This window comes from Odocoileus virginianus, chromosome 9 (assembly GCF_023699985.2).
Source record: "Odocoileus virginianus isolate 20LAN1187 ecotype Illinois chromosome 9, Ovbor_1.2, whole genome shotgun sequence".
NCBI classification, from domain to species: Eukaryota; Metazoa; Chordata; class Mammalia; order Artiodactyla; family Cervidae; genus Odocoileus; species Odocoileus virginianus.
The window spans coordinates 27,889,827-27,961,915 of NC_069682.1; the positions used below are offsets into that span (position 1 = coordinate 27,889,827).

At 36.6% G+C, this 72,089-nt stretch overlaps 1 pseudogene; it reads left to right on the forward strand.

Moving 5' to 3' along the window:
- The first annotated feature begins 51,843 nt into the window (after nt 1-51,843).
- LOC139036453 (histone-lysine N-methyltransferase SETMAR-like) lies at nt 51,844-53,009 on the forward strand (annotated as a pseudogene).
- The last annotated feature ends 19,080 nt before the right edge of the window (nt 53,010-72,089 follow it).

A 72,089-nucleotide genomic window follows, 5' to 3' on the forward strand; every position in this document is an offset into this window, starting at 1 on the left:
AAGGGACACACAGGATGTACATGTGTATCTTGTTTTAATTTATGAGGAAAATGGTCTTTTGTAGGTGTGGATTACTCTGATCTGGCCTGTAAAATCTGTATATAATATTGTCATCCTAATGCATACTGTTGATGTTAGCAGTATTACATTTTCTCATCTGTGAAATGGGAATAATAGTGCATACCTTGCTAACTTCATGGAGATAACCAACGATCATTCAAGAAAATGAATACAAAATCACACTGCAAACAATAATGTCTTACATGATCTTTGTTCTATTTCTGAACAATAGAAGCTAAAAAGTGGGGCCTCTGGAATTAATTAAAATGGGAGTTTATTGAAATTAGTAAAATGTAACCATAGATACATTTTTCTTCCTTTTGGAAAATGTGAAACAGAGTGAAAGAAAGTCTATAAAATTTCCATAAAAACCGGGTCAGGGCTTTTTCTCTTCTCCTAGAAGTCACCAAAATCCTAAAGAAAATGAACACAAAATGGTAAAATCCATCTTCAATAATCTTGGGAGACAAATCTAATCAACAGTTGCCAAAATGTGTGTGAGAGCTGCCCCAAAACAGCTGAGCTAGGGCAGAAGTTGTGAAGGAGAAAGTGATAATTATGCCCAGAGACTGTCAAGAGGGCTTAGAACTTGCTCCTTAGAAAGAACCAGGAAAATACACTTCTTAAAATTAAGGGGCTACCCTAAAGTAGAGAAATGATACTCCTTGCTTGCAAAAATAAGCATGGGAATTTGAATGAGAAGAACTAGTGGTAGAAACCTGGAAGGTGGTTTGGTTCAGAAAAGCAGAGACAGAGCTGCATTAAGAATCATACAGAGAAATCATCTCAGGAGTAGGCAGCTGGAGAGGTGAAGAATTTTTGCAATGAGAACACTGTCTATTCTGGAAGACCATTCTGGAGCCCTTCCTTTGCCTGTCCTTCGACCTTTGTATTCCTTCTCCCAAACTTGTACAAATATCTGGTCCAGAAATATCCACCTCATGCTGGGATGAGTAAAAAGAGAGAACTAGACTAATATCAATAGAAAGATACCATAAGAAAATCAAAGGGGTAGATAGCAGCATTTTTATAAAAAAGAAAGTGCATAAAAATGTAACCATGGTATAGAAGAAAACTGTGACAAAGCATCTTGCCATAAATTCTTAAAACTTTTTTAACCAATTGTTATATAAAGGAATATCATAATCAGTATTACAAAAACTCAGATAATAGGTGGGAAAACAACAATATAAAATGAAATATGAGTTAGCAGAGTACAGGAAAGAAATAGAAAAAAGGAAAAAATAAAGAAAGTAGGAAATCTGACTTCCTTGGTGGTCCAGCAGTTAAGTCTGCACTCCCAATGCAGGGCGTGCAGTTTCAATCCCTGGTTGGAGAACTGAGACCCCACATAGCACATGTTGTGGCAAAAAAAGAAAAAGAAAGAAAGGAAAAATTGGAAGGAACATAGGAACGTTAGGTACAAAGAAACACAAGAAGGAAATAAGTCATTAAAATAAAATGAAAATTAAACAAATTTTTAAAAAGGATTAGAGAAGAATGCCAGATATAGGAGAAAGGCAAAGGAGATTCAACAGAAGCATAAGGGTAGCCTCTTAGGAAAATCAATGTGAGGATCAAACAATATAGTAGAAGAAAAGACTTAAAGGGATAATTTCATAAACAGCACTAAATAAGTAAGACATCAGTCTACATTTTGGATGGGCATTTCATATTGTAAAATTGTCTCAGAACTCTCAATGTTGCTACACACTAGGAGAAACATAGCAAACTTCAAAGCTAAAGAAGATGTTTTTATTAAGTAAGTAAGGGACCAAGTCATTATAAGTTAGGATGGCCATTGAGTTTATCATCCACACTCATACACTAAGAATATATTGAAGAACCTGGTGCCTTTAATCATCCTGTGTATGTGTTAGTCACTCAGTTGTGTCTGACTCTTTCTGACCTCATGGACTGTAGCCTGCCAGGCCCCTCTGTCCATGGATTTCCCAGGCAAGAATACAGGAGTGGGTTGCCATTCCCTTCTCCAGGAGATCTTCCTGACCCAGGGATTGAACCCGGGTCTCCAGCATTGTAGGCAGATTCTTTAACCATCTGAGCCACTGGGGAAGCTCCCTTTAAGAAAAAAAACATTGGGTTGACACCAGGTAGCTACATAACAACATTCAATGATTAAAGATAGAACAGAAACATTAAAGATTTTTAAATAAAGTATCAATTGGACATCTAGAAATTTCCTCCAGTAAACAGACAATATCAGATATGCCAGAACTCAGAATCTTCTGGAGTAAAGTGTTAGTGGATGACTTCAGCCATGCAAGGGATAGTTTGGGAAAGTTTGGTGAATGTACTGTTGTTAAGCACAGGAAATATTTAACTGAAGAACTAGCATTCAACATATGTGATGATAGAAAAGGAAGTGTTGTATGTCCTGGTAATACAGAAATACTAGAATTGTAAATAATTAGAAAGGGAAGAGAAAAAAATGGGAGTGAGGTCACAGTTCTATCATCTATGATAGCTGGGAGTTAATAACACTTAATAAAACAAGTAATCAGCTTTATTTAAATGAAAGTGTATTTAAGAGAACAAAATGAGGCACTAAATAATGCTAGTGGCTGAAACTAAATGGTGTAAGAGAGAGAAGAAAGGGAGTTGGAGATGAAACAATGTTTATGGCAGGAGGCAAATGTATATAGAAGAATATAGTAGTGTATAAAATATACAGTAGCTTATAAAAGTGTAACTAAATAAACATCTCTAGGACAAAGTAAAAAACTTAGAAGAGGAACTAAGCTTCAACAAAGCAAAGAAAAGCAGTGGAACTTTAAAAGAAAATGATTAAAAAATTCAAAATGGATAAGAAAAAACCAACAACTCCATAGAGAAGTGAAGAAACCACATGAACTGGAATTCCCAGAAATTCAGTCATAAGAGAAAGGAAAATTACAACCACTCTGAAATACCGTTGTTTTTTTTTTTTTTTAACCTAACCTAGGGGCAAATATCTAAGAATTTCATCAGATAGTCTATGGAGAGGCTTTGGGGAGACTTCAAAACAGACTTCATTTTTTAGAGAAGTTATATATAGATTCACAGCAAAACTGAGTAGAGTACAGAGTTCCCGTAAACTTCCTGTCCTTATACACACGCATCCTCGCCTATTATCGGAGTGGTACACCAGAGCAGTACATTTGTAACAATAGATAAACTTACACTGACACATTATTATCACCCAAAGTCCATAGTTTACATTAAGACTCACCCTTGATATTATACATTCTATAGGCTTTGACAAATGTATAACGACATGTATCTGCTATTATCAGAATAGTTCATAGCCCCCAAATTTGTCTACGCTCTATCTATTCAGCCCTCCTTCCTCCAAACCCCTGACAACCACTGATCTTTTCCCTGTCTCCGTAGTTTTGCCTTTTTTCCAGAATGTCATATAATTTGAAACAGTATGTAGCCTTTTCTGGTTGGCTTCTTTAACTTGGTAATATGCATTTAAAATCCCTGCATGTCTTTTTCAAGGCTTAATAGTTAATTTCTTTGGGGGAGACATTTAGTGTTGTTACATTACTTAAAAAGACAATTGAGCATACCTGCCAAATTTATCAATGCATTAACCATTTGATCTAGTTTTAATGGTGAGTGCATACTGGGGAGGAAGACATGGAGATTTATCAGTATGGAAGCGATATAATTAAATTTAGAAGAAGGTTGAGAGGTAACACTATGAAGGCTGTTTTGGAGCCAAGTAAAATGGAGTCAGAGTACCTTTTTAGGAGACTATTTTGGCTAGGCATAAAATAATAAAGGCAGGAGTTAGAGGTGTGATGGTGGGAACTGAAAAGAGATGATTGATTTAAAAAAAAAAACCTGCAAAGTAATAAAGGAATCTGGAAGTGTCTGGACATCTCTTAAAAATTATTTTTTCAATCATCAACTCAACAGAAATTTATTAAATATCTACTATGTGCCACACTATAAAATTAACACTTGCATATTGGGCTTAGAATTAAAAGAAAAGGTATAATATGTTGCAAACTGTTGGAGATAAAGGTCTCAAGTTCAGAGAAGAGGTTGTACTTATGGTAAATTTCTGAGAGTCATCTTCAAGAAGATCATGGTTAATGTATGGGAAGTTCATTTCTTTTTACACCTAGGAAGAGGATCAGAGGCAATGGATAGCCAAGAACTGAATTATGGGGATTTTTTTTTTTTTTTTTTTTTTTACATTTAAGGGGTAAAAAAAAAAACAATTCAACAAAACAGAACAAACAGGAAGAAACTCATTTAGTTATGTGCATAGCAATGGAAACAAATTGTGGAAAGTAGTTAAGAATAAGAAGATGCCCCAAGATATCAAAATCCATAGAGAAGCTGCTAAGGAGAAGTCACATAGTTTACAAAAAGGTGTCATTTGTGAGTTTATAGAATATAAAAGTAGAGTTACAAATACCCGGTAAGTAGTGGATGTTGAGAAGACATAAGTAGCAAAAAGAAATTACAGACTTGAGAAATAAATGCAAGGAGGATCATAAGAAGGTACACAGAAGAAGAAAAAACTTCAAAATACTTTGAAGATGAGCAGAAAATCGTTATGTGAGAAGACACTGTGGAAGGTATCAATGAAGAGCAAGAGATTTAAGATTCAAAAGAGAACAGGATATAAGCATGGTACTAACATCCATGGGAGATCAAGTGCATTTTGAGTAAAAATATATGAAATAATAAGCACCATACTCCTGAAGGACAGAACTGGCCTTAGGAATAACAGGAGAGAAGAAAATGTTTACTATAAATCCACAGTGGATCAGAGTTTTACATATTCACGAGATCCAGATGAAATGACAAACAGTTGTGAAACAGAAAGTAGCTATGGCATGTTCTGTTTTCCTGCATCCCAAAGCTGGGGAACAGCAAGCGATTTGAACTAAAAGGTAGAATATTCACCGAGCTCTACTCGAAATCCTGGAGAAGCATATCATCAAGCCAACATCTTCTGTAATGTAGACATACTTGACTCTAGCAATGTTGTGCCTTTTAGTGAGGAGAATGAGAAAAATATGTCCACTATGTGCTACTTGTTAGTTTATCTATTTAAGAGAGATTCATACACAGAATGACATTATCCAGTGAAGCATAAATGCTATTCTATCTAACAACCTCAGTTGAAATTTTAAAAAAGCATTCTCTATTCATTTCTCTTTTCTTGTATACAGTGGGTCAAGTTGTATTAAAGAACATTCATGGATATGCAACATTCACTTTCCTTTGGTTTTTGTTTTGTTTTGTTTGTTTGGCTGCATGGCACGGCTTGCAGGATCTTAGTTTCTGGATCAGGGGTTATGCCCCCTGCAGTGGAAGCACAGAGTCTTAACCACTGAACAGCTAGGGAAGTCCCACAACATTGAAGTCTGATCACGATTCTGATGAAAGATAATTATTCACTAAGTGCTGTCAGTCTATGAATGATAAGAAAGTGGGCAGTTAGACAATTTGGAAACAGGATGACTGGATTTTACATTCTGAAGTTAATAAAAATAAGTATTTGAAAACTTCATCTCTAACATCTATTGTTCTAGTCTTACAATAGGAAAAATGATCCCAAACTTGAAATTATTATCATAATGAAGGGGTTGGCCTGGCCAGTCAAGAATTCAAGAGAACAGAGGTCTTTTTGGTTGGGTGGTGGTGGATGGCCTCCTACATAAATTCATTCAGTTCAGTTCAGTTCAGTTGCTCAGTTGCGTCCGACTCTTTGCAACCCCGTGAATCGCAGCACGCCAGGCCTCCCTGTCCATCACAAATTCCTGGAGTTTACTCAAACGCATGTCCATCGAGTCGGTGATGCTATCCAGCCGTCTCATCCTCTGTCGTCCCCTTCTCCTCCTGCCCCCAATCCCTCCCAGCATCAGGGTCTTTACATTTGTCCAATAACCCACATAATGTCATATTACGTTATTTTCTCTTTCAGAAGTCCCAAGGGCAAATTTCTACTTTTAATCAGATGCCAATTTTTTATCCACTGAGTCTTTGATTTAATAGTATTAGGAATTTGTTTATGTACTAATGCTTTATTAATTAAAGGTCTTCTAGAGAACTTCAAGGGCCTCAAATCAACTTATTTCATAAAGTTATAGTTTACTATAATTGAAAGGTTAACGTTTGCTATAGTTGTAGGGGTAGAGTTGTAGCATTATATTTATAAAATAATTTTTAATTCCAAATGAATAACTTCAACAAGGTTAAAGTATCAATTTTACTGAACGTTGTCATTATTTATACTGTGAAATGGCAACCTTTATAGATTACTTTGCCAACAAAGGTCCGTCTGGTCAAGGCTATGGTTTTTCCAGTGGTCATGTATGGATGTGAGAGTTGGACTGTGAAGAAAGCTGAGTGCCAAAGAATTGATGCTTTTGAACTGCAGTGTTGGAGAAGACTCTTGAGAGTCCCTTGGACTGCAAGGAGATCCAACCAGTCCATCCTAAAGGAGATCAGTCCTGGGTGTTCATTGGAAGGACTGATGCTGAAGCTGAAACTCCAATACTTCGGCCACCTCATATGAAGAGTTGACTCATTGGAAGAGACCCTGATGCTGGGAGGGATTGGGGGCAGGAAGAGAAGGGGACGACAAAGGATGAGATGGCTAGATGGCATCACCGACTCGATGGGCATGAGTTTGAGTAAACTGCGGGAGTTGGTGATGGACAGGGAGGCCTGGTGTGCTGCGATTCATGACGTCGCAAAGAGTCAGACACGACTGAGAGACTGAACTGAACTGACTGATAGACATGGTAAAAATAAAATCAGATAACATTATAAGTTATCTTAAGAAAGTATGAGTTAACACATAATTTTTTCCCATGAGTGCTCTTCCAGGCTTATCTCAAAATTAAACAATTGTACACACTTCTAGTTTTTACTTTTCACTATTTATAATCTTTTATTTTTCATTTAAAACTCTATTTCTCTGTTGATATAAGCAGTTATGACATGTAACAATCTAGTTGTATCTAGTTTTAAAGATATTATGCTAAAACTACAGAGGACAGGTACAGCGGTTCTAGATCAGAAGACTTTATGACTTGATTTTTCTATCATTATAATCAACCAATATTTATTGAGCTCTTGTTATGAAGGCAACACTCTGTTCAGCAGTGAAGCTGTGATGAGATATAAAGTCGAGTCCTTGACTTTCAGTATTTTCAATAGAGGGAAGAGACAGAACTAAAAAAAAAAAAAAGGACAACAATAAAGGGATCATGTATGATCACATTTTCATCAGTAGAAGGGAAACACATAAAGGCTTCTGATGGAGGTAAGTGCAGAATAAAGCCACTTAAACATGTGAAGGTGAAACAGCATGAATAAATTCATCTATTCACACTCCTAAATCATTAGCACACATAATTATATGCCACACCAATTAATTCAAGATCATTAGCAGTATGCAAACAACAAAACACAAAGGAACATTATCCCTTAAGACAGTAGCATCATTTAAATACATGATTCTTTGAGGAAAGTTACATCTACTGAGTCCTGACAGTACACAGGCTGTCTCATTCACTGAGTTCCCCAGATAAACCTATATTGTGAACTCAGAGAAGGTCAACGACTTCTCCAAGGTCATTTAGCCAGGAAGCATCCAAGCCCAAATTCAAATCCGGATAAGCCTGTTATCAAAGCCAAGCTTTCTTCCACTATTTATTTCTGGGTCCTTTAAAACATAAATTAAATAGCGTCATTTTACATCAAGGGTTATTTCTCCTTCACTGAATATACCAGGCCTGGGTCAGATCAATGTTTTCTGAATGCTATTAATTACATTCAGTAAAAGTTGTTATAAATCACAACTCTGTGAGAAATTTCTGAAAATCATTCGTCTCCAACACCATCATGAAATCTACAGAGTCTGGGACAAGATTTCCCTGTTACTGGAGCTTCTGCTTCTCGTTCCTCAAGTTGGTCCAACTTAGTTACAGGACATTCACCGCTTTAGTTAGTTAACGCTTCCATGGGGAAGCCTTTCACAACCCCCCAGGCTAGTCACATTTCCTTCTCAAGCTCCCAGGCCTCCTACACAGTACCATGCTGCTCTATTGCTCTCCAGCAATATGCTGGAGCAAAATGCTCTCACAGCATTTATTGCAATAATAGATTTACGTCTTTTTGAGTGTGAGGATTTGAAGGATGTCTCTTTAAAGGCTCCATGAGGGTAGAGATTATGTTTTTGTTCGATACTGTATCCTCAGATCTTAGCACATGATACCTAGAAAGAGAGCCTGAGATATATGTACAGAATATGATATTCACAGTCTTGGGCATAAGGGGTCAACTAGCAAGTGACATTATGAGTGACCTTTGCTGCAGGCTGGAATTTCCACTTTCTAGAAGGTAATACCCTGGTAGTTCATCTAGTAAAGAATCTGCCTGCAATGTGTGAGACTGGGTTTGATCCCTGGGTTGGGAAGATCCCCAGAAGAAGGGAACAGCTACCCACTCCAGTATGCTGGCCTGGAGAATTTCATGGACTCTATAGTCAATGGGGTCACAAAGAGTCAGATATGATTGAGTGACTTTCAATTTCAGAAGGTAATACATAAGTAAACGCATTTTTCAGCCAGCATTTTACAGTACCATGTGAGATGACTCGGGGATCACTCAAACCGCTCAGATGCTGGAGGAGGCAACAGTCTGTGAGTGTATAAGGGAGGGTCACCATTGCTTACATCTGTGGGTTTAAGTTATTTTATTTACATAAAGAGGAAAAATAAGAGAACAAAAATGAGGGAGTTACAAAAAAAGCTAAAGTCAACTTTAGCCATTGGTAAAAGTAGAAACTGTGTGCTGTATACACATATGATATATTTATGAAGTTCTCAAAATGTGGAGCCACTCAATAGATAATGAGTGAATGGATGAATGATACCATTCTTGCAGTGGGGAATAAATGAAGGGGCCAAGCAAACATCAACCTATGAGGATTGTTTTAGAAGTCACAGGGGGTTACAGCACAACTGTGTCGATAGGGGCTGCTTCTGTGTGAGTTTGTGAATGCAGCTGACTGTGTACAGTTTTTAGTTTAGTTTTGGGAACTAGAGAGCTGACACAAAAAAAATTTGAGCCAAGAACCATCGGGAATGATGTTCTTTAATTTAAGATGCCATTGTAGTACCTTCTTTCTGTCCATTTTATCAAACCCAGATAAATAAATGTGGACTAATCCCATGGGGTTTTTAACACAAAGAATTCATTTGGTTTGAGGTAGGGTTTGGAATACATATATTATGACTAATTGAAAGCATGCAAAAAGGAAAGCAGGAACTGAAAGAAAGTTAAGGAAATATGTAGTGAACTTTTTGATGGAGTTAATATCTTTAAGCATCCTTTATAAAGATGACTAGATAGCATCACTGACTCAATGGACATGAACTTGAGTGAACTCCAGAGATAGCGGAGGACAGGGAAGCCTGGCATGCTGCAGTCCATAGGGTTGCAAAGAATTGGACATGACTTAGCAACTGAACAACAATTTTTCAATGGTTTCACTAAGTGATTGAAAAGAAGATTATATCATATGGCTTAGAAAAATCCTTATCAAGTTATTAGTCTACCTTAGCATTGTGGAGACAACTTAATTCTCTTATTTATTAAAAATGTATTAAGCACCTGTCATGTACATGAGCTATGGGTACAAGGATATGTAAGGTGTCTAAGGTTCATTTACTGGGGTTTCATACACAAAGTGCAATACAACTTTATCTTTTAAAAACATAAGCTCCCACTAAGCACTTTACTTATACTAGTTTATTTTCACAACCCTATGTGTATATTTTGTCTCCTCATTTGTGAAACTGAGGTTCTGAGAGGTTAAGTAACTTGCTCAAGATGTTAAGAACAGGTAAACAGCTAGATATGAGCAGAGAAGTGGGGGTGTATGAATCAGATGACAGGAAACTACACATCTTGAAGACCACAGGGGTCCTTGGGCAAACCAAGAAAGGCAGGAACATCCAGACTGATAGGAAACAAAAACAGTTTGGGGTGATAAAGGTCTTGGAAGTAGACAAAAGAAGGTGGGGAAAAGTTGGACTCTCTGGTGTCTGAATATAATCTTTTTCTCATTATACTCTCGTTACAATAAAACTAGCCCTGCAGATAAGAAGTACCCATCAGGCACCAATAATATGACACTTTAGATCAAGACTAAACAAAGACAAAAATCCCTCCTCCTCTTGGAAAGGTGGAGCTGGACTGAGAATCAGGAAATAAGATCTCAAACCCTTCCCTCCCCAGTAAATATTCTGCCTATTCATTTCTATACCCCATATAATCAGCTTTCCAAAGAAACTCAGGGAAGATATTCATTGAATTTGCCAGCTCACTTCTTGAGAGCATACTGAAAGGTTGTTGCTGAACAATAAGACGCGGGATTCTTGGCCTCCGGAGGAGACGAATTCAATCCGGGGGCCAGAGATGAGGCTGGATCGCTCAGAGCTTTTGTGTAATAAAGTTTTATAAATTTATAAAGGAGATAGAGAAAGCTTCTGACATAGGCATCAGAAGGGGGCAAAAGAGTACTCTCCTCCTAGTCTTTAGCTGTATGTTATATAGTCACTCAAGGTCCGTTAATTAAAAGAAAGGAATGTCATAAAATTTAGAATGGCACCAGATAATTCATCCCTGGCCATAAAACGATTGATTTGAATCTTGTAGAAGGGCAGAATACCAACAAATAGTTTCGTTTACACAGATTAGGGGAACAACACCTGAGTAAGGAAGTTAGGCCATTTGGTGGAATGAACTTGAAGATAGAGGCTGGGTTACATTAACATAGCTTAAAACAACATTTCCATAAGAAAAAGAAATGTATTGGTTAACTCAAGGTTTGAGAGTAGTTAGCTTTAGGTGAGACCAGGTGTCATGTTAAGAGAAACCTCCTTTTAAATTTGTATAGAGAAGGAAAAACATATCGCTGGTTTGTTTCTTCCTGCCACTTAAGAGAGAGAAAAATGTCTGGCACTTGCAGCCTCTTTCTTCCATTTGGAGACCCCTGGCCTTCCTGCCTGTTACCCTCTCAATACTATTGTTTAATCATTCTCATTTTGCTTACCTTACCTCTATGTCTCATCTCTGAATTCTTTCTGTGACAAAGACAAGAACCTAGTCTTTGGTAACAAAGTCATCCTGACACTGAACTGCGAGGCTAAGATTGGAACTAAATCCAAGTCTATCCAACTCCAAAGCCCACTGCTCTTCTCATAAACCTCCTTACTTACCAATACATGCTATGAGAGGAACGGGCAGCTAGAGGGAGGTAAGTTTCATCCTGTCTAGGGATAGGAGTGAGGAAGATTTCTCTGTGTTTAAAAGGTGAACAGAGGACTTCCCTGGTAGGCCAGTGGTTAAGAATCCACCTGCCAATGCAGGGGACACAGGTTTGATCCCTGGTCCAGGAGGATTTTGCATGATGCAGAGCAACTAAGTCTGTGTGCCACAACTACCGAAGCCCATGCACTCTAGGGCCTGTGCTCCCCAACAAGAGAAGCCAGTGAAATAAGAAGCCTGTGCCCCACAACCAGAGAGTAACCCCTGCTTGCTGCAACTAGAGAAAGCCTGAATGCAGCAATGAAGACCTAGCACAGCCAAAAATAAACAAATAAATAAAAATGGTTAAAAAAAAAAAAACAAAATGGTAAACAGATTATCCCAACAGAACAGACATAAAAGCATAAAATTGCACAAGGGAGCAGAAGTGAGTCACTGGAGATGAGGCGAACAAGACCAGGTGGCCCAGGCTGTGGATCCTCCTGAATGCCATCCCACAGAGTGTGAATCTTCATAACCAACAGGATGGCAAAGGAAGGCTTATACAAAGGAGTGACAAGCAGAATTGAGTTTCTATTTGTATCTTTTCAAGGAATATGGGTATAAATTGGAGCTAGCAAGAGATCAGAGACAAGGAAATTAATGACAGTATCTCTAAGTAACCTAAGGGAGAACTGGCAAAATCGCTGAGAGGCATCAAGGGCAATGAAGAAAGATGGGGCTAATTCTAGAGCCATTTTGGAGTTGTTAGCTACAGGGTGGGAGTTACCTTATACAAGAATAATTTTAAGCTTTCTACTTTCTGTTACTTGGATGGGTTGTGGTGGTATTAACCCAAATAGAGATCTTTGGAGAAGGGTTTGGTGTGTTGTGTACTGATAAGATAATGAGTTTAGTTTGTTTATGTCCAGCTTGGTATACCTGCAAGGCATTCAAAAGGAGAAAAATAGTTGGCAAGTAGAAATTTAAATATGAATCTTAGGTAAAAAGACCATACAACAGATGTGAATAAGGGATCATATTTAAGTCATGGGATTGTATGGGAAAGTGGGTGAGTGTGTGGAATTAGACAAGAATAGGACCAAAGATTGAACAATGAAGTATGTTATATTTAACTCCAAGCAGTCAGGAATCATGACTACTTTGTTCTTTAAGTCAACACCATGGGTGGTATCTGGCTCATAGTAAACAGTACCAGTCTTAAATGAACAGATGATGAATAATGAATGAATAGAAGGAAGAGAAGGCAGGAAAATGTCTGAGAGGAAAATAAAGGATAAAGATGGAAGTAATTAGAAGTGAGCTAAAGAGTACAATGCATTGTTGGACCAAAGAGAAAGAAGTGTTAGGATGGGGGGAGTGATCACTATATGGAAAACTCATTTAACTTTTATTAAGTTAGCCACTCCTTTAAAATTATGCCATTATCCTTCTCAAACATTTTCAAGAAAGACAAAATTCTAACTTCTCCATGGAATCATTAAGATCCTCTACAGTTTGGCCACAGGACTTACTATTCTAAATTCTTCCCCTATTCATGTTCCTTTCTTCAATCTTTCCTGAATAAGTCAAGGCTTTACCCGATCCCAAGGCTTTGTCCTTCTCCCTTCATCTGCCTTTTGTAATTTACCTCCCGTGACCCAACTGAAGTCCCGTGTCATTCATGAGAGCTCCTTGACTGATTGAGCACGCACTCATGGATCCTTTCACTGAATTTATCCTTGCTCAGGTCACCTCCCACTCCCAACATTACTGTTTTGAGCAATTATAAAATCAAAGAACAACTATGGATTTATCTTGCCCAAAGTCACAGCCAGAGCCTGTTTCCCTGGATTTTAGCAGTCTCTTTAGGGATGTGTCAAGTGTGAGCTGCTCATCTGATTTTTAAAGCTACTGCCCACAGTGTTCACAGCTATAGTGACACTAGAAACAAAAACAAACAAAAGGAAGATAGCTGCATGATGACCATTTTCCTCAAATCTTATTTTATTTCCACTTGTCACTCTGGTGGCTAAAAACACTTGCCATCTAATTTTTTTCTTTTTTAAATCCTTCTATTGATTGACCAGGGTAGAGCCAGTTGTGCTAAATGATGGGAGAGTGCAGATAAAGGCGTCTGGATTGTGATACTCATCATGGTAGATGTAGATATGAATGCTACGTGGAGATACTCACGGGACAGCATAAATATAGATGTTGACTGGCAATGCAGCAAAACCTGACTTGGATGCAGCTGAAGTGTTCTCATCCCATCTTCACTAAGCAGGCCTTTTGGAGCAACTTCTACTTCCTTTTTTTCTTTTTCAAAATTCAATTATCAAATCCTCTGAGAAATCTTCCGATCTGCATTATAACGATACCATTTAAGTGCTCCCACCACATATTCTGGCAACCCACTCCAGTATTTTTGCCTGGAGAATCCCATGGACAGAGGAGCCTAGTGGGCTACAGTCCATGGGGTCGCAAAGAGTCAGGCATGACTAAGCGACTGAACAGCAACCACATACTCTATAGTTCATAACATACTACATTATCACTGTGTGTTTAATTGTTGTTTACCCTACAAGATGTTTTGAGGAAACAGGTCATATTTGTTTTAAAACTGTTTTTTCCAGTGCTTAGCATGGAACTTGAATAGTTGGTGTTGAGTGAATATTTGATGAATGAATAAAATGACATGCTTGCTGGCTCCTCCATAATTATAGTGGCTGTTAACTTAATGGTACAAGCATGTTAGTTTCTGAGAGTATCATACTTGGCTTTTATGTTTCTAGGAGAATTTTAGTTCAGAAGGGTTAAAAAAAATTGAAAGAAGAGAAGAGACAATAGTAGTGAAGGTCTGAAGCTGATGTTCCACATGTTGTATTTAGTAGGAAGGATTTGGGGGTAAATATATAGAAAATAGTGATTTTACTGGTCACCTCCTAGACTCCCATTAAAACAACTATCTAAATATAACAGAAGGGTATATAGAAAGCTAACTTAAAAATCCTTCTTGTGAGGAGAAACCTTACATATAAGAAAGGATCCCAGAAAATGAAAGGGTAATAGCAAAACCCAAAAACATATTAGGCATGTGGATGACACAGGGAGAGCGAAGGTGGGTGTACTGGGGCCCGACAGGACTTATGCTAATATTATGTCAGTTACTGCCTTGAGGAACCACCTAGACCTGTGGGTGATGCTCGAGTGAGTTTTTGGAGGGCTGAGCTATCATAAACCAAATGGGGGGAGAGAGGACTGCCTTTTGCCAGGTACTGCTGCAGCTCATGCCTGGCATTGGACTAGCCAAACAGAAACTGGTTATCCTGAAAGCTGAAACCCAGCATGGCAGTTCACTAAACACAGAGAAAAAATGACACAGAGACTCAAATCTCTGCGGGGACTGCCCAGGGTTTCAGCTTCTGCTCTGCTTCCCTCAGGCTGCTTGCTGCATTGTGAATTGGTAATGATAATTTACAGTAGATTTATATTTTCCCTTTCGCTATTGTCTAAACAGAAAAGAATTGGGCACAATTCCACATCAGTCTTTGACAGACCCTATTTCAATGCCGAATTCAGCCAGGAGCCGGTGGATCTCTTGCTGTAAGGATAAATAGGCAGAAGTGTCACCGACCTAAAATGGGAGAAAATATTCCAGTCACAAATAAGAGAATACTACAAAGAATCAGAACAGATTCCCTCTTCTGATACAGATTTACTCATAAAGACAAAAGGAGAATTCCTGATTTATGTTATTCATGCAATTCAAGAGAATACAGTATCTAATACAAAAGAAAAGATTATTTACATCAAGAGAGACTGCATAGGGTTAAAAATGATTGCAGGATAAAAATGAGAGTGGTGATGGTAGTGTACATCAGCCTGGGTGGTGCATAAAATCAAACTGTAAGGCAGAAAACAAAAATCGAAGAAATTTCCAAAATTCAGAGGTAAAGAATAAAGAATAATGAAAGGCATGAAGTACAGAGCTAGGAGATTTAATAGTGTGAGTCATGCTACAAAACATCTACAAAAACAAAGCCAAGCCTCTCCCCACCACACATAAACATTTGCATGTAATTTTCTTTCTTTCTTTTTTGTTATTGTGGTAAGAATACTTAATGTGAGATCTACCTTGTTAAGAAAATTTTAAGGGCACAATAGAGTCTTTTTAACTACAGGCACTATGTTGACATGAAGGAAAAAGTAAGAGAATTCGTAGGTAGCAAAACAACCCTTTAAAGTAAGAGCTAATTGAAAATTTTCTCTTTTTTTTGCTAAATGGAATTTTTAAACAAAAAGGAAATGATACAAAAAGGGCCATGAAATATCAGGAAGAAAAAACAAGAGCAGTAAAACATAGTTCAATACAATACATTTCCCTTTGTGTTTGAGTTTTGAACAAAAATTATAGCACTGTCTTGTGTAGTTCTAAACAAATGTAAAAAAAATTTTAAACACTTATAAACAGGAAATAATATTCTATGCTATACTCAAACTGGTAAAATGTTAATATTAGCAGATGCTAAGTGATTATATATACGTGTGTGTGTATATGAGTTCAGTTCAGTCGCTCAGTCGTGTCCGACTCTTTGTGACCCCACGAACCGCAGCATGCCAGGCCTCCCTATCTATCACCAACTGCTGGAATCTACCCAAACCCATGTCCATTGAGTCGGTGATACCATTCAACCATCTCATCCTCTGTCTTCCCCTTCTCCTCCTGCCCCCAATCCCTCCCAGCATCAGGGTCTTCTCAAATGAGTCAGCTCTTTGCATCAGGTGGCCAAAGTATTGGAGTTTCAGCTTCAACATCAGTCCTTCCAATGAACACCTAGGACTGATCTCCTTTAGGATGGACTGGCTGGATCTCCTTGCAGTCCAAGGGACTCTCAAGAGTCTTCTCCAACACCACAGTTGAAAAGCATCAATTCTTCGGCACTCAGCTTTCTTTATAGTCCAACTCTCACATTCATACATGACCACTGGAAAAACCATAGCCTTGACCAGACAGACCTTTGTTTGCAAAGTTATGTCTTTGCTTTTCAATATGTTGTCTAGATTGGTCATAACTTTCCTTCCAAGGAGTAAGCATCTTTTAATTTCATGGCTGCAATCACCATCTGCATTAACTTTGGAGCCCAAAAAATTAAAGTCAGCCACTGTTTCCACTGTTTCCCAATCTATTTGCCATGAAGTGATGGGAGTGGATGTCATGATCTTAGTTTTCTGAATGTCGAGCTTTAAGTCAACTTTTTCACTCACCTCTTTCACTTTCATCAAGAGGCTCTTTAGTTCTTCTTCACTTTCTGCCATAAGGGTGGTGTCATCTGCATATCTGAGGTTATTGATATTTCTCCCAGCAATCTTGATTCCAGCTTGTGCTTCTTCCATCCCAGCGTTTCTCAAGATGTACTCTGCATATAAGTTAAATAAGCAGGGTGACAATATGCAGCCTTGACGTACTCCTTTTCCTATTTGGAACCAGTCTGTTGTTCCATGTCCAGTTCTAACTGTTCCTTCTTGACCTGGATACAGGTTTCTCAAAAGGCAGGTCAGATGGTCTGGTATTCCTATCACCTTCAGAATTTTCCACAGTTTATTGTGATCCACACAGTCAAAGGCTTTGGCATAGTCAATGAAGCAGAAATAGATATTTTTCTGAAACTCTCTTGCTTTTTTGATGATCCAGCAGGTTGGCAATTTGATCTCTGGTATGTGTATATATGTGTGTATATACACATATATATGTGTGTGTATATATGTGTATATATGGGCATGTGTCTATATACACACACACATAATGTAATACCTAGAGCAGCCCCAAAAATCTATGCAAAGAGTTATACTCAAAAATATTGAAGACAAAAATTTAATTCTAAAAAACATTTAGATGGGAAAAATAAAATAAAAAAGAGAACAAAGAGAAAATGAGAAATAAAATTGAAAATGTAAGTCCTAATATACCAATAGGTAGATGAGATATAACAGATACAAATATACCAATAAGAGGCAAAGACTGACAGAGTGATTTTAAAAATATGATCCACGTATATGCTGTACACAAGAAACTCATCAAGTATAATGATATAGGTAGGTTGGTAGTAAAAAGAAAAGACTTATCATGCAAATATTTCTCCAAAGAGAGCAGTGTCTATCTGATATCATATAGAGTTAACTTCAGAGCATAGAAAATTAATGGATACAGAGATAAGCATTACCTAATGATAGAAGTGCTAGTCAATCAAGAAGACACAGCAATCCTAAATGGATTTATGTAAAGCAAAACTAAAAATATATAAAGTAAAACCCAATAAATCTGAAAGAGGAAATAGACAAGTCCACAATTATAGCTGGAAACTTTTAACACGCACCTTTCAACAGCTGATAGACTAAGTAGGCAGAAAATCAGTAGGGATATAAAGGAACTCAACAACAAAAAAATCAACTGACAGAATCTAATAGACATTATTAGACTACTTCATTATTAGTAGATTTTTATAATGTAGACATTAATAATGTCTAGAAATAGACATTATTAGACTACCCACTCCAGTATTCTTGCCTAGAGAATCCCATGGACAGAGGAGCCTGGTGGGCTACAGTCCATGGGGTTGTAAGAGTTGGACATGACTGAAGCGACTTAGCAGGCATGCAGACTGCTTCACCCAACAATAGCAGAATATACATCTTTTCAATTGCCAAAGGAACATGTACCAAGATAGACCATATCCTGGTCTGTAAACATGCCTAAGTGGATTTAAAGGAATGGAAATAATATGACCACAATGCAATCAAACTATAAATTAGTAACAGGAAACAATAGGAATGTCTCCAAATACTTAGAAGCTACAAAACATATTTGTAAGTAATCATAGGTCAAAGCAGAAGTCTCAAGGGAACTTTCAAGTGTGTTTATTTAACTGAATAAACATCAAATGAAAATATAACATCAAAATTTGTGGGGCAGAAAATAATAATGAAAGGGATACTATAGCATTAAATGCTTACATTACAAAAGAGGAAACATTTCACATCAATAATCTGAGCTCTCAGCAGGAACACAGAATAAATGTAATATTGTAAATCAATTATATCTCATTAAAAATTAAAAGAAAGAAATTTCGAGCCTAAAAAAAAAAGAATCCAGAAAAAGAAGAGCAAAATAAACCCAATACAGGAAGGAAAGAAGGAAATACCAAAAATAAGAGTATATAAGACAAAAACATCAAAACAACAGAAAAAAATCATGAAACAAAAAGATGTTTCTTTGATAAGATCAGTAAAAGTGATGACCTTCTAGCAAGCCTGACCAGTATAAGAAAGAGAGAAGATACATTAAAAGGATTAGAAGAGAATGTTACAACACATTTAGGTGAAATTAACCATTTCTTCAAAAAGCATAAACAACCACAACTTAACCAATAAAATTAGTGGAGGATAGACATATAAATCAATGAAATAGAATACAGAACCCAGAACTGAGCCACACAAGTGTGCCCAACTGGTTTTTGATAAATGTGTTGCAGTTCAATAATGGACGTTTCATTTTTTTTTAACAAATGATGCTAGACAATTGAACATGTAAAGGTAAAAATAAATCTTGACTCAAACCTCACACCTTACTCAAAACATTGTGCAAATAAATCATGGATTTATTTTCCAAATGCAATTGTCCTCCTGGGCGCTTATTCCAGAAAAATGTAAATTCGTGTTCACACAAAATCATGTACACAAATATTCACAGCAGCTTTATGTGTAATAGCCACAGACTGGAAACAGCTCAGATGTTCAATAGGTGAATGGTTAAACCAATTGTGGTACATCCATAACATGAAACACTACTCAATAAAAAGGAACAAACTACTGATACACACACAATATTTAAAGTACCAGCTGGCTTATTCTTACTGACTTGTTTCTACCATTTCTCTTTTATGAGGATGTTCCTATTCACGGGTTTTCTGTTTTTCTTTTTCTTTTCTGTGAGTAGCTCAATTTCCTTCAGATTTTCTTCCTGAGAATTCTCTTAGGCTGAGGTCAGAATTATAATTAAAAGTATTTAGCAGTTGCTATGACAATGGGCACTATGAAATCATAAAAGATGCTAGATCTAACAGGGTTGATATTAAAAATATTTAACAATTGATATGGCATAGATAAGTAATCTATAAAAAAGCTGGCTTAATCAGAATCAATACTGTGATAAATCTATATGGATGTACTAGCGTGCTCTGGATAAGTAAAAGCTTTTACTGGTGCTGTGTGCTTAGTGGCTCAGTCAGGTAAATTTCTCCATAGATAATTCACATTTGATTTTTCTAGGTGGCTGGGGACATGACTGTTCAAGGTCACTTTTAAATTACATTTTTGCTTTGAGAGTTAGGGGGATCTAAAGTTATGTGAATTCAACTGTAAATTCTCCTGATGGCCATCTTCTCTTCCAAGTATTCAGGGGTCACTACTCTCAGCTTATGTTTAGGAGATGATTTGAGGTAAGTTTGTCTCAATGAGATAATTCTTATAGGGAATGTATTTATTTCTGGCTTGTTCTTACAAAGGCACCCTGTATGAAGTACAATCTTTCAAGAAGGAAGTTCTGTTAGCTTTCATTCTCTTTGACGGTCCCTGGATTTTGTTTTCATGCTCTGTACCACTAGAGTTGAAGATAATGAAAGCACCAATTTATCTGAGGAGGAGGAGGAGAACGAGGCAAAAGCCAGCTCAGAGAAAGGTCCCAACCGCTCCAAGGATTTTTTTTTTTCCCTGAAAATTTCTTAACTTTTCCCAGCTCATCAACAAATTTAAGACATTTTAGAAACTATCTATAATTGTTAACTTTTTGGACCTGTAGAGGTGTTTGAGCTAGGTATTTCTTCTTGCGATTCTTAGAAATAAAATTCTTGTGATAATACATTTCTTTCCATGAAGCTGGTTAAACTGTATTTTGATTGAACCTAAGACTATAACACTGTTTTGACAGGACTTAAGTCAACTAGATGAGGCACAGTAATTTAAGAATAATTTGGTGTTCAGTTCATTTATGATGAAAACAACAAATATTTTTATTATAAAAGGCTTTGTTTTCTAGGAAAGAAAAAAATAATTTGCCTATAAATTAGAGGCAATTTTTCTATCTCCATTGGTGGTTGCAGAAATAATTGGCATTTAGAGAAAGGAAGAAAGACACATATCTTAGATAGAAATGATCAGAGTTGGACTTGGTACACTGATTACATCATTAAAAAAAAACTTTCATTGATTTTGAAGCTTATTGGCCTGCTTATCATGATATATGGGTAATTTGTAGATAATCAATGAAATTGTCATTAAATCTCCCAAAAGATACATTATTATAGCCATAAAAGATACAGAACCAATTCCCAGAGAGACCTATCATAGGAAAAAGGCTTTATCATTTAATAGCAAACTCAGGAATGAACATGAAGCTATAATAGAAGTGGCCAATAAAGTATGGGTGCAAATATTTTCAAAGTAGAAATGTGAAATCATTATTTCTGTATTTCTCACAGTCACTATAAAAAGTTTGATCCCATAAGTACATTTTAAACAAAGCACTTGCCCCAGACATCACTGGAAAAACATAATTAGCTCTGAGTACAAAAGAGTGTAGATAAAAAGATATTACTTGTTTTCTGCTTTAGGGAGCAAATGGTAACTCAGGTGAGAATTAAAGGAATATTGGAATTGTTTTAAGAGAAGAAGAAAAAAAAAAAAAAGAATCAGGGTTTTTTGGTGACTCAGTGGTAAAGAACCCACCTGCCAATGCAGGAGGCACAGGTTGAATCCCTGGTCCGGGAGGATCACACATGCCACGGAGCAAATAAAACCCTACACCACAGCTCCTGAGACTGTGCTTTAGAGCCTGGGAGCTGCAACCACTGACCCACGTGCCACAACTACTGAAGCCACACACCCTGGAGCCTGCGTTCCACAATAAGAGAAGCCACACAATAAGAAACCTGTGCACTGCAACTAGAGAAAATCCTGGGCAGCAACAAAGACCCAGTGCAGCCAAAAATAAACTTTATTTTTTTTTAAAGAAATCAGATTACATTCATAATGAGAATTTGAAAAGAATAGAAATATAACTGTTGTGTTTTATGTTCTAGTTTTAAAGAAAACAAAACTCGAAAATAAATTTGAGTTTTGAAAAACTACTTGAATACAAATACATATGTGTGTATATACATATATATATATATACACACACACAAACACATACACATATATGAAATAAAAGGAAACCTCTGGTTTTCTGATATACCAGCATAAGTCTTCAGTAAATGTGATATATCCCCTCTAAAATAAAGAACATTTTTCTAAAGCTCGATTTGGATGACTTGTATTGAGGAAAAAGAGGTTTTGATTAATGTATGGTAGGTAATTATTGCATTTGCTTTATTTTATATCCATGACACTTAAATGACTAATAAAGATGCAGCACACAATATTTTCTTTTTACACTTCTGCTATGAAATCACACTGAAAGTGGATGATACCTCATTCGACTGTTTTGAACATTTTTCTTGAAGCTCTCCTGTTGCTTAAGTTTTCCCCTGACCATTGCCTCTAGAATAGGATTAAGTTAAATAGCCTAAAAGTTTCTCTTCATCTTCTAAGTGCAGTTTTTAAACACTTGCACTAAAGCCATCTTAGAAAGAAATGAGACAAAACAAGGTGATCACATAAGGCCAGAAAAAAAATCTGTTTATTATGGATTGGCTAGATATTAGATTTCTTTATATTGGACTCTAATAAATTTCAACTTGCCATTATTTTCATTTCTGAAACGGGGACTGTAATGTTTGAATCCCTGGTTTCTCAAACAGTTCTCAATCTGTGAATGTTGTTGAATCTCTCCAAGGAACTATCAGTAGGTTTGGTCATAAATCAGAGTCTTCTGTTTACCCCTATGACTGATCTCTAAAAACAGGATCAATGCATTTCATTCCTGAAACCTGAAAACAAGTATCTATGAGAGTGTGGAGAAAGAAAAACATTTTTTAAAGGTCAAACTTTAATTCACCTTGGTTCCCAGAAACCGTCCTTTTAGCTTTTTGATGAAAACAATTTCATAGTACTTGATGATTACATTCTAACAATCTTGTAGTCAGGGGCATTAAAGCTAGTTATATGCTCATTTTTATTCTAAAATTTTTAGCTCCACTAAGGCAACATCTCCCTTTCCAAACCCAGGAACAAATATATAAGAACGGATCAATTTCTTCAATATAGATTCTCATAGAAATACTAAGGTGAGTGTATGTTCAGACTGTAACTTCTACCAAAAAGTAGCATCATTTCCCAGATAAGTGTGTCATACTTAAAATATATGCAATAAGAAGAAACCAAAAGAAAGCACACCTTTATTCTATTTCACTGCTTGGCTTGGTGCCTTCCATGACAATTATGTTGTAAATATTCTCTTGCAATTCATCTGTGTAAGATATCAGCAAAAGTATACTTTCAACATGAAATCTGAAAAAAAAAAAAAAAACTTTGTATTTTTACTATAAAATGTATGCCTTATCCCAGAAACCCCCATTTTCCAAAATATGCAGTTTGAAGGTTTGAAGAAATTGCACTGACAACTTATTACACAAAAAAACTTTTACGAATGCAAACTTGGAGTGATTTTTCTGGTTCATCTAATTTATTTAAATTAGCTTTATTTAATTTCACATACAGCTGTTCCGTGCCCTGAACATAGCCCAAGGGACTATTTAAAGTGCTTGAGTCTAAATGTCATGTTTTATCACTATGTAATATGTAGCAAACCACAAAAATTTTGTTGTTGTTGTTCACTGGGTAGTACTTCCAAAATGCAGCAATCTTCCTCTTGCTTTTCCTTGGACAGGATAATAGTTATAACACAACAAGCTAAATATAAGTAGAAGTGATTTTCATCTGAACACCCTTCATGCCATAACTCAAGTTACAGTAATACCCTTATTCAGGGAGGTCTGACAAGAATAATTAAAATTGCCATCTATAGGGTTTCCAAAATATATCATGACCCAGATTTCTATCTGGTTCTCTAGACCTGTATATCCAATGTCAGTGGAATGTCTCCTCTTAAAGAGACAACATGTTCCAAGGGAATTATCATCTTTCCTTCAACCAGCTCCTTTTGCACTATCCTAACATCATCAAATGGGGCTTCCATTACTGTTCAGACTACTGCTATTGAAGGTTTTGGGGACAAGATAGCTTAGACCTGACATCATGTCTACCCTACATGGGCTTCCTGGATGGCTCAGCAGGCAAAGAATTCTCCTGCAATGTAGGAGACACTGGTTCAATCCCTGGCTGGGGAAGATTCCCTGATGAAGGAAATGACAACCCATTGTAGTATTCTTGCATGAAAAATTCCATGGACAGAGGAACCTGGTGGGCTACAGTCCAAAGAATCGCAAAGAGTCAAACACGACTGAGCGATTAAGCACACAAGCACACTACCCTTACACAGAATCAGCTTCCAGTTTGGCACAAAAGAGCTTAGTTTCTAGAATTAGTTACTCTGGGCTTGAATCCCATCTCTATTGTTATTAACCAAGTGATGTCAGGCATATAATTCTTGCAAGTCTCGGTTTCCTCATCTATAATAAAAATGTCATCAAATTTCCCAATAATAACCAGAAAACCCAAAAGGAAAATATATGTGAAGGTGTTGTATTAAGCGAAAGGCCTCATGTAAATATTAGCTTGCATTGGCATATTCCTAAAAGAATTCAACAAGGAGAATAGGCCTACAAAGTCAATAATTTTTATTTACGAAATAATAGTATACAAGTCACCAGTACTAAGCAGCCACACAATGAAACCTGGTTCTCTGAGAACTCTTTAGAATATGCCCAAACTAGTGTCAAGTAACCACATGGAGGGTGGATGGATTCATGAATCAAGTGAAAATGAGGTTTCAGCAACACTTAACCCCTGGAAAAACTATCTTTAGAAAAAGAAAGTTATTTTTCCTAGCGAAACAGCTGACCCTCAAACAACAGAGGTTTAAAGTAGGTTCATCTACTCACAGATTTTTTTTTCCCCACTAACTACATACTCTAGCACTACATGATCTGTGGTGGGTTGAATCTGTGGATGCAGAACTTCATATAAGGAGAGTCCTCTGTAAAGTTATACACAGATTTTTAACTACACAGAGGGCTGGTGCCCCAACCACCAGGTGCTCAAGGGTCAACTGTATATGGATATTTTCTGGGGGGATGGGTGCACCACATAGCTTGTCGGATCTTAGTTCCCCAACCAGGGATGGAACCTGTGTCCCCTACAGTGAAAGTGGAGTGTCCCTACCACTAGACAGCCAGAGAATTCCCTGGATCTTTTTAGTTTAGCAGAAATTAATGGACAATTGACTTGTATTAAAACAGAAATCAAAAGAATTACTTCCCTGATTTAAAACTAGGATATGGCTTAGGAATTTCAGAAAATCCGTGGTCAAGATGTGACTATCCTATCTTTCGTTTCCGCAAAGACTCTTCCAATACAATTACATGTAAATGAGTCTGTCATCAGTTCTGCTGTATTATTATTACTATGCCACCAAATCAGCCCAGAAGTTTACCTCCTTGTGCCACATTTTATCCCTGAGAGTATGAGTTCTATCATGACTGTCTCTAAATTGGAAGGTCTGGTGAGTCCCCTGATGACATAGTCTCAGCCTGTTTCGACATCTCTAAAGCATGAGAAACCTATACACCCAAATGGCATTACTCTGATCACAGCATCATCACTCCAATATGCCACATACAGTCACTGGGTCTTTTCCACTTTGAGAAAGTAACTAATGGCAGTATCTGAGAGGAAAATTTTAATCTTCTTTTCTTCCCAATAAAGCCATCCAAGGTCACCTGTGCTATGCATTCAAATGCTCATTTCACATATACACCCCAAACATCCGCAATGTCCAATTTTCATTGCACTGACATTGAACTTGTTTGTACAGCCAGTTTAATCTCATGATCAAACCTTTATCCCTCCAGACATTTGAGGGCTGACAGTTTTATCTCCTTATCATATTATGTCAGTCCTTTGCAAGCAAGATGTAGTGAGTACCTGAACGTCTTGGGGATAATTATTCTTCCAATAATTTACCACACTAATGATATTTTCCTAGTTTTTTATGGTGCAAGTGTTTTATGCTTCATTAGTTTGCACTTAGTCTTTTCTTAAATACTTTTTCCCTCCTGTCTGAGGTTTTACAGGTCTATTACTTGTATTATTCTTATGAAGAATGTGTTCTCTGAAAGAAGGAAAATGATTAAGGCAATGCTGAAAAGGCCAGATGCTGGCCTTTATAAGAGAAAAAAAAATAATATAAAACTTGGTTTTGTGTCTTTGCGAGAATAGGAGGTTACATAATAAGTAGAGTGAGGTTAGTTAAGGAGTATGTGCCCCAAGGGTGTATACCAACCAAACGACTGTAATAGACTAGAGTGTCTTTAAGAGACTAGACCATGCAATCAGGTTCCCTCTACAAAGCTTGGAGATCTGTACTGCCAATCTGTGATTCCTATAGGATCCAAGTTTTCTAGGTTGAGAGAGTAGGCAGAACAGATCAGCATATCAACATAAGATGAACTGTTTTCTTCTGTTATAGCTTTGCCATTTCTAGAATGTCATATAAGTTGAATCGTATGACATACTGCCTCGGGAGTCTGACTTATTTAGAAAAATGCACTCAAGATTGATCCATGTCGTTGCATGAAACAGAAGTGTTTTCCTTTCCTAAAAAAATTTTTCTGACCGTGCCTTATGCCTTGTGGGGTCTTAGTTCCCTGAACAGGGATGGAAACTGCGCCCCCTGAATTGGTAGCGCAGAGTCTTAACGACTGGACGCCCAGGGAAGTCCCAGAAGTGTTTTTCTTTCTGTTGTTGAGCTGTGTTTCCTTCTGTGAACACAAATGCACCACATTTTGTTTTCCATTCATTTGTGAAAGGCATCTTGTCTAAGTTTTCACAGTCATGAATTATACTGCTATAAAAATTTCTGTGGAGGCTTTTGTGAGGAAATAAGCTTTCATTTCACTTAGGAAAATATATAGAAGTAGGATTGCTGGTATGGTAAGTATATATTTAACCTTATAAGAAACAGTCAAAATGTTTTCCAAAGTGGCTTTACCCTTTCTCATTCTAACAGCAATGAGTAACAGTTTTATTGCTCTATATTCTCATTAGAATTTGATAATGCCAATTTCTTTTTAAAACATATGGCCACTCTAGGATAAAAAAATTGTGATCACACACACAATGAAATATTATCCAGTCCTAAAAAGAAGTAGATCTTACCATTTGTGAAAATGTGTATGAACCTGGAGGGCATTATACTAAGTGAAATAAACCAGACAGAGAAAAATATTGAACTATCTCATTTATATACATAATCTAAACATGTTAAATACATAGTTACAGGGAATAGAATGGTGCTTACCAGGGGCTGGGTGGGGTGGGAAAGGGTGAGGTACTGGTCAAAGAGTACAAAGTTGAATTCATGTAGGATGAGTAAATCTAGAGATTTAATGTACAGCATGATAACTAGAGTTGGTAATACTGTATTAGATACTCAAATTTTACTTAGTGAGTGAATTTCAGGTACTTTCACCACACACACCAAAAGCAGTACCTATGTAAGGAGATAGGTATGTTAATTAGTCCAATGGTAGTAATCATTTCATTATGTATATGCATATAATGCATTTTATTTAAAACTTTTAGCCATTCCAGTGGGTACATAGTAGAACCTTATGGAGTTCATGTATATTTCTCCAAAGATTGGTGGTGTTGAGCATCTTTTTACATGCTTCTTTGCCATCAGTATATCTTCCTTGGTAAAGTGCCTGTTCAGATCTTTTTCCATTTATCAGCTGTTTGCTTATTGTTGAGTTTTAAGGGTTCTTTATATATTCTGGATACAAGTCCATTAAAGTTTATATGATTTGAAAATACATTCTCCTGTTCGTGCCTTTCCATTGTGTTAATAGCATCTTTCATGATGTGATAGCTTTTAATTTTGATATAATTTGATATATCAATTTTTTCATGGCTTGTAGTTTTGAAGCAGTGTCTAAAAATTCATGACCAAAATCAAGGTCATGTAAATTCTTATCCCATGCTTTCTTCTAGAAGTTTTATCATTTTATGTTATATATTTAGGGTTATAATCAATTTGAATTAACATTTGCATTCAGTGTGAGATTTATATCAAGGTTTATTTTTCTGCATATGGATGTCTAGTAATTTTTCAGCTCCATATGTTAAAAGGATTGTCCTTTCTCCATTGAGTTGCCTTTGCACTTTTGTCAAAAATTAGTTGACTCTGTTTGTATAGGTTTATTTCTGTACTCTCTTTTGCATTGCATAGATTGATATACCTATCTTTTCGCCAAAACTACACTGTTTTGGTCAGTATACTTTGAGCTTGGACTGTAAGGAGATCCAACCAGTCCATCCTAAAGGAGATCAGTCCTGGGTATTCATTGGAAGGATTGGTGCTGAAGCTGAAACTCCAATACTTTGGCCACCTCATGCGAAGAGTTGACTCATTGGAAAAGACCCTGATGTTAGGAGGGATTGGGGGCAGGAAGAGAAGGGGACGACAGAGGATGAGATGGCTGGATGGCATCACTGACTTGATGGACATGAGTTTGAGTGAACTCTGGGAGTTGGTGATGGGCAGGGAGGCCTGGTGTGCTGCGATTCATGAGGTCACAAAAAGTCGGACATGACTAAGTGACTGAATTGAACTGAACTGAAACTTTCATTAAGTCTTAAAATCAAGGAACAACTGTAGGTTCTGCTTCCAGCCACTTTGTGTCCTTTGACTTTGTGGGGGGTTTTTTGGAATTATTATGAGTCTTTCAATTTCTTCCCCTTTCTGTGTAAATTTTAGAATCAACTTGCTATTAACTGCAAAAGATCTTATTGGCATTTTATGATTGAGAGTTGAATCTATAGATCAAATTGGGGAGAAGTGACATCTCATCAATATAGAATCTTTCAATCCATAAGAAAGTGAAATCCATTTGTATACATGTTTAATTTCTTTCATTAGTGTTCTATCATTTTCAGCATATGGACACTGCACATATTTGGTTAAATATTTCATTGCTTTGAGTTTTATTGTAAATGAGATTGTTTTTCAAATCCCAGATATTCATTTCTAGCATATACATATGCTGGATTGGTATTAGTATGTTATCTTTGCATTCTGTGACATTTTAAAGGTCAATCTTTAGGATTTTCTATATAGATTATATTGTCTAAAAATCCTGTTATTTCCTTACAAAAGCATACTTAAACTCCATGCTCTACTCCATGAAAGGAAACGAATTCCTCCAATTACTTCACCTACAGCTCCTTGCTCACATCTATTTCTGTGCTTACTCTATAATGTAATTATTTATTTACTTGTTTTTCTCCTCCCCTCAATGACTGATTTCTGGAGGCAGGTCAACTATTGTTGCCTTTTTATTCCAAGCACCTATTAAAGTTTCAAAAACACTGGAGGAATGAATTATATGTTTATTTAATGAAGAATGAAGAAAAGAAGTCAAGGAAGGAAGAAAGGAGGGAGGAAAAAAGCACTTAAGACCTCAAATTAGTGGACTATTAATCAGATGTGCAATAAAAACCAAACCCACAGCTTTTTCCAGTATTCATCTATTACTCTCCATCAGCCTTACTTGACCTGGGCTTGAAGGAGGAGAGATGGACATTAAACTTGCCAACTAAATGCCTGCATCTCTTCTAGTTTAAACTGTTTCATTCTGGCAACTTGATGTGTCTGAGTCAATGTTCAGTCTTTCAGATGTTTTCCTATACTCTTCTCTTTCCCAAGATGGCACCTGGGTGAAGACAGGACACACAGGTCCTCTTGCTAAAGGGGGCCTGGGATCCAAGCACAGTAACTTCAGGCTGTTATTGTTCTCTTTTGGCCTCTTCTGCAATGGCCTTCAGTTGCCTTGTGGTTACTCTTCTGGTGTCAACTACTGAAGTCTTGAACAATGTCTGTGATTACAAGTCTAAGGTCTGTACTTTCTGTTGGCTTGGTTGACCAGGATTTAGGGCTCTCCTTCGATTCAATCCCAACTCAAGACTTTCTGGCAATAAAGACTCTTTTAATAATTCAACTACGTTCTTTCAGGGCCCTGGTTGAGGCAGCCTGCACCCCAACTATCCCTGCAGAGGTGATCCCATCCTTGCCTTTGGTTGTTTCATGAAAGGTCCAACATCTTACTCTTCACTTTTCTCTACCCCACAGGTTACATCTGCATTCTTTCCATATTACCTGGGAGCCAAGGCATCTCAGGAGGCCACCTCTCTGCCTCACAGACATTCTACAGGATGTCTGTGTAGACACATTGAGCATGGTCGCCTCCTCTTGATACTGGGTGAGAGTACCACATTTGTACAGTTCCATGTGGGGCATTTCAATAACATTTTGGAACTAGAAGAATATACTTCAGAATGAAATGGGTGTTCACCTTTCTGAACAGATTATTTTAACTTTATTTGGCAATATTAGCCCCCTCTCTGCCCAACTCTGGAACAAAGTACAATGAAAATGCAACCTGATGCGATAAGAAAGACCTAGTAGGTCAAGGATCCAGCTAATGAAGCAATTGAAAAAAGTAGCTCTAGCTCCCCACCATAATGTGGATGTGGTTGAAGCTATAAACATGGGAATACTTATTTGGAGCCATGTTTTCTCCTTCACTTGTTGCACTGGATTTCAAATTGGCCCACTATAGCAGTTACATAAAACACCCTATGTTAGCCACATCTTACTAATGACTCCACTGTATGGTATGCCAATTTCTAATAGTCAGTGATCCATGTTCTGAGGGTTAAATTCATAGACTTTTCCCCCAAGCTATATAATATAAATGTAATCAATATAATAAAATAATCAATATAATATAAATACAATCATGTTCAAGTAGCTCATAGTCATCTCCTATTACACGGTATGATAAATAATAATGATTTCTATATTCTCATGTACTCTCTGGATTCTATTACTGGAAACTAAAGACTAAACTAAAAATTGAATTACTGTATGATCCAGCAATCCATCCCACTCCTGGGCATATACTCAGAAAAAACTATGCCTCCAAAATCTATTTGTATACATGTTTCATTTCTTTCATTAGTGTTCTATCGTTTTCAGCATTTGAACACTGCACATATTTGGTTAAATATTTCATTGTTTTGAGTTTTATTGTAAATGAGATTGTTTTTCAAATTCTAGATACACTGCACCACTATTTACAACAGACAGAACATGGAAGCAACCTAAAGGTCTATTGACAGAGGACTGGATAAAGAAGATGTGGTACATATATACAATGTAATATATTACTCAGCCATAAAAAGAAACAAAATTATGCCATTTGCAGAGATGTAGATGAACCTAGAGACTGTCATACAGAGTGAGGTAAGCCAGAAAAACAAATAATTATCATATATTAACATATATATGTGAAATCTAGAAAAATGGTACAAATGAACCTATTTGCAAAGCAGAAAGAGATATAAACATAGAGAGCAAACACATGGATGCTAAGAGGGGAAGGGGAAGTGGGATGAATTGGGAGACTGGGATTGACATATATACACTACTGATACTGTATATAAAAAGATAACCAATGAGAACCTACTGTGTAACACATGGAACTCTACTTCATGCTCTGTGGTGATCTAAGAGTGTTAGTCACTCAGTTGTGTCTGACTCTTTGTGACCCCATGAACTATAGCCTGGCAGACTCCTCTGTTGATGGAATTCTCCAGGCAAGAATACTAGAGTAGGTTACCCTTTCCTTCTCCAGAGGATCTTCCCAACCAGGGATTGAACCTGGGTCTCCTGCATTTCAGGCAGACTCTGACCTAAATGGGAAGGAAATCCACAAAAGAGGGGGTATATATATATATGTATAGGTGATTCACTTTGCTGAACAGCAGAAATTAATACAACATCATAAAGCAACAAGACTCTGATAAAAAGTTTAAAAATTAAAAAAAAAGTAAAATGGAGAGGAGGGGTAGGGAGAGTGTGAGAACATGTCCAGAGATGCAAGCTGATGGATGAAGCACTGAAGGGGGAGATGCACTCCATTGATTCACACTGACTTCTCAGTCCTTCCATGACACTCCAAGGACTGCGACTGTAGAACTCCAAAAGGAGCTACTCCTCAAAGATAATAGAAGAAAATGCTTTGGAGGACAAGTGGGATAGGAAAACATGCAAAATAGGGAATGAGCAATATATCCTTCAGAGACAGAGAAATAGAAAATGCAGCTAAGAGTGGCTAAGACTATGTGCTCCCAATGAGGAGGCCAGGGATCATTACCTAGTCAGGGAAATAGATTCCACATGCTACAACTAAGACCTGGTGCCAAAAGCAGCCAAATAAATAGGGAATTTTTAAAAAACAGTTGAGGAGCTGGGCTTCCTGATAAATATAGAGCTTATTGGAAAACTAGTAGAATGACCAACTACTAATGATATGAGAAAGGATGACAAGAGTATGGTGCATGAAATCTGGACTGAAAATTGGAACACTGTCTTTCCAGTGTGCAATTAAACCACTCTGAAATCTGGAGCAAATCCATCTCTGTGTCCTCTGGATAATTAGATTATTACTTCTGTGCTGATGATTTTTAAATTATCTTCATATTATAAATTATCTTCATATTTGTTGTGTTGCTTTTATATTTGAACATGTATATGACAAAAATAATTTAAAATGTACTAGAATGGAGCAGACCTGGGTATGGTGTAAGCCCTCTTGGAGGAGGGCATTAACCCCATCATAGAGCCTCTAGAACTTACTCAGGACAGGGGAAACAGACTCTTGGAGGGCACAAACAAAACCTTGTGTGCACCAGGACCTAGGAGAAAGGAGCAGTGACCCCACAAGAGACTGACCCACTCACTTGCCTGTGAGTGTCCAGGAGTCTCCAGCGGAGGCATGGGTTGGCAGTGGCCTGCTGCAGGGTCAGGGGCACTGAATGCAGCAGTGTGTGCATGGAACCTTTTGAAGGAGGTCACCATTATCTTCATTACCCCCACCATAGTTTGTCCTCAGGGTCGAACAACAGGGAGGGAACACAGCGCCACCCTTCAACAGAAAATTGGATTAAAGATTTACTGAGCACAGCCCCAGCCATCAGAACAAGCCCAGTTTCTCCCTCAGTCACTCTTTCCCATCAGGAAGCTTCCATAAGCCTCTTATCTGTATCCATCAGAGGGCAGACAGACTGAAAACCACAGTCACAAAAAACTAATCAAACTGATTACAAGGACCACAGCCTTGTCTAATTCAATGAAACTATGAGTCATGCTCAGAGAAGGCAACGGCACCCCACTCCAGTACTCTTGCCTAGAAAATCCCATGGATGGAGGAGCCTGGTAGGCTGTGGTCCATGGGATCTCTAAGAGTTGGACATGACTGAGTGACTTCACTTTCACTTTTCACTTTCACGCATTGGAGAAGGAAATGGCAACCCACTCTAGTGTTCTTGCCTGGAGAATCCCAGGGATGGGGTCGCACAGAGTCAGTCACGACTGAAGTGACTTAGCAGTAGCAGCAGTATGAGTCATGCTGTATAGGCCACCCAAGATGGAGGGGTCAGGGTGGAGAGTTCTGACAAAGAGTGGACCACTGGAGAAGGAAATGGCAAACCACTTCAGTATTCTTGCCTTGAGAACCCCATGAACAGTATGAAAAGGCAAAAAGATAGGACACTGAAAGATGAATTCCCCAGGTTGTTAGGTGCCCAACATGCTACTGGAGATCAGTGGAGAAATAACTCCAGAAAGAATGAAGAGACAGAGCCAAAGCAAAAACAACACCCAATCGTGGATGTGATGGTGATGGACGTAAAGTCCGATGTTGTAAAGAACAATAATGCATATGAACCTGGAATGTTAGGTCCATGAATCAAAGTAAATTGGAAGTGGTCAAACAGGAGATGGCAAGAGTGAACATTGACATTTTAGGAATTGGTGAGCTAAAATGGACTGGAATGGGTGAATTTAATTCAGATGACCATTATATCTACTACTGTGGGCAGGAATCCCTTAGAAAAAATGGAGTAGCCCTCATAGTCAACAAACGAGTCCAAAATGCTGTACTTGGATGCAATATCAACAATGACAGAATGATATCTGCTTGTTTCCAAGGCAAACCATTCAATATCACAGTAATCCAAGTCTCTGCCCCAACCTGTAATGCCAAAGAAGCTGAGGTTGAATGGTCTATGAAGATGTACAAGACCTTATAGAACTAACACCCAAAAAAGATGTCCTTTACCTTATAGGGGACTGGAATAAAAAAATAGGAAATCAAGAGATACCTGGAATAACTGACAAATTTGGCCTTGGAGTACAAAATGAAGCAAGGCAAAGGATAAGAGAGTTTTGCTAAGAGAATGCACTGGTCATAGCAATCACCCTTTTCCAACAACACAAGAGAAGACTCTACACATGGACATCACCAGATGGTCAATACTGAAATCAGATTGATTATATTCTTTGAAGCCAAAGATGGAGAAGCTCTATACAGTCAGAAAAAACAAGACTAGGAGCTGGCTGTGGCTCAGATCATGAACTCCTTATTGCCAAATTCAGACTTAAATTGAAGGAAGTAGGGAAAACCACTAGACCTTTCAGGTATGACCTAAATCAAATCCCTTACAATTACACAGTGGAAGTGACAAACAGATTCAAGAGATTAGATCTGATAGAGTGCCTGATGAACTATGGACAGAGGTTCATGACATTGTACAGGAGGCAGTGATCAAGACCATCCCCAAGAAAAAGAAATGCAAAAAAAGGCAAAATGGTTGTCTGAGGACTTACAAATAGCTGAGAAAAGAAGAGAAGCAAAAGGCAAAGGAGAAAAGGAAAGATATAATCATTTGAATGCAGAGTTCCAAAGAATAGCAAAGAGAGATAAGAAAGCCTTTCTCAGTGATCAGTGCAAAGAAAGAGAGGAAAACAATAGAATGGGAAAGACTAGAAATCTCTTCAAGAAAATTGGAGATATCAAGGGAATATTTCAGGCAAAGATGGGCTCAATAAAGGACAAAAATGGTATGGACTTAACAGAAGCAGAAGATATTAAGAATAGGTGGCAAGAATACACAGAAAAACTACACAAAATGATCTTCATGACCCAGATAATCAAGATGGTATGATCACTCACCTAGAGCCCGATATCTTGGAATGTGAAATCAAGTGAGCTTTAGGAAGCATTACTATGAACAAAGCTAGCAGAGGTTATGGAATTTCAGTTGAGTTATTTCAAATCCTAAAAGATAATGCTGTGAAAGTGCTGCACTCAGTATGCCAGCAAATTTGGAAAACTCAGCAGTGGCCACAGGACTGGAAAAGGTCAGTTTCCATTCTAATCCCCAAAAAAGGCAATAACAAAGAATGTTCAAACTATTGCAGAATTGTATTCATCTCAGTCAGTTCAGTTGCTCAGTTGTGTCCGACTCTTTGAGACTCAATGAACTGCAGCACGCCAGGCCTCCCTGTCCATTACCAACCCCCAGAGTCCACCTAAACCTAAGTCCATTGAGTCGGTGATACCATTCATCACTCATCCTCTGCCGTCCCTTCTCCTCCTGCCCTCAATCTTTCCCAGCATCACAGTCTTTTCCAATGAGTCAGCTCTTCACATCAGGTGGCCAAAGTATTTGGAGTTTCAGCTTCATCATCAGTCCTTCCAATGAACACCCAGGACTGATCTCCTTTAGGATGGACTGGTTGGATCTCCTTGCAGTCCAAGGGACTCTAAAGAGTCTTCTCCAATACCACAGTTCAAAAGCATCAGTTCTTCGGCGCTCAGCTTTCTTTATAGTCCAACTCTCACATCCATACATGACCAGTGGAAAAACCATAACCTTGACTAGATGGACATTTGTTGGCAAAGTAATGTCTCTGCTTTTTAATATGATGTCTATGTTGGTCCTAACTTTCCTTCCAAGGAATAAGCGTCTTTTAATTTCATGGCTGCAGTCACCATCAACACTCATCTCACATGCTAGCAAAGTAATGTTCAAAATTCTCCAGGCCAGGCTTCAACTATATGTGAACCATGAACTTCCAGATGTTCAAGCTGGATTTAGAAAAAGGCAGAGGAACAAGAGATCAAATTGCCAACATCTGCTGGATCACCAAAAAAGCAAGATAGTTCCAGAAATATATCTACTTCTGCTTTATTGACTATTGCAAAGCCTTTGATTGTGTATATCACAACAACCTCTGGAAAACTCTGAAAGAGATAGGAGTACCAGACCATCTTACCTGACTCCTGAGAAATCTGTATGCAGGTCAAGAAGCAACAGTTAGAACTGGACATGGAACAACAGACTGTTCCAAATCTGGAAAAAGTGTGTCAAGGCTGTATATTGTCATCCTGATTATTTAACTTATATGCAGAGTATATCATGTGAAATGCCAGGTTGGATGAAGCACAAGCTGGAATCAAGATTACCAGGAGAAATATCAATAACTTCAGATATGCAGATGACACAACCCTTAAGGCAGAAAGCAAAGAAATAAAGAGTCTCTTGATGAAAATGGAAGAACAGAGTGAAAAAGTTGTCTTAAAACTCAATATTCAATAAACTAAGATAGTGGTATCTGGTCCCATCACTTCATGGGAAATAGATGGGGAAACAATGCAAATAGTGACAGACTTTATTTACTTGTGATTCAAAATCACAGCAGATGGTGACTGCAGCCATGAAATTAAAGGAAGCTTGCTCCTTGGAAGAAAAGTTACGACCAACCTAGACTGCACACTAAAATGCAGAGACATTACTTTGCCAACAAATATCTGTCTAGTCAAGGCTATGGTGTTTCCAGTGGTCATGTATGGATGTGAGAGTTGGACTATAAAGAAAGCTGAGCGCCAAAGAATTGATGCTTTTGAACTGTGGTGTTGGAGACTCTTGGGAGTCTCTTGGACTGCAAGGAGATCAAACCAATTTATCCTAAAGGAAATCAGTCCTGGGTGTTCATTGGAAGGACTAATGCTGAAGCTAAAACTCCAATACTTTGGCCACCTGATGCGAAGAACTGACTCATTTGAAAAGACCTGGATGTTGGGAAAGATTGAAGGTGGAGGAGAAGGGGATGACAGAGGATGAGATTGTAGGGTAACATCACTTACTTGATGGACATGAGGTTGAGTAAGCTCTGGGAGTTGGTGATAGGGAGGCCTGGCGTGCTGCAATCCATGGGGTCGCAAAGAGTCTGACATGACTGAGCAACTGAACTGAACTGAACTAGAATGGAAAGCACTTGCTCTAATATCCTAATTCTACAGAGACCTAGAAGTTGCACAGGTTGCCCAATTTCATGGTTCTAGAACTTGGGTAAGAATCGATTTTCTTGAGTCTCACTCCCAAATTCTAATTTTACCTATTTGTTTTTCATCCATGATTTTACACAGTCACTGCCACATGAACAGGTAAAGCACTGCTACAATATGAATTTCAAAGCACGAAAGGAAGGGTGCCTTGCTAGCAGAAAAATATCATCACAGAAGGAAAAGTTGTAAAAATAGGCAGTTTATACAAAAATCTCTGATCTTTTCTACTACATAAAACATGAAAATTATTATAGTTCCTGGTTTTTGGAGGAAATGAGAAAGCAAATGAATAGCTGGGCAGTAAGTGATAAAGAAAGACAGCACTGATCCTAGCCATGGATAACTTTATGCAAAACTTACAATCCTCAGCAATCTGACAGATTCACTGAAAAGTTCCCAGAATTCTTAACTCTTCATCTTCCATATTAACCTCTGGGCCACAGAATCATCCTTTAACTACTCATCTTTTTTAAAATGATTACATCAATTAGTATGTGGCATTTTACCAGTTTATTCATTTTTATGAGTGTTCTTTTGGTTAACACACACACACACACACACACACACACACACACACACACAAGCAGGAAGCCACATAACAGTGTAATTTAATCTTTCTTCAGAATCTCTCTTAATAATTCAGTTTTTAAAAGGGTGTCAGAATATGAACCTCTGGCTGGTGGAGTCGGATGTTTCCATAAATGAGCACAGTAATTGTGCCCTTGTTAGATGCTTCTTAAAAGCTTTCAAGAAAATACAATGTGAGATAAATAATGCTGATTAGACACCCTCCCATGGAAGAAATAATAGAAAGGGATCAAGTGATAAATGAAATGAATGTTGCTCTATCAAAGCAAATGGTGATAAATGGAGAGCTGGTGCCATTGCTTACACTGGCACTTCTGGAAGCTGGTCACACTATTTATAATTGTGTTTTAGTGTTTTGCAGACCAGTCATTTATACGGACAGTAACATTAAAGTGATAAATTAGGAAGAAGCAGGGTGTCTAATCAGCAGATAAGCAGTGATGCAGCTCCAATCAAAAGGAAAGTCATTCTGTTTCTTTTCCATGTTAATAACTAAGACAGAGAAGGACCATTTGGTTTGAAGGGAAATTTGCCAAATATGCAGCCACTCATATAATGAAATTATTCTTATATTTCCTCTCCTTTCTTTTCAAATGAAGTTTGCTTTTTATTTTAGTCCTCTTTAAGTAAGCTACCTTTTATTTTAATCACCTACAAGAAAGAACTGTGGTAAGCCAGTGATATAAAAGGGGCTTTTCTTGTACCTTAACTGTTAGCTGTTTCAAAAATTTAATATTACCTACAGACTATCCTGCTGTGACTTGTGCCTTTACAAGAAAAGCACAGCCAGTAATTCTGTACTATCTGTTAGATTTTGATGTACCAACTATTAAGTGTATTTTTTAAATTAAACTTTTTACTTTGTATTGGAGTATAGCCAATTAAAAATGTTGTGATAATTTCAGGTGGACAGCAAAGGGACTCAGCCACACATATACATGTATTCTTTCTGCCCCAAACTCCCCTCCCATCCAAGCTGCCTATTAAATGTATTATTAATTAAGATTATACAGATCTCATAAGTGATGAAAAAGATTTTAAGAAAGTATATGTGCACTTTAGCATAAAAGTATACACTTATTAATAAAAAATGAATATTAACTAATTAACTACCCATCTTATGTATTTTTACAAAATAATTCTATTAATGACTAAATTTAATCAGGCAGTGAAACTCTTATTAATGCTTGATATCCTGAAGTAAGTTTTTTTTTTTTTTCTGTTTGAGAAAATTACTTTGCCTCAAGATTAATAAACTTCCTTTCCAATTTGGGGATTTTCATGTGCTGTTATTTCCATCCAGATTTCAACAATATGTACCATTAATTTTTTCATTCATTTTCCCCTTTGAATCTATATTCTGGGAGTATGAGATCAAATGGTACCAAATACCACTGGTTATACTGTGCACATGTGTTTAATCTCTTTCGAAGAAGTTTTAAAATGTGTTACCGTTTTTTTATTCTAAATTTTTAATACCAACCCTACTCAAAGCCTTCTAAAAGATAGAGGAGAATGGAATATCTCCAAACAATTTTTATGAATCCAGCATTACCTCGATCCCAAAGCCAGATTAGGACATTATAAGAAAAGTATAGACCAATATTTACAATAAACATAGATGCAGAAAATCCTAAACAAAATACCAGGAAACTGAATTCAACAGCACACTAGAAGAATCATACATCATGACCAGTTTGGATTTATTCCTGGCACACAAAGTTACTTGAACATGTGACAATCAATTAATGTGAAAGAAGGTCAGCAAACTATAGTAGATGGGCTAAATCGAACCTACTCTTTTTTTTTTCCCCTTTCGGTGTTACGAACAGAACATCAGTTGTACCTTCAACAAATTTTTAGGTGCACAACAGGCTTCCCTGGTGGCTTAGACAGTAAAGAATCCTCCTGCAATGCAGGAGACACAGGTTTGAACCCTGGCTTGGGAAGATTCCCTGGAGAAGGGAAGGGCAACCCACTCCAGTATTCTTGCCTGGAGAATCCCATGGACAGAGACACCTGGCAGGCTACAGTCCCTGGGCTCGCAAAGAGCTGGACACGACTGAACGACTAATGCTAATGCTGCCTAGGATACTGTTAATGACAGACACAATGTTGTATGGCAGATTTTCTAGAATTTATTTGTCTGTACAACTAAAACTTAATATACAATGAGCATCAAGTGTGTTCTCCCAGTCCCCAACTGCTGGCAACCATTATTCTACTCTGCTTGTTGCTCTGTTTGATTATTTTATATACCTCACATAAGTGGAATCAGGCACTGTTTGCTCTCTGTGACTAACTTATTTCATGTAGCATAATATCCTTCAGGTTCATCAATGATGTTGCCTATGGCAGGACTTCCTTCCATTTTTAGGCTGAATAGCATTTCACTGTGTGTATATACCATGTTTTCTTTATCCACTCATCCACTGATGGACATTCAGAGTGTTCCCATATCTTGATTATTACGAATAATGCTACAATGAACATGAGAGTGCAGATATTTCTTCAAGACTCTGATTACCATTCTTTTGTTCCATTCCAGAAGTGAGCTTGTGGAAATATACAATAGTTCTATTTTTTAATGTTTGGACGAATCTCCATGCCGTTTTCAATAGTGACTGCACCATTTTATATCCTTGACGATAATGGAAGGGTTCCTCTTTGTATATATCTTGCCAATACTTATCTTTTTTTTTTTTTAAATAGTGCAGTGATAGCCACAGTTTTGTTGTGCATTTCTCTGATTATTAGTAAGTGGGCACCATTTAATATACCTGTTGGCCATTTGTATATCTTTGGAGAAATGTCTATTCAAGCCCTTTGACCAATAAAATACTATTAGAAAAATCATACATCAACAAATTGGATAACCAATAAGAGATGAATAAATTCCCAGAAACATACAGTCTACCAAGACTGAATCATGAAGAAACAGAAAATTTGAGCAGATAAACTACTAGTAAGGAGGCTTAATCAGTGATCAAAAATCTTCCAAGAAACAAAAGTCCAGGACCATATGGCTTCACTGGTGTATTCTATCAAATATTTGAAAAATTAATACCAATCCTTCTCAAACTCTTCCAAAAAATAGATGAGAAGGCAATATTTCCAAACTATTTTTATAAATCCAGCATTACCCCGATCCCAAAGCCAGACAAGGATACTGTAAGAAAACTATAGGCCTATATTCTCAATAAACATAAATGCAAAAATCCTGAACAAAATACTAGCTAACTGAATTCAATAACACATCAAAAGAATCATACACCCTGACCAGTGGATTTATTCCTGGAACACAAGTTGTTACAACACATGAAGATCAATTAATGTGATATACCACATTAACAGAATGAGGATAAAATTCATATGCTCATTTCCCTAGATGCAGAAAAAGCATTTGACAATGTTAACTGCACATTCATGATAAAAACTCTTAACAAAGTAGGCATAGAAGGAATGTAGTTCAATTAGTCATGGTCACATATGAGAGACCACAGTGAGCACCGTATTCAGCTATGAAAAGTTGAAAACTCTCTAAGATCAAGAATAAACCAAGGATTCTCTCTCTTGTCACTTTCAGTCAACATAGCACTAAAAGTTCCAGTCAGAAAAATTAGGGGTGCTAATAGATAAATTATATTGTCACCCTGCTTATTTAACTTATATGCAGAGTACATCATGAGAAACACTGGGCTGGAAGAAGCACAAGCTGGAATCAAGATTGCCAGGAGAAATATCAATAACCTCAGATATGCAGATGACACCACCCTTATGGCAGAAAGTGAAGATGAACTAAAAAGCCTCTTGATGAAAGTGAAAGAGGGATATTACTCAGCCATTAAAAAGAATTCATTTCAATCAGTTCTAATGAGATGGATGAAACTGGAGCCCATTATACAGAGTGAAGTAAGCCAGAAAGATAAAGACCAGTACAGTATACTAACACATATATATGGAATTTAGAAAGATGGTAACGATAACCCTATATGTAAAACAGAAAAAGAGACTCAGATGTATAGAACAGACTTTTGGACTCTGTGGAAGAAGGCGAGGGTGGGATGTTTCAAGAGAACAGCATGGAAACATGTATATTATCTAGGGTGAAACAGATCACCAGCCCAGGTTGGATGCATGAGACAAGTGCTCGGACCTGGTGCACTGGGAAGACCCAGAGGGATTGGGTGGAGAGGGAGGTGGGAGGGGGGACCGGGATGGGGAATACATGTAAATCCATGGCTGATTCATTTCAATGTATGACAAAAACCACTGCAATGTTGTAAAGTAATTAGCCTCCAACTAATAAAAATAAATGGAAAAAAAAGTTAAATAAAAAAAAAAAAGTGAAAGAGGAGAGTGAAAAAGTTGGCTTAAAGCTCAACATTCAGAAAACTAAGATCATGGCATCTGGTCCCATCACTTCATGGGGAATAGGTGGGGAGACAATGGAAACAGTGTCAGACTTTATTTTTGGGGGGGCTCCAAAATCACTGCAGATGGTGATTGCACACATGAAATTAAAAGACACTTGCTCCTTGGAAGGGAAGTTATGACCAACCTAGATAGCATATTAAAAAGCAGAGACATTACTTAGCCAACAAAGGTCTGTCTGGTCAAGGCTATGGTTCTTCCAGCGGTCATGTATGGATGTGAGAGTTGGACTGTGAAGAAAGCTGAGCACCGAAAAATTGATACTTTTGAACTATGGTGTTGGAGAAGACTCCTGAGAGTCCCTTGGACTGCAAGGAGATCCAACCAGTCCATCCTAAAGGAGATCAGTCCTGGGTGTTCACTGGAAGGACTGATGCTGAAGCTGAAACTCCAATACTTTGGCCACCTCACGCAAAGAGTTGACTCATTGGAAAAGACCCTGATGCTGGGAGGGATTGGGAGCAGGAGGAGAAGGGGACGGCAGAGGATGAGATGGCTAGATGGCATCACCGACTTGATGGGCTTGAGTTTGAGTAAACTCCAGGAGTTGGTGATGGACAGGGAGGCCTGGCGTGCTGTGATTCATGGGGTCGCAAAGAGTCAGACACGACTGAGCTGAACTAAACTGAACTGAATAGATAAAATAGAGTTCATTTGTTTACTTTGGTTCATGTAAGTGCCAGTCTTTTAAGTCTATTTAAGGACATATAAAAGAGAATGTGAAAATTAAAGAACAAATAACAAAAGAAATGAATGATTTATATATAATTATTGCTTTGAATGCCTTAGTTCTGTCTGCTTTTGTTTTTCCATAACTCACTACTTTCTGTCTTCTAGTTTTCATTTAACAGCTACTTTCCCCACATACGTTTCCAGGCTCCTCAAAAATGAATGGGGACCCCACTAGTTTACCCAAACATTACCCTGTCAAATCCCTTGTTGTAGTACTGGGAATATTCCCTGTAATGATCTATTTTCTTATCTATTTCTCCAGTAGACATCACCCCTATGACCTAATGTGTCACCCCAAAATGTATATGTTAAAATCCTAATCCTCAAGAAGATGGTATTAGGAGGTGAGGCCATGGGGTGATGAGGTCATGAGGGTGAGCCCTCCTGAGTTGGAGTACTGCCCCTTTAAGAGATCCCAGAGAACTTTCTTGTGTCCTGTGCTCTACGTGAGGACATGGGAACTGCTATCTATGGGTCAGGAGGTGGGCTCTTAGAAGACACCACACCAAATCTGCTGGCACCATGATCTTACCCTTTCCAAACTTGAGGATGGTAGAAGCAAATTTCTCTTGTTTATAAGCCACCCAGTCTGTGTTGTTATTACAGCAGTTCAAAAGGACTAAAGCAAAGACCTTTCTGTGGATCTAACAATGGGCTCAGTGCTTGCTATAGAGTAAATGCTTACGTGGCCATGCTTTGTGACTAATTGAAGTGGCAGTGATTTCAATTAGTCATAAAGTAATAGGTGTGATGTCATAGCCCATAGTTTTAATCTGCATTTCGTTGATTGGCCATTTTTGTGTCTTCTTTGGTGAAATGTCTATTCAAGTCTTTAACCCAATAAAAGACTACTAGAAAAAAACATATATCAGCAAATTGGTTAACCAATAAGAAATGAATAAATTTCCAGGAAACTATAATGACACCATAGTATGAAGAGTGGAGGTCCTACTGATTATCATCCTTGAAATCTACCAATTTGGAAGACTGTAATAATACACTTTTAAGAGATTAAGAATGTTTATTTCTCTTGTCCATTTCTTTCTGCTTTTAGAAGAGTCAAGAATAAAGATCTGACTTCCTCTATACAAGACTTCGTAAGGCCTGAACAAGGATGTATTTTTGCAATTGTTATTGTTGTATTTTAGATGGCAGAGAATTCCGATGACTTTTCTCCTTTAAATTTAATATTTCTTCTTAGAAGTTTCTCTTCTATCTAAAGACAAAAAGAGAATCACACGTTATATGTATATTTTTTATCTAACACACATTTATTTGCACTTATGAACTGCTTTCAGTGACACGAAGTAGGCAATTTCAGCCAAGGTGATGATTTTTACCCATCTTCTCTCCCAAAGTTAACATTTTACTTGTGTAGGGGCCAGATCATAGCAGAGGAACATTCCTGCTGATGACTACATTAGCAAAGTATTCACTTCTTTGTTCCTGCTTTTGCAAATAAGCAAACGACAACAAAAGAATAGCTTGGAACCAATATTCATATAAGTGGGTATCTCATTTCATTTTCTAATTTTCTTCTTTTGGGAAATAAGAAAAAAAATGCTTCTACACAGGACTCATTCTTCCTGTGACATGAACAATCTATGGATGCTACTTGACCTCTTTCCTTGTGCACATCACTCCTACAAAAATGCTCCATAATTCCTTGAACTGGCAGCTGCTGTATTCTTGATTGACAGTTTGTGCTCATCATCAACTTACATTTTTCTACTATATCTGTTGAACAAATACTTACTGAATGCATCCTATGGTAAAGCATAGACATCAAAGGAAGGTACTGTTATGTTGTTATTCTAAGCAGTATGTAGTTGTTACTAAGATTTTTAAAACAGACTAACGGTGTGAGAAGACATTTCTGAGTTAGGTTAGGTATAAAGAAAAGCAACCAAAAATTTGGAAAGGCTCAAATTCTCCACTTTAAATTGGTAAGGATAGGGTTTTTCTCAAGCCGAAGAGTCAAAAGAAAAGGCTAAATCTAGGATTCTTAAAAAATATATTTTATATTTAAATTTTGTATAAAGTATCTTTATATTTTATATAAAATATAAAAATTATATTTATATTTTTATATTTTGTATTAAAATATATATAAATCTAGAGGGTAAGTCTTGTTCAGTGGTTAAAAGTGCTCTAAAGTCATACACTGCTTCACCGGTTCTTCTCTAATTAAAAAGACTAAGTGTATTTCTTTTATGTTCAGGTTTATTTTTTACATATTTTCTTAACAATTGGTAATGAATATCAAAATTACTGAATCCATCCCTTTCTTTTTTCAGTTTTGGCTTCTTGGTAGCTGAGCTGGTACCCTGGCTACATATGAAAAAATGATGGTGGGATAGGCCCACCAAATATAACAATAGAACCTTATCCAAGGGCAACAAACAGGCTTTACTTAGCATTCAGTGTTTGGTAGCACGCTCATTATTTCAGCTAGATTAAAAATATACGGGAACTCAAAAATATAATTAGGCAAAGCCTAGAGCAAAGCATTTTATAAATAGGGTAGATGAAAACAATGAGATGATTTTGAGACACCTGATCTAGTAGATTTCTCTTTCTCTCCAAAGTATTAATTAAAAAAAGGACAGACTTCACATGGTGAGCTATTTAACTTTCTACAGCATACCCACAGTTTCAATAATGTTAAACACTTGGGATAGTCAGCATCTGAATAATGCAGTCTTTTATTATACAGGGTTTCCTTGATAAGGGGCAAAAATTACATTTCAGATTCTGCTCTGTCTCTTACATCTTTGCTATAAATTGTCCCCAGATTAGTGTCATTAATCATATTTTGTAGACAAAGAAATGAGACACAGAAAAGAGTGATTTTTTTTTTAAGATCATAAATTTTGGGAGAGAAAAGAGATTTTACTTTACTAGCTTTTAGTTCATGCTTATCTTTAAAAAAATATTGATTCCACAATTTGCAAATAATTTGTATAAAAACAACAGTAAAAATCAGAAAAGAGTGCCATTCTGTTAGCTTTTCTTTATTAATGAGATTGCTAAAATAATTTATTATAATTACCTACTACTATTGAATCTAACACTTCATCAAAAAATCACTTTCCTTTTTTGGGCAAGTTATATATATAAGCTTACTTGAAGACACAGTCAAGCAATTTGGTTGCAGAAAAATAGTAGTTTTATATCTCATATTCATTTCGGCAAAGCAAACATCCTCCCCTATGGAGACTTTACCAAAAGCCATATTCTACTTTTCAGTGTGGAAGGCATAATTATAATTCTTTCTTATCCACAAGCAATCTTTCTCCTTCATCTTTAAGAATCAGCTATTTGTGAATAGTGTAAGTTTTGAGTCCTAACTTTCCACTAACCAACAATTCATAAGTGACATGAATGGGAATATTGGTTTGTGAGTGCCAAAGAATTGATGCTTTTGAACTGCGGTGTTGGAGAAGACTCTTGAGAGTCCCTTGGACCGCAAGGAGATCCAACCCAGTCCATCCTAAAGGGGATCAGTCCTGGGTGTTCATTGGAAGGATTGATGCTGAAGCTGAAACTCCAATACTTCGGCCACCTCATGCAAAGAGTTGACTCATTGGAAAAGACCCTGATCCCGGGAGGGATTGGGGGCAGGAAGAGAAGGGGATGACAGAGGATGAGATGGCTGGATGGCATCACCGACTCGATGGGCATGAGTTTGAGTAAACTCCAGGAGTTGGTGGTGGACAGGGAGGCCTGGCGTGCTGCAATTCATGGGGTCGCAAAAAGTCAGACATGACTAAACGACTGAACTGAACTGAACTGAATGGATATTCATCCTGACACACTACCTAGAATAATTAACTTTAAGATAGACATAGTAGTTTTGCAAAATAGAAAGAAAATTCTTTAGGTCAATAAATAAAGAGGGAGTAATAATCCAAAAAAGTAAAATCACAAACTGATGGTGAGTAATGAATTCCTTATTTGAAGGGTGAATTTATATATCTGCATGCTTGGGATCAATAGCTGAAAATAAAGTATTAAAAACTGGTCCCAAATTGAAAAAGAACAACACCCTAGGGCCCAGAGAAGGAAAGAAACAATAAATATTAGAGCAAAATTTAATGAATTAGGTGACAGAAAAACAATAGAGAAAACCAATGAGCCAAAAGTTATTTGAAAGAGCAACAAAACTGATAAAACTTTAGACAGATCAAAAAAAAGGAGAAAAGACTAAAATATAAAAAATGAGGAGTGAAAAATGGGCCATTATTACCAACCTTACAGAAGTAGAAAGGATTACAAGTGAATACTATGAATATATGCTAACAAATTAAATACCTCCAATAAAGTAGGCCAATTCTTAGAAAAACATAAACTAGTGAAACTGACTCTAGTAACAGCTTTCCACAAAAAAAGTTCAGGCTCAAATGGTTTTACTGGTGAAATCTATCAAACAGTTAAAGAATAATTAATACCAATTATGCACTAACTAATACAAAAATGGAAAAGCAATAAATACCTCCTAATTCATTCGATAAAGCCAGTATTACCTTGACACCAAAGCCAGACTTCATAACAAAGGAAAACTAGAGACCAGCAACTCTTATAACTGTAGATGCAAAAATCCTTGACAAAATACTAAAAAAGAGAATCTAATGACATATAAAAATATTATACACTATTATAAATTGGGCCTTATCTGAGTAATTTAAGGCATCTTACAATCAGAGAATTAATGTAATAATATTAATACAACAAAGGACAAAACCACACAATGATCACAACAGACCCAAGAAAACCTTTTGATAAAATCCAGCATCCTTTATTATAACAATGCTAAAGAAACTAAGAGTACAAGGGGATTTCCTCAACTGACTACAGGCATCTATGAGAAGTTCACAGCTAACATCATACTTAATACTGAAAAACTATTTTCCCCTAAGATTAGGACCAACACCAAGATGTTCCCTTATGTAACTTCTATTTAACATTCTACTAAAAAGTCTAGTCAGGCCAATCAAGTAATACAGTGAAATAAAAGGCATTCAGATTGGAAAGAAGCAGAACTATCTCTATTTGCAGATGAAATAATCTTGTACATAGAAAATCCTATAGAATATCATGAAGGTATTACTAGAAATAATAAACTAGTTCACAAAAGTTGCAAGATTAACACCAATACAAAATATATACAAATCAATTGCATTTCTATGCTAGCAATGAACACTCCAAAAAAGAAGATTAAGACAGCAACTGCATTCACACTGACATCAACAGAACAAATATGAGCAAATTTAATAAAACAAATGTAAACCATGTATTCTAAAACTACAAAATACTGTTGAAAAAAATTAAAGATTACCTAAATAAATGAAAAGACATCACACGTTTAAAAATAAGGAGACTTAATATTGTTAAGATGGAAATACTCTTCAAACTGATCCATGCTTCTATTCAACAAAATACTTATCAAAATACCAGTTAGCTTTTTGCAGTTGACAAGCTGATCCTAAAATTCATAGGGAAATTCAAAGGACCAAGGATAGCTAAAACAGTCCTGAACAGAGCAGAACAGAGTTGGAAGATTCACACTTTTTGATTTCAAAGTTTACTACAGAACTACAGCAGTTAAGACAGTGTACTGTTTGCATTAGGACAGACACATGAATCAGTAGAATAAATTAATTGAGAATAAGAAACAATTCATCACATTTCTATCAACCTATTTTCCAAAAACATTCAAATACAGTCTGATGGGGGAAAGAATAGCCTCTTCAATGACGACTTACAGCTTTTAAATAAAATTTTATGGACTATTTCCCCAAGATTATTATATGCTAGACCAAAAATAAATAGCTGGTGATTTTAAAGTTTAAACATCTTTGACATTTTTAATGTCACCTACCTAAGAGAAGCAGAGATGTTAAGAAGAGGTGGCAAGAAAACACAGAAGAACTATACAAAAAAGGTCTTCACAACCTTTTGTGAAGATAATCAGATGGTGTGATCACTCACCTAGAGCCACACATCCTGGAATATGAAGTCAAGTGGGCCTTAGGAAGTATCACTATGAACAAAGCTAGTGGAGGTGGAGGAACTCCAGTTGAGTTCTTTCAAATTCTAGAAGATGATGCTGTGAAAGTGCTGCACTCAGTATGCCAGCCCATTTGGAAAACTCAGCAGTGGCCACAGGACTGGAAAAGGTCAGTTTTTCATTCCAATCCCAAAGAAAGTCAATGCCAAAGAATGCTCATACTACCGGACAATTGCACTCATCTCACATGCTAGCAAAGTAATGCTTAAAATTCTCCAAATCAGGCTTCAACAGTACATGAACTATGAACTTCCAGATGTTCAAACTGGATTTAGAAAAGGGCAGAGGAACCAGAGACCAAATTGCCAACACTCATTGGGTCATCGAAAAGGCAAGAGAGTTTCATAAAAACATCTACTTCTGCTTTATTGACTACGCCAAAGCCTTTGACTGTATGGATCACAATAAACTGTGGAAAATTCTGAAAGAGATGTGAATACCAGACCACCTGATCTGCCTCTTGAGAAATCTGTATGCAGGTCAAGAAGCAACAGTTAGAACTGGACATGGAACAACAGACTGGTTCCAAATAGGAAAAGCAGTATGTCAAGTCCGTATATTGTCACCCTGCTTATTTAACTTATATGCAGAGTACCTCATGTGAAATGCCAGGCTGGATGAAGCACAAGCTAGAATCAAGATTGTTTGGAGAAATATCAATAACCTCAGATATGCAGATGATACCACCCTTATGGCAGAAAGCAGAAAAGAACTAAAGAGCCTCTTGATGAAAGTGAAAGAGGAGAGTGAAAAAGTTGGCTTAAAATCAACATTCAGAAAACTAAGATTATGGCATCTGGTCCCATCACTTCATGGCAAACAGATGGGGAAATAATGGAAACAGTGAGAGTTTATTTTTGGGAACTCCAAAATCACTACAAATGGTGACTGCAGCCATGAAATTAAAAGACACTTGCTCCTTGGGAGAAAGGCTATGACCAATCTAGACAGCATATTAAAAAGCAGAGACATTCCTTTGCCAACAAAGGTTCATCTAGTTCAAACTATGGTTTTTCCAGTAGTCATGTATGGATGTGACTTGGACTACAAAGAAAGCTGAGCACTGAAGAATCAATGCTTTTGAACTGTGGTGTTGGAAAAGACTCTTGAGAGTCCCTTGGACTGCAAGGAGATCCAACCAGTCCATCCTAAAGGAAATCAGTCCTGAATATTCATTGTAAGGACTGATGTTGAAGCTGAAACTCCAATACTTTGGCCACCTGATGGGAAGAACTGACTCATTGGAAAAGACACTGATGATGGGAAAGATTGAAGGCGGGTGGAAAAGAGGACAACAGAGGATGAGATGGTTGGATCGTATCACCGACTCAATGGACATGAGCTTGAGCAAGCTTCAGGAGCTTGATGATGGACAGGGAGGCCTGGCGTGCTGTAGTCCATGGGGTCACAAAGTGTTGGACACGACTGAGCTTTTGAACTGAACTGAACCAGTTATTCAAAATAGAAGGTGATAGTTTGGATTGAGGGCCTTATGAGAAGTTATTAGAAAGTTGTAAGGGGAATTCACAAATTTAAAACCTGACCAATCTTATCTTGATGACTGAAAACAGATATTCTACCACTGCCAGGATGTTCTCACTATCTCTTATCTGTGTCAGCTTTATTCTTTCACACAAGTTCCATTTGGCCATGGTCACAGCTGACAGAGGCTCTGGGTTAATGTACTTTCAATTCATTACCAGTGAGAAGAGAAGCTTCTCTAGTCTAGCCCAGAGGAAAATTCTTCTTGTCTTGGGTTGGACATGCGTCCTCCTGGCTGGACCAATAACTAAGGCATAAAAGTTTGATTGGTATCAGATAATATCTAAACAATATGTTTGATGCCTATCAACTTTGCTTCCACTTTGTACTACAATGATTTCCATCCAAATTCAGAAAACAAAGTGTGCTTCTAACATAATCCTGAATGTTTCAGAGTATCGGGGATGCCCAATTACTGAAAATGTTCAGTAATCCTTTTCTACTTCATGCTTGGTTGTACTGTGACTAGGAATTCAATAAGAACCTTACAAAGTGCTAGGATAAGGGGATTCTCTCTAATGATATCCAGACCACCTCCTTTTCTGGTTAAAACCAGGAAAAGCCATACATAAGCATAATAAACTCATGTAGCCTCATAGAGAAATATCACCTACCATTGATTTGTTTCTACATCTTTCCTTCACCTTCTATCCAACATTTTGCCTGAATAAGTATGATGATGACATGCCCCTTTTTCCAGAGGATAAGCAAAAAGGGGTAGATAGTAGACTCTGTGTTATATAATTCTACAGGGAACCATAACCAATAAGAAAAGGTAAAATGCCAAGACATGGAAGCAAACTAAACATCCATTAATGGATGGATGATGAAGAAGATGTGGTACATACATACAATGGAATATTACTCAGTCATTTAAAAGAATGAAACAAGGCCATTTGCAGCAATATGAATGGACCTGGAGATTATTATTATACTAAGTAAAGTAAGTCAGACAAAGACAAACATGATACATCACTAATGTGAGGAATCTAAAAAAAGATGATACTGGACAAACAACTTACTAGGTTGGTGCAAAAGTAACTGCAGTTTTACACTGTTGAAATTTGCCATTGATATTGGAATACATTCTTAAATAAATGTGGTTATGTTATACATCACTTTAATGTGCATTTCTTGCTTTATCTTTTTTTACTAGCAAGTTGTTACTATTACATGCTGTTTATTTTAGACTTAGAAATGATGTTAGACAAAAAACAAATTCGAAATATCAAAAGCAAGGAATTTCTAAAAGGCCCTGGCTATGCACTTGGATTGGAAGATCAAAAATAAATACATGGCACAATGCAAGTGAATACTTCCCAAAATTATCCTACTACACATTAAAAATCCAATAGAATAGCTTTTCTTATTTAAAAGACTTGACTCTGAATAGCTGTTCACTATTTCAAAAAATAAAAGATACTTTCATCCAATTCCATTGTCTATGGACATTCAAAAACTCTATGACCCTGGGATAAAACTAGCAGGATTCATCCTTAAATTACAAAAAAAAAAAAAAAATGTCTTGGAAATATGAAATTACACTTTTTATTTTACAAGTGCTATAGTAACTGTCTTAGTTCAGACAAAGTGTAAACCAGCTGATGGTGAATATATGAATAATCACTTCAAATCTCTAGGAAGTAATGACTTGAAATTTTGAAGTGACTGGATTTTTAAAGTATTATTTTGGAGCAGATGTTGGCAAACTATGGCACATGGGCCAAAGCCAACCTGCTACCTGGTATATATGTATATCCCCTTCTGCATTTTTAAGTTTGAAGGGAGAAAAAAAATCAAAGACCAACACTGCAAGCCATGTGAAAATGATATGAAATTCAAGTATCATTGTCCATAAATAAAACTTTATTGGAACATAAAAAAAAAAAACAAATTCGAATGATTTTCCTATTTGAATTCAAAATGGGTCGAAAAGCAGAAGAGACAACTCGCACCATCAACAATGCATTTGGCCCAGGAACTGCTAATGAACATACAGCGCAGTGGTGGTTCAAGAAGTTTAACAAAGAAGACAAGAGCCTTGAAGAAGAGGACCGCAGTGGCTTGCCATCAGAAGTTGACAACCACCAATTGAGAGAATCATCGAAGTTGATTCTCTAACAACTACACAAGAAGTTACCAAAGAATTCAACGTTGACCAAGCTATGGTCATTCAGCATTTGAAGCAAATTGGAGAAGTGAAAAAGTTAAATAAGCAGGTGCTTCATGAGCTGACGGCAAATCAAAAAACTCATCATTTTGAAGTGTTGTCTTCTCTTATTCTACACAACAACATGAACCATTTCTCCATCCGATTGCGCTGTGTGACAGAAAGTGGATGTTATAGGACAACTGGCGATGACCAGCTCAGCGGCTGGACCAAGAAGAAGCTCTGAAGCAGTTCCCAAAGCCAAACTCACACCAAAAAAAGGTCATGGTCTCTGTCTGGTGGTTTGCTGCCTGTCTGATCCACTACAGCTTTCTGAATCCCAGTGAAACCATTACATCTGAGAAGTACACTTAGCAATCAATGAGATGCACTGAAAATTGCAATTCCTACCAGCTGGCATTAGTCAACAAAAAGGCCCCAATTCTTCTCCATGACAATGCCCAAGCACACATTGCCTAACCAATGCTTCAAAAGTTGAATTAACTGGGTTACAAAGTTTTGCCTCTTCCACCACATCCACCTGACCTATTGCCAACTGACTACCACTTCTTCAAACATCTCAACAGCTTTTTGCAGGAAAAAATGCTTTCCAAGAGCATAAAATCTCAAAGCATGAATTTTAATGCTACAGGAATAAACAAACATTTCTTGTTGGCAAAAACGTGTTGATTGCAATGGTTCCTATTTTGGTTAATAAATATGTGCTTCAGCTTAGTTATAATGATTTAAAATTCACAGTCCAAAACTGTAATTATATTTGCACCAACCTAATATTTACTAAGCTGAAACAGATTTACAGACTTAGAGAATGAATTTAGGCTTACCAAGGTGGAAGTTGGTGTTGGTGGGGATGGGGAGGGCCAAATTGGGAGTTTGGAATTGACATGTACATACTGCTATATTTAAAATACATAACCAGTAAGGACCTACTGTAGAGCATGGGGAATTCTGATCAATACTCTTTAATAACCTAAATGGGAAAAGAATTTGAATATATGTGTAACTGAATCAAAAGGTAAAATGTACTGGGTCCTTATTTCATGCTTGACACTTTTCATGATCATTTCTTTTAATTTTAACCACAAACCCTATGAGAAGGCATCATTTTACTGTTGTGGGCTCACCAGGATTAAGATGATATGTGCAAGGTCACCAGGTCCTTAGTAGCAGTAAAATAGCAGGCAGCTGGATACCTTGTCCATGCTCTTGACCAGTGTATTATATTCCCTTCCTGAATCTTAGCAAAGTTGAAGCTTTTAGCATTTAAGAGAAATGGCATCACGTAGGAGGCTAGTATTTGTAAGGAAGTTATTTGTTATGCAAATATAGGTTTTTTTTTCACTTATGCTCTTGTGATCTTTTGGGTAATTTAAATGACCTGTTCAATTTATGTACTTCATTTGCATGGTTTATTTAAAATGTTTATTTTGATCTTATCAAATGGGAAAGTTCCTTTGAGACTTTATTAAAAGAGGAGGGCAGGAGGATGCTAAAAGTGGACAAGAGTATTGTTGACACTTTCCAACAAGCAGAGACTTTCTCTTTTGAGAAAGAGGAAGTCTGCACGGCCTTTTGTGTCTGCACAGGCCTTCGAGACAAATATGTCATAGGGAGTCTAGTCAATCAAGAACAGATATATCATTCCATCACTTTAATGAGGGGAAAGAATGGTTTCATATAGAACATCATGTAGACATGATTCCCACTTAATTGATAAATTAATTATGAATTCATATTCTTATAAAAACTCATGGATTTATGTCTGATTCCCTTTGGAATTCCAGGGACCAGAGTATTATAGTTGTATACCTGAGATGTTTTATAAACTCCTGCCCACCTGCCCCAGGAAGAAACTAAATTTTCATGATTAAAGTTACAATATTTGCTTCCCAAACCACAAGGATACTATTCTGCTGAGTAGGGTCATCAGTGAAAGGTATGTAACATCCATCTTGGAACCAACTTTAGTCAGTCCCTTTAATTAATGCCTGAGGAATCAGCTTTATCTTTTTAAAGAATAAAATCTAATTGTGGTTCAAATTAAACAGTCTAATGAAGGTGACCACAAAGCAATTGATCAAAACTAATGGGTGAGTAGTTTTGCTTTCATTAAATAAAACTCTTGTTTGTTGAGCATAAATAACTTAAGGGACTTAACTCTGGTTATCGACATATCAGAACCTCTGGAGGAAGAAGAGCCAATTACTGTTGGGGCTATTTTTAAAAAGGAGAATGGAGCTTTAAAAAAATTAAAAGAATGTCTTCTCACTTTGTTGTTCAATAAACACTTTAAAAATTTCTAATATGCACAATAGTTAGGGATAAAAATAATACAGCCCATGACAAAAGAGGATAGAACAATGAAAATGAGTGCAGTGAATTTTGCCATCTTGAATATTTTTTATACTTTTTCATCCAGTTTTATTGACATAGTTTACATATAGGACTGCATATGTTTAAAGTATAAGGCATAATGATTTGACTTATATTATGAAGTGATTATCACAACAAGTCTAGTGGACATCCATCATCTCCTATAGAAATTAAAGAAATAGAGAAAAAAATTTTTTTGTGATGAGAATACTTCAGATTTACTCTTCTATCAACTTTCAACATAACATACAGAAGTGTTAAATATATTTACCATGTTTTACATTACATCTCTAGTATTTATTTATGTTATAATTGGAAGCTTGTACTTTTTGACTACCTTCATCTAATTCCTCCTATACCCACACCCTGTCTCTGATAACCACAAATCTTCTTTTTCTTTGAGTTTATTTTTGAAGTGTAATTGACTTACAACACTACGTTAGTTTCTAGTACAGAAACAGTGGTTTGATATTTCTAAACACTCAAAACTATCACCACAATAAGTCTAGTGACCATCTCACCATACAAAGATATTACATAATTATTGGCTATATTCCCCACACTACACATTTCATACCCTTACTGAAAGTTTGTACCTCTTAATTTCCCTCACCTATTTCTCTCAATCCTCCACCCCACCCCTCTGGCAACCACTTGTTCGTTCTTTGTATTTATGACTCTGCTTTGCCTCCAAGATCAAGAAATAAGACAAGGATGTCCAGTTTTGCCAGATCTAGTCAACATACGTAGGAAATTCTGATCAGAGCAATTAGGCTAAATAAATAAATAAAACTTTAAAAAGAAATAAAAAGAAACCAAATTAGGAAGAAGTGATCGTCTTCTTTTAAACAAAGATATAGAGTTATTTTTGTTTAAAAATGACACTATCTTATAAGTAGGAAGCCATAAAGATACTGCAAATAAACTATTAGAACCAATAAACAAATTAACCAAAGTTGAAGAACATAAAATCAACAAAGAAAAATCAGTTCTGTTTCTTTACAGTAGCAATGAATAATTATAGAAAGAAATTAAGAAAACATTTCCATCCAAAAGAATAATATACTTAGGAATAAATTCACCCAAGGAACCAAAAGATTAGTACACTTAAAGTTACAAAACACTGCTTAAAGAAATCAAAGAAGACACATTAAAGGGAAAGATATTTTATGTTCATGGATTCAAAGACTTAATATTGTTAAGATGACAACACTACCCCCAAAATATTAATACAGTATCTATCAAAATTCCAGTGGAATTTTTTTTTTCAGAAATTGAAAATCTATCCAAAATTTACATGGGACATCAAGGGACCCCAAATAACCAAAACAATCTTGAAAAAGTAAAACAAAGTTGGAATGCTAATGTGCCCTGATTTTAATACTTGCTACTAAGCTACAATAACTAAAACAGTATGATACTAAAATACAGACAGACACAGAAGAATAGAATAGAGAACCCAGAAATGAATCCTCAAATATAGTCAACCGATTTTTAACAAGGGTGCCAAGTACATTCAATGGGGAAATTATTTTCAACAAACAGAGTTAAGAAAACCAGATATCCATATACTAAAAATGAAGGTGGACCCTTACTTTATACCACACACACACACACACACACACACACACACATACACACACACACACAAATGCTCAAATTGAACCAAAGGCCTAAATTTAGGAATTAAAACTATAAACCCCTTAGAAGAAACAGGGAGAAATCTTTATGACTTTGGATTTGGCAATAGTCTACTAGACAAGACAACAAAAGCAAAAAGAAAAAGAAAACACACACAAAGATAAAGTGGATTTTATAAAAACTAAAAGCTTATGTGTATAAAAGGATAATATTAAGACAGAAAAAAATAATAACTCACAGAATGAGAGAAAACGTTTCAAATCATCTAATAAGGGATTCATATCCAAAAAATATATTAAAAACTCTTATAACTCAAAAATTCTAACTCAAAAATGAGCAAAGAGTTTATAAAGACATTTCTCCGAAGTGGTATACAAATGGATAATAAGCACATAAAAAGATCAACATCACTAGATATTAAAGAAACAAAAATCAAATCAACAATGAGATGCCACTTCATTTCCTTTAGACATTACCAAACCAACGGAAAGTAAGTGATGCTGAAGATGTGGAGAAATTGGAAATCTCATACATTGCTGGCAAGAATGTAAAATAATGGAGCCAATGTAGAAAAGTTTGATGTTTTGTTAAACAATTAAACAGAATTGCCATATGATTCAGTGGTTTCACCCACAAGTAGATACCCAGTTGTGTTGAAAGTGAACTCATATATTTGTACACCAATGTTCACTGCAGCATTACTCATGATAGGCAAAAGGTGGAAACACCTGAAATGTCATCAACAGATAAGTGAATAAATAAAATGCATACACTTACAATAGAATATTAAGCCTTGAAAAGGAATAAAATTCTGGTACATGGTATAACACAATGAACTTCAAAAAAATGTATTATAAGTAAAGTAAGATGGATACAAAAGGACAAATATTGTTAGGATTCCATTTATGTAGGATACCTAGAATAGGCAAATTCACAGAGATAGAAAACAGAATCAACTTTGCTTGGCTGAAGGAGGGGAAAAAGGGGAATTACTGTCTAATGGGTACAGAGTTTCTTTCTGGGATGATGAAAAAGTTCTGGAAATGGACAATGGCGGTAATTGCACAACACTGTGAATATACTTAATGAGACAGAATTGAATACCCAAAAAGGCTTAAAATGGAAACTGTTATGTTTTATATATATTGCTACAAAAACAAACAAATAGCCTTAAAATAAAAGAGAGAAAAGAGAGAACATATGTAACAAACGTTCTCCTTTCTCAATAACAATGAGGCTCAGAACTGTCTTCCCAACATAGAGGTGATCGTTAGTGACTTCCATGTGAGTAAACTGGAGGGCTGTAAGAGGAACTGGGAGGACAGGAATTGGGGAGAATAAGACAATAACCCTCTTGATATTCTACTGCAAAGAGGGGCAAAAATAAGGAAGTAAGTGGTAGTGCAAGAGGGATCAAGGAAATTATTTAAAAATGACTTCCAAGAAATAGTGATACATTTCCCTGCTGATGGGAATAATCCAGTCTAGCACAAAAAGTTGATGATGAAGGGGAGAGAGAATTGTTTTTGAGTAGGTCAGGTGGATAGAACCTAGCACTCAAGGTGAAGGGCTGCCTTTCTTCTTAATTTAATATTATTCCTTGGTTTAATTTTGCAAAGCACCATGCAAAACCTACAGAGTAAGTTCTTTAGTTTAGCCATCCCCAACAGATCCAGTAGATTCTATTTTCTATTCAGTTTATTTTTAAGAGTTTACTGGGAAGCCAAAATTGTTTTGCAAACTAGAGCTGCAAAAATTAAGCACATAATCCAAAAGGTATTAGTGAATTTGTCAAAGATTATGAGATTTTTGCACATATTTCTCTTTCCCACTCAAATCTTAGCAAAAAGCATGAATTTTACGCCCATAAACCATTGCCAAGTGACATTTAGGGTTCGTTTCTCCAAGTATCTTCCAAATTACCATATGCCAAAGCTATTTCTGTGCATTAATCCCAATTATGTGATAACATCTATTCAGATTGTTCAGCAAGCAGTTCTGTGGTACGAGTAGCCACATTTTAAGATCAAATTGGCTGCAGAAACGATTCACATGAAAATAGTAACAAAATCAAAAAGTGCAATAACTTTGTGAGTCAGAGAACTTTAAGATTTTATTATGGGAATCATTGCTTTCCAGCAAATCATGCTTCTATGGTTTTAATTTCCAAGGGTGTATATTTTGCAATGTCATAAATAACAGTAACAGGAAGTGAAACAGGATCCATTTAGTCTGAGAAGGAGGAAAATTAATATCCAAACTATGGGCCTGTCTTCACTAATGAGGAACTGTTAGGAAGGACGATATAGATTTTTTAAATGTGTATGCAATAAATATCTTATTTATATACGTATTATTGCACAAAGCTCAGAGAAGCAATGGAAACCAGAAGGGAACAAATGTTTCTTTGGAGGGCATACAAAATTCTAGTTTTTCAATTATGAGATCTAAAAATAAAATCAATGAATCAGCTTCACAAGAAATAAAGTGTAAGTTAGGGACCATCAGACCATCCTTTCCTCAGTAAAAATGGTAAAATTCTGCAAGAGCAATAGACTGACAAATTGAGGTTTTTTCTGGAAATACACCTGTCACATTCGTCTGCATTTTAAGAAATTCCTGAAAGTGATGCTCATTTGTCTGTCTTGCTGGATATCTGCTCTTGAGGTGAGGACAGTGATTAAGATGAATAATATTTCAGCTATTTGTTTGTAAAGAGATTCTTCCTTTCCAACCTGGCAGGGTATTGTTGTGCTACTCAGCTGGGTATCAAGGACACTTTGGCTAGTCTATCACTTCCATGCTCAATAGTCTCACTTCCATCTTCTAAATTTCTTACTTTTTTTTTTCCTCCTCTCCCTAATGTACCCCACAACTTTGGACTCTGAAATCAGATAACTAATTCCCTTGCCCATCAAATTAAATATTTTTGCTTCCTTTCCTCTAAAGTATTTCCATTTATGATACATAACTATCATATTACTACATGTTATTTTAAAGTTTGTATTCTTTTCTATATTTTTTCATACTTGTTTGTACCAGTGCTGGTCATTTTAGTTTTTAATTTTCTACAGAATACTTTGCTTAATTAATGTGACAAGGGTTTTTTAAGCAGCTGTATTCTGAATTCATATTGTTTTGGTGATCTTCATAAATGAATACCATGAACCACGGGGCCTTGAGAGTTTTAGAGTGACTTTTGATTAAAAATAGCTGATGATAGGCAATAGTTGAAAATTGCTTTTTTGTCCCAAAGAAAAATTAATTGCATGAGTGGGACAATCACTTTAATTATTTATCAGTCATATATATATATGTTTATCAGTTATAACTAAATAGTTATAAACCAAACTCAATAGTGGACGACTCAATAGTTACCCACTAAATTTGGGAATAAACAAAGGCTCCCTCTTTCACCATATCTATTCTATACTAATGGGATTCTTGCCAGTGTTAATGAAGTACTATAAAGAAGTAAAAAGTATAAAAATTAGAAGAAGTAAAACTATTTATTCTGATGTGATGATAGGGTATGTACAAATCCTAACAAAACTACCAAAACACAGGATAAATAAGTAATTTAGCAAGACCCCATACACAAAAAAGTAAATATAAAAAAATTTGTACTTATGCAAACTGGTTTTAAACAAATGGGAAAAGAAATGTAAAACCTGTATTGTTTACAAAAGCACCCAAAATAAAATACTTAGAAATGAATTATTGGAGTATAAGCAAGCCTTGAACACTGAACATTTTAAAAATAGAAACACTATGTTGGATCAATACTGTTAAGATGTTATTCACAAATTGGTTAGTTAATTGCAAATTTTACATAGAAATGAAAATTATTTTGAATAGTGAAAGTAACACTGTAAAAAAACAAGAAGTTGGAGACTTACATTAACAGAATTATCCAGAATATGTGTTAATGGTGGAAAGAGAGAAAGCAAATCAATTGAATGTAACAGATTACCTAAAAAGATACCCATTAAAATATAATCAACTTATTTTCAACAAAAGGGCCATAGCATTCAACTGGAAAAGGAATATTTTTAAACTAATTATCCTAGAGTAACTGAATATCCATATGGAAAAAAATGAATTTCTACCTCCATTTCACAGTGCAAAAAAAATATCAATTTGAGATGGATCATACACTAAATGTGAAAGCTGAAAGTATCTGGCTTTTAGAAGAAAACCATAGGAGGCTACTTTCATAATCTTAGATTAAAGAAAGATTTTTTTAAGGTTAGGTTAGATGTAAAAAGCACAAACTGAAAAAAGCAGAATAAATTTGATAATTGATATATTTAACACCAACAAAATTAAAACTTGTGCTCATCAAAAGACACCATTTAAGAAAATGAATAGTAGAGCAACAGATTGGGGATAATAAGTCTCATATCTAACACAAAAATCTTGTATTCACATTTCCTACAACTAGATAAAAAAGACAAATGATTTCTTTTAAATAAGAATATATTTGAGAAGATACCTATCAATGAAAGGTGTATAAATAGTTATTAAGCAAAAGAAAAAGCACTCAAGATTATTAGACGTTGAGAATGTGCAAATTACAACCAAAAGAAGCTGTTACTCTTTACTCACTGTAATGAGTAAACTGGAAATAACCCAAAAATCCCTTAACAGAAAAATAATTTTTTTAGTATCTATAGAATAGACTACCATTCATCAGTTAACATGGATCACCAATTACTATATGCATGCATGCTAAGTCGCTTCAGTCGTGTCTGATTCTGTGCGACCCTATGAACAGCAGCCCACCAGGCTCCTCTGTCCATGGGATTAGAGAATCCAGGCAAGAATACTGGAGTGGGTTGCCATTCCCTTCTCCAATTACTATATGCAACCAAATAAATGCATCTTACAAACATTATATAGGATGAAAGAAGTGAAGAAATTCATACAGTATGATTTCACTTGTATTAAGTTCTAGAATAGGCAAACAATCCATGGGGGATTATTTTAATATTAAAAAATGGAAATAGCTTAAAGTCCCACTCAGAAACTTTTGTAAGTCACAATGAATTTACACAGGACAACCATGAACACTTCTCAGCATTTTCTGAAGAAAATGGGGAGCCATGAATCTGAATAAACTTATAAAGGGAAGGAAAATAATCAACGTTTCATAGTAGATGGGAAGACATTAATGGATGCTTAACCACTGATGAAACAAAAACAAAACAAAACAAAAATAATCTCCTGAATGGGAGAAGATATTTGCAAATTATATAATGGATAAAGTAATATCCAACATATATAAACAGCACATACAATTCAATCTGAAAAAAAAAATGGGCAGAAGAATTGAATAGAAATTTTTCCAAAGAGTCAATGTCTGGCTGACACATAAAAAGATGCTCAACATTGCTAATCATCAGGGAAATGCAAACCAAAAATCACAATGAGATATCATCTCATACCTGTCAATATGACTAACCTCATACCTCATACCTGTCAGTATGACTAACATCAAAAAGAACACCAATAACAAATGCTGGCAAAAATGTGGAGGAAAGAGAACACTCATACACTACCGATGGGAATGTAATTGGTACAGCCACTGTGGAAAACAATATGGAGTTTTCTCCAAAAACTAAAGATAGAAATATCATATGATCAGCAGTTCTACCCTTGGGTATATATCTGAAAACAAAACAAAACACTAATTTGAAAAGATACAGGCACCCAAATGTTCATAGCAGCATTGTTTACAATTACCAAGTTATGGAAGCAACCTATGTCTGTCTGTCTGTCTGTCTGTCTGTCTGTCTGTCTGTCTCTCTCACTCTCTCTCTCTCTCTCTCTCTCTCTATATATATATATATATATATATCAATACAATGGAATACTGATCAGGCACAAAAAAGAAGGTTTGCCATTCATGGCAACATGAATGAACTTGGAGGGTGTTAATAAGTCAGACAGAGAGATAAATACTGCATGTGTGGAATCTAAGAAATACAGCAAACTTATATATAGAACCTAAAAAATGTAACAAACTAGTGCATAAAACAACAAAGAAGCAGATTCACAGATACAGAGAAAAATCTAGTGGTTACCACTGGGGAGAAGAAATGAGGAGAGACAATATAGGGGCAGGAGGGAATAAAAGGGTTATTATAAGATTATGTGAAATCATGTATATGAAACTTTTGAAAATTTTAAAGTACTATAGAATTTAAAGAATCTTTTATTTTATAAACAATAACTTTCAAAAAAGTTTTTATTATTAAACATAAATGAACTAGATAGGAAATTCAAGATCCAAGGAAGAACTCAACAGCCACCACTACAAGAAGCAATAAATATAACACTGCTAGAGAAAACAGCTATTTTGATAAATAAATGTAGGGGCTACATCTTAAAAGTATTAGAGGTACCTCTATTACAAACCTAAAATAGAGCAAATGCAAATGGTTGAAAGAACAAATACAGAGGGAATTAAAACCATAGGGAAATAATATTCATAACAGTGGATGATATTTTTTTTTCGTCTTGAAAAGTTACTTGGTTCTCAAGAAAAAATAAGATGACCAAAATGTTATTCAAGAAATCAAAAATTTATCAAAGGAAGTCCTCTAAAACAGTTTTCTTGGTGAGTGTAACAAATGATTTCTTGCAAATAAAACTTGTAGTTTTAAGGAACAGAATGCAAAGAATAAGATGGAACTCTTCATAACTCAACCCAACATAGAAAAGAAACTACACTAATCTAATTTATGAATGTGGCTGTTAAAATCCTAAATAACACAAGAGACTGAAATCTAAGCATAATATATATTAAAGAATAATCCAACATTATCAAATAGGGTTTATCTCGGAATTGCAAGTTTTTTTCTTTCTCTATTTTCTCTCATGCCTCTCAAACTATCCCTGTGGAAATCATTGGAGAGAGAAGCACTAGAATTTTAAAAAATCACTCTATGGGCAGATTTCTGTAGACGGTGAATTCTGGTAGGAAGGACTGCAATTCTAATGGGGAGGGATGGATCTTTGGAGCCACTCAGCCTAGAGACAGACCTTAACCAAAGAAACAAAATAAGCATGGACAAATCAATAGACAACAGAACAGGTGTTGTCATCATAACCTTAAGAATTATTCAAACCACAGAGATCTCGAGTTATGGATTAATAATCACAGGTTTCATAGAAATAAAATCAATAAGAAACTCCTGAAGGAGTTATTTGGTATGTAACACAAAATTTCTTGAATATTTTTAATCAAGGCCTAACTTGAACTACTTTTCTAGCCATGATCCTTTAGCCTATCCCCCAATCTGGTTCAGTTCACTAATGCAGAAAGAAAGTGAAAGTGAAGTCGCTCAGTCATGTCCAACTCTTTGTAACCCCATGGACTGTAGCCCACCAGGCTCCTCTGTCCATGGGATTCTCCAGGCAAGAATACTGGAGTGGGTTGCCATTTCCTTCTCCAGGGAATCTTCCCGACCCAGGGATCGAACCCAGGTCTCCCGCATTGCAGACAGGCGCTTTAACCTCTGAGCCACTAGGGAAGCCCTATGCAGAGTCCCTTGAAAATAAGGAACTTCAGGATAGTTCATGAAGCATGAACATTCTTCTTAGCCTTTCCTAAAAGGATGGAGAACACTTAATCTTCATACTAGAACCAGGAGAATGGGAATAACCCAAATGTCGGTAATGAATGGGGGGAGATTTAGTAGATGCCTAATTTTGCAAACATTATTTTATTCAGATTTATATATGCATGACAGTCAGGTCCATAACTGTGGACAATATCCAAATAGGAATAAATGGTGTTTCTGGTGATAAATGGAGCTTTGACCAAGACTATTATTAGGAGATATATTTACCTGAAGTTATGTGTGAATATTATTCAAGTTCTTGCATAAATAGATGGACTACATATCCTGAACTGACAGAATCCCCACACTGATCTCTTGACTCATGGAATAGGGATACTGTGTTACAAAGAATGGTAGGTCTATTCTTAACAGTCCCACATTTCTACTTCTAAATAGGGTTTAGTATATTTCAGTGGGCCAACAATAAGCAACAAATAGAAAAATTGGCATATGTAAAAAGTAATATTTATAAAGATATCATAGAAGCCATAAGAATTCAGTTAACTAAAACTCACCAAAGAAAGACCCCATCTTGTCTGGGTTGATAATTGCTAGCCATTTACTGCCCTGGGGGCATTTACTGATTCAATGGGCAGATGAGAATCTATTTGGCTTAGGTTAAAGGCACCCAGATGAGGAAAAGAGAAACCCGTAGAGTTTTGACAATGTGATCAATCGAAAACTGAAAGATTCCCAAACAATGATGAGTTTGCTCCATGAAGTACTAGCTAAATTCTGGGATTCTGCAAGACACTGAGGAGAAGCCAAGAAATTTATAGATGACACAGTAACATCTGCTGTGCTGCACAAGAACAAAGTCTTGCTGGAAGTTGGAAACCTGACGTAAACACAGTGTTTCTCTATATATTTGTCAGAATTTTAAGTTGTGTAGGGTAGGAGCTGAAGCACTAAACTCAAAATCTACAAAGAGCAGAACTAATTCCTGTGTAAACTTTAGGGGTGAGGAGATGAGACTAACCTCAATTAAGTCAAAACCCAAGAAGAGCCAAGGCACAGGGATGAACCAGAGGTGGACTAAATTTTATCAACACTACATGCAGCAGAAGACAGGATGAGTGAACCTAATGATAAGTTAATAAAAATGTCCAAAACACAAATAAATAAAATGTAGATTAAAAGAGAGTATCTTAGAACCCAAAGAGAAAAAATTATAAAGAACAAAACAGGGATTAATATACATACATAACTGGAGTTTCAAGGAAGAGTATATTGAGACAAGACAGAAAAAACAATGTGAAAAGAGAATTTTTTAAAAAATCTGAAACCAATGAAAGACATAAACTCACAAATTAAAAAGCTCAGAGATCTAAGAGAAGGATCATACAAAGAAAATCACATCAAGGTCAAAACCAAATAGAAAGTCTGAAACACCCAGAGATTAGACGTGTCTTCAAGGGAGAAGGAATGAGGCATCTGACTGCTTTCACAACTGAGACTGTGTAAGCCAGAAGACAATCAGTTCAGTTCAGTTCTGTTGCTCAATCGTGTCTGACTCTGTGACCCCGTGAATCGCAGCACGCCAGGCCTCCCTGTCCATCACCAACTCCTGGAGTTTACTCAAACTCATGCCCATCGAGTCGGTGATGCCATTCAGCCATCTCATCCTCTGGCGTCCCCTTCTCCTCCTGCCCCCAATCCCTCCCAGTATCAGGGTCTTTAAAATGAGTCAACTCTTTGCATGACATGGCCAAAGTACTGGAGTTTCAGCTTCAGCATCAGTCCTTCCAATGAACACCCAGGACTGATCTCCTTTAGGATGGACTGGTTGGATCTCCTTGCAGTCCAAGGGACTCTCAAGAGTCTTCTCCAACACCATAGTTCAAAAGCATCAATTCTTTGGCACCCAGCCTTCTTCACAGTCCAACTCTCACATCCATACATGACCACTGGAACAACCATAGCCTTGACTAGATGGGCCTTTGTTAGCAAAGTAATGTCTCTGGTTCTTAATATGCTATCTAGGTTGGTCATAACTTTCCTTTCAAGGCGAAAGTATCTTTTAATTTCATGGCTGCAGTCACCATCTGCAGTGATTTTGGAATCCAAAAAAATAAAGTCTGACACTATTTCCACTGTTTCCCCATCTATCTCCCATGAAGTGATGGGGCAATAGGATAATATCTTTAAAGTTGAAAAAAATGCTGATCTAGAATTCTATACCCATTGAAATATGCTTCCAAAATGAAACAAAGATGTTCCAAGACAAAAAAGAGTGGAGAGTCTTTCTGGCAGACTCCTACTTTAAGAAATGCTAAAGGAAATTCTTGAAATTAAAGTAGTCCCAGATGATAGCATAAACTGCAGCATCCAGAGAGGTGAGCATAACATTCGGTACTCCTTTTTTGATATAAAACATCTGCTGATTCCAAAGCAACAGCTGAGAGGCTGAAAAGTTTAGAAGAAAGTTGTGCTCGGATTAGAGCACAAGAGAGTTCCAGAAAAACATCTATTCCTGCTTTATTGACTATGCCAATAATGTATAGTGGCCATGGTTAAAAACAACAACAAAACCCTCAGGCTTTCAACTGGAGCCCTTAACAGGCAACACCTAAGTGTAATAATTAAATTGAAAAGACTGAAAATCAATTTTTGGAAGCAAGTGAACCCTTATTTGCTTTAAAAAAAGTGATCTTCCTATATCCTAAATGCCTGCTAGAACCTAAGTTCATTCTGAAGAAAAATGTCATTATTCAAAGTCTCATGCTAAGTCTTCAAAGTTTCTTTAATAATCTCTGGTACTGTGAAAAAGATAACTAGATGAAAAATGAAAATTGACAAGCAGGAGAAAAAACAATGATCTGAATAGATTTATAGGAAATTAAAATATAAGAGCAATAAATAATAATAATAAGTTAAAATAGCTATGAATTTTGTCAGGGTTGAAAACTACAAAAATGAACAGAATGAAAATAAATAGAATAATGTAACAAATTATGACCTAAATAGATGGATTTAACAGCAGGTTAGACATAACCAGCACAATTTTGGTGACTTTTATTATAGATGAGAAAAAATATCCAAACCAAAACAAAGATAAAAGGTTAAAATTAAAAAAGAAAAAACAATAGCATAAAAGATACAGCAGTTCAGTTGCTCAGTCATGTCAAACTCTTTGCGATCCCATGGATGGCAATACACCAGGCTTCCCTTTCCATCACCAACTCCCAGAGCTTGCTTAAACTCATGTCCACTGAAGTTGGTGATGTCATCCAACCATCTCACCCTATGTTGTCCACTTCTCCTCCTGCCTTCAGTCTTTCCCAGCTTCGGAGGCTTTTCCAATGAGTCAATTCTTCACATCAAGTGGCCAAAGTATTGGAGTTTCAGCTTCAGCATAAGTCCTTCCAATGAATATTCAAGACTGATTGCCTTTAGACTTGAGTGGTTTGATCTCCTTGCAGTCCAAGGGACTCTCAAGAGTCTTCTCCAAGACCACAGTTCAAAAGCATCAGTTCTTCGATATTCAACTTTCTTTTGGTCCAAATCTCACATCCATACATGACTACTGGAAAAACCATAGCCTTGACTAGACTGACCTTTATTGGCAAAGGAATGTCTCTGCTTTTTAATATGCCATCTAGGTTGGCCATAACTTTTCTTCCAAGGAGCAAGAGTCCTTTAATTTCATGGCAGCAGTCACCATCTGCAGTGATTTTGGAGCCCAAGAAAATAAAGTCCATTGTTTCCCCATCTATTTGCCATGAAGTGATGGGACCAGATACCATGATATTTATTTTCTGAATGTTGAGCTTTAAGCTAGCTTTCTCACTCTCTTCTTTCACTTAAATAAAGAAGCTCTTTAATTCCTCTTCACTCTGTGCCATAAGGATGGTGTCATCTGCATATCTGAGGTTATTGATATTTCTCCCAGCAATCTTGATTCCAGCTTGTGCTTCTTCCAGCCCAGCGTTTCTCATGGTGTACTCTGCATAGAAGTTAAATAAGCAGGGTGACAATATACAGCCTTAACATACTCCTTTTCCTATTTGGAACCAGTCTGTTGTTCCATATCCAGTTCTAACTGTTGCTTCCTGACCTACATACAGGTTTCTCAAGAGGCAGGTCAGGTGGTCTGGTATTCCCATCTCTTTCAGAATTTTCCACAGTTTATTGTGATCCACATAGTCGAAGGCTTTGGCGTAGTCAATAAAGCAGGAATAGATGTTTTTCTGGAACTCTCTTGCTTTTTTGATGATCCAGCGGATGTTGGCAATTTGATCTCTGGTTCCTCTGCCTTTTCTAAAACCAGTTTGAACATCTGGAAGCTCATGGCTCACATATTGCTGAAGCCTGGCTTGGAGAATTTTGAGCATTACTTTACTAGCGTGTGAGATGAGTGCAATTGTGTGGCAGTTTGAGCATTCTTTGGTATTGCCTTTCTTTGGGATTGGAATGAAAACTGACCTTTTCCAGTCCTGTGGCCACTGCTGAGTTTTCCAAATTTGTTGGCATATTGAGTGCAGCACTTTCACAGCATCATCTTTCAGGATTTGAAACAGCTCGACTGGAATTCCATTATCTCCACTAGCTTTGTTTGTAGTGACACTTTCTAAGTCTTAGTCACATGAAACATTTTTTTCTTTAAGCCCAGAAGTGATGATTACACAACTCAGTTTAAACTCTGCGTGCGTGTTTAGTCATTTCAGTCATGTCCGACTCTCTGCGACCTCATGGACCATGGCCCACCAGGCTCCTCTGTCCATGGGATTCTCCAGGCAAGAATACCAGACTGAGTTGCCATTCCTTTCTCCAGTGATAAAGTATTAAGTGAGTGAAGTGAGTAAAATGAGTGAAGTGAAGTTGCTCAGTCATGTCTGACTCTCTGCGACCCCATGGATTGTAGCCTACCAGGCTCTTCCGTCCATGGGATTTTCCAGGCAAGAGTACTGGAGAGGGCTGCCATTTCCTTCTCCTTAAACTCTGTACTAAGGATTATATGATAACAATGTATTCTGCTTGAGGACAGTTTCTCCTTCCTGAAAACCTTCTGACTAATCCTGTTATCTTAAAATGTAAATTATGGGAGTGGGTCTAGGAAGATCTTTACAACCTTGAGACATTCTTTTGATTTATTGTAATAACGAAAAAGTATATAACTCCCTTGCTAATACTAGCAAGGGGGGCCACTCTCCGTCCCCCTTCTGATGTCTATGTCAGAAGCTTTGTCGCTTTTTATACTTTAATAAAACTCTGCTATACAAAAGCTCTTGAGTGACCAAGCCTGGTCTGTGGTCCTGAAGCTAAATCTTCTTCTTCAGAGATCACAAGTCTGACATCATTCACCATGAGCTATCATAACTACCCATGTAGAATCACTCCCAAATATTTTCACTCCCAAAAATATTCTTCAAAAACTAAGGTAAAAATAAAGACATTTTTGGAGGAAAACTGAAAAAAGCAAACAGCTGATATGTGATAAAATTTTAAAGGAGACCCTTAGGCAAAAGCAAAATACTCTTAGACAAAAGTACAAAGAAGCAGGGGAAAATGGAGATATAAGTAAAGGTAGACAAGAGAAAAATTAAGTTAATATTGACCAAAAAAAGGATAATCTTGACTTAGGATTCATATTTTATATAGAATTAAAATAGTTGATAACAACAGCACCAAAAATGGCTAAATAGAGTTAAAATGTTGCAAGGTTCTTAAATTACAGAAGAAATGAAAAAGTGCATATTATATTATAATTTAATAAATCAGATGCATGTTATAATATTTAGAGTTGTGACTAAATCAATTGGGAAATAATAATAGATAGCAGTTAAGATATATGCACATTTATAAACAAAAATATAGGTATAAACCAAATGAAGTTCTAAACTCAAACAATTAAAAAGTGAAAAATTTAAATGTACTGTTTATGATATCATCAAACATCATGAAATTCTTAGAAATATAGTAAAAGACATTCTAGACCTCAACACAGAAAACTGCAGTTGAGAGAAATTAAAGATCTAAATAAATGGAATTACATATTTTGTTTATAGATTAGATTATTAAGATATCCTTTCTCTTGAAACTCATCTATAGATTCATAATTCTAACCAAGACCCCAGTAGTTTTTATGGTGGAAAAATTGACAAAAAAATCCTAAAATGTGTATAGAAATGCAAAGGGCCAAGAATAGTTGAGAAATCTTTGAATATACAGGACAAAAATGAAGGACTTATTCAACTAGATAAAAGGAATCATAAAACTACAGTAATACAGATAATTTTGAATTGATATAAAGATAAGCAAATAATGAGAACAGAATAGAGAGCCCAGAAATATACATACATCTCCACCTATACAGTCAGATGATTTATAATAAGTTTGCACAACAATGCAGTGGGGAAGGGTGATCATTTCAGTAAATGATTGGAATATTAGATTATTAGTATGGAATAAAACAAACTTTGAATTTTATTTTGTGTCATTACAAAAATCAAGGTCAAATAGCTCGCAAACCTAAATGCAAGAGACGCAATAATGAAGTTTTTGGAAAGTAGTATGGCCAGCTATATTCCTGATGGTGGAGTAGGAAAAATTTTTTATATACACATAGCCTGTCCAAAAAGGAAAAGATTTATAACTTATTTAATTAAATAGAAGAGTTTTCTTCATCAAAAGACACCATTAAGGGAGCAAAAGTACAAGCTACAGGTCAGTAAGAGGTATTTTTAAAACGTTATACCTGACAAATGACACATACTCAGAATTTATTAAAAAAAGAAAAACTCAAGTCACTAATGTTAGTCAATCTAATAGGAAATTAGGAAAAGATTAAACAGCCACTTCCTAATAGTGACTATTCGAGTGGTGATTAACCATAGGAGAAGGTGCTCATCCTTATGAGTCAACAGTGAAATGCAAAATAACAGAGACCTACTCTTCCCTGGTGGATCAGATGGTAAAGAATCCCCCTGCAATGTGGGATACCTGAGTTCAATACCAGGGTTGGGAAGATCCCCTGGAGAAAGGAACAGCTACCCACTCCAGTATTCTTGCCTGGAGAGTTCCATGGACAGAGGAGCCTGGCGAGCTACAGTCCATGGGGTCGCAAAGCGTTGGAGATGACTGAGCAGACTGAGTGACTTTGGGCTTCCCTGGTAGCTCAGCTGGTAAAGAATCCGTCTGCAACGCAGGAGACCCTGGTTTGATTCCTGGGTCAGGAAGACCCCCTGGAGAAGGGACAGGCTACTCACTCCAGTATTCTTGGGCTTCCCTGGTAGCTCAGCTGGTAAAGAATCCGCCTGCAATGCAGGAGACCCTTGTTTGATTCCTGGGTCAGGAAGACCCCCTGGAGAAGGGACAGGCTGCCCACTCCAGCATTCTTGGCCTTCCCTGGTGGCCCAGATGGTAAAGAATCCGCCTGCAATGGGGAAGACCTAGCTTAGATTCCTGGTTTGGGAAGATCCCCTGGAGGAGGGCATGGCAACCTACTCCAGTACTCTTACCTGGAGAATCCCAGGGACAGAGCAGTCTGGTGGGCTACAGTCCACACAGTCGCAAAGAGTCAGACATGACCGAGCAACCATGGTGGACTCCCTCTGTAGAGGGGCAGTATCCTGGTTATAAGGGGCATGTGGAGGGCACTGGGATGCTGGTAAGCTTTTTCTGTTGTGTGGTAGCTATCTGGCTATGTTCATTTTGTGGTAATTCACTGAGGTAAATATACATGATTTGTGCACTTTGGTGTTATATTTCCAGGACAGGTTATTTTCAAATTGTGAAAATGAGTGAATTAGAGCTATCTTAAGCAATACGAATAAATCTTAGTAATGTAACTCCAAGTGACAAAAGCAAATCTCAGAAGACTACCTTCTAGGTATTACAATCTCTTTAAAATCTCTTCAAAAATGAGAAACACCATACCCTATTATTAGCCCTACATATATGTGAAGTAAAAGCAACCAAACAACTAAGAAAGGAAATGAAAAGTACAAAAATCAGAAAAATGGCCCCCTTTGAGGGATAAGCAGACAATGGGGTAGTATATATCATTTAGATATAAGTTATTAATAATATTCTGTATCTTTTTTTTTCCATTTATTTTTATTAGTTGGAGGCTAATTACTTTACATCATTACAGTAGTTTTTGTCATACATTGAAATGAATTAGCCATGGA